The 72,089-nt window shown below is 41.7% G+C and overlaps 1 protein-coding gene across 1 annotated transcript; it reads right to left on the minus strand.

Moving 5' to 3' along the window:
* Positions 1-8,661: 8,661 nt before the first annotated feature.
* Positions 8,662-51,685, minus strand: hsf2 (heat shock transcription factor 2). Its single transcript, XM_038726343.1, has 12 exons — positions 51,473-51,685; positions 50,940-51,048; positions 47,125-47,252; positions 46,437-46,561; positions 44,752-44,827; positions 40,563-40,624; positions 38,436-38,514; positions 38,136-38,269; positions 16,096-16,377; positions 14,790-14,886; positions 13,235-13,301; positions 8,662-11,460 (listed from the first exon to the last, which is right to left on the minus strand). Exons 1-12 carry the CDS (start codon positions 51,563-51,565, stop codon positions 11,144-11,146), a joined length of 1,569 nt encoding a protein of 522 aa, XP_038582271.1. The 5' UTR covers positions 51,566-51,685; the 3' UTR covers positions 8,662-11,143.
* Positions 51,686-72,089: the final 20,404 nt, after the last annotated feature.

The following is a 72,089-nucleotide window of genomic DNA, read 5'->3' on the forward strand; positions in this document are numbered from 1 at the left end:
TTCTCTGTACTGGTTTTATTAGATCTTAGTGCTGCATTTGATACCATTGACCATCAGATCCTATTGCAGAGACTGGAACATTTCATTGGCATTAAAGGAACCGCTCTAAGCTGGTTTAAGTCCTATTTATCATATCGGTTTCAGTTTGTACATGTTAACGATGAGTCCTCCATGCGTGCCAAAAGTTAGTCATGGAGTTCCATAAGGATCTGTCCTCGGACCAATCGTCTTCACTTTATATATGTTTCCTTTAGGCAATATTATCAGGAAGTATTTCATAAGCTTTCATTGTTATGCAGATGATACTCAAACCAGATGAAATTCATCAGTTAGCTAAACTTCAAATGTGCCTTCAGGATGTTAAAATCTGGATGACCTGTAATTTTCTAATGTTAAACTCAGATAAAACTGAAGTTGATTCAGAATGCTGCAGCACGTGTTCTGACAGGAACCAGTTGTTTTAGCTTCTTTGCATTGGCTTCCAGTAAAATCCAGAATAGAATTTAAAATCATTCTTCTTACCTACAAAGCTCTTAATGGTCAGGCACCATCTTATCTTAAAGAGCTCATAGTACCTTACTACCCCACCAGAGCACTGCGCTCCCAGAATGCAGGGTTGTAGTTCCTAGAGTCTCCAAAAAAAGAGCCAGAGCGTTCAGCTATCAAGCTCCTCTCCTGTGGAACCAGGTTCCAGTTTGGGTTCAGGAGGCAGACACCATCTCCACATTTAAGAGTAGGCTTAAGACTTTCCTCTTTGATAAAGCTTATAGTTAGGGCTGGCTCAGGTTAGTCCTGAACCATCCCTTAGTTATGCTGCTGTAGGCCAACCTCATCCCATTATGGCATGTTACTAACACAACTTGTCCCCTTTCTGGTAGTCTTGTGCTTTCTCGTCCCTCTCCTCTCTCCTCCTATCACTTCCTGCAGATGTTTCTGGCTCTGGAGCTGTGGAGTCTGGATCTGTGGCTGCGGGTCACCTGCTGCCCCCGTGTTCCTGCACGGCACCCTCTGCTGCAACAACTATTGTTACTAGTCCTATTGTTATCATTGTTATTATAATCATTAACATTACGATTGTTATCATTAACACTACTATAAATATCTGTACCATTTTTCACTTAGTGTATAGCAACATCACCTTTACCTTTGTGTAGGCTGCCTCCCTCCCCTCTCTCTCTCTCTCTCTCTCTCTCTCTCTCTCTCTCCCTCTCTCTCCTTCACCCCAACCAATAGAGGCAGATGGCCGCCCACTCTGAGCCATGGTTCTGCTCGAGGTTTCTGCCTCTTAAAAGGAAGTTTTTCCTTGCCTCTGTCGCCTAGTGCTGCTCTTGGTGGGAACTGTTGGGCTTTTGTAAATAGCATCATAGAGTATGGTCTAGACCTGCTGTTTTATGAAAAGCGCTGTGAGATAACTGTTGTTGTGATTTGGCGCTATATAAATAAAATTGAACTGAATTGAATTATTTTTGATTCTTTTATGTGATTGTTACAACCTACCCCAGCATGTGTTACAACCTACCCTGCCATTTGTAGTGAACAAGTGGGTATTTTGTATAAATATTTGAGTTTTTTTGTGAGTTATAGTTACTGAAGCAAAAAGTGTTACAACCATACCCGGTCTCCCCTACTGGCACCTATTTTTTTCCTCAAGCACTGGCTACTTGACATTTTACAACTGATATTACATTGTCTGTCTTAAATAGTAATAATATTGTTATTGACTGCCACATGTGACATAAAAAAACTAATCCATCCCTTATAGGTGCATCTCAAAAAAATAGAATATCATGGAAAAGTTTGTTGTGAGCACCAGAACCATACTGAAATATCAAATACTCGAGACACCATTGCAGGTTTTTTCAGTTAATTAGCGGATTAAAATACTCTTCTGGGTTGACATTTATGTATTATAAATGAGTTATTCTAAAATTCTAATACATTTTGCCTACTGGAGTTTTGACTTCCATGAGTCTTACATCACCAAGTGCAATGCAAAGTGGTGGATGCAGTGGTGAAAAGCACGGCGCCACTGGACTCTAGAGCAGTGGAGACGTGTCTCTTGAGTGACAAATCATGCTTCTCTGTCTGGCAATCTGATGGACAAGTCTGGGTTTGGCGGGTGCCAGGAGAACGGTACTTTCCTGACTGCATTGTACTAAGTGTAAAGTTTGGTGGAGGAGGGGTTATTGTGTGGAGTTGTTTTTTAGGGGTTGGGCTTGGCCCCTTATTTCCAGTGAAATTCCTTTCACTGCTAATGCTTCAGCATAGCAAGACATTTTGGACAATTTCAACTTTGTGGAAACGGTTTGGGGATGGCCCCTTCCTGTTCCAGCATGACTGGACCATTTCACAAAGCAAGGTCAATGTTTGGTGTGGAGGAATTTGACTGGCCTGCACAGAGTCCTGACCCCAACCCAATAGAACACCTCTGGGATTATTAGAGCGGAGACTGTGATCATAGGTACTTCTCAACTTGATCTGAAAGATCCACATTCCCATTAAAACACCCACACACAAACAGTAAGAACTGTAATCAACATAAGCATGCTGTGTCGTTAACAGGAACAACACATTTTTAATTAGGGTTATTGGTTGCATTTGACGAGACCATCAAAAAAATGTTCTTTACATGGTCTCAAGACCAAAACCGGTCTTGAGTACTATAACACTAATGCCAACCATAGACTGCATGTAAAAAGATGCAGACACCAATACCTGCTAATTATAGCACATAAATAACATAGGAGGATTTCACTCATCGCAAACACTGAAGCACAGACTTCTTGGAGGGTCTCTTAGGCCCCATCCACACTAATCCGTTTTAGTAATGGAGAATTAAAACAAATCTCCGTCTACACCAGCGTTTCCGCTGCGTTTTGGAGTTGATCTCCGTCTACATTAAAATGACTGAAAACGCACAGCTAGGACCCGTTCAGTGTAAACATGAAGCAGATGCTCTATTCCGTAGTTACAGAAGATTTGGCAAAAGAACAAATAAATACAGACTAAGCATCAGACCAGTTTTTTTTGTTGCATGGATCAATAACGAGCTGGGACTGTTACTGAATGTAATGCGGGAATGTGGCAGCAGAAAACCGACTGGGAGTTTTTACAAAGTAAACGTGAACATGCACAGTACAAGTGTAGGCAGATGAGTGTTATTTGCACGGTATAGAATATTTTAATAAAAATATGATGTCAAAAACCCGGTCAGCAGCATCGTGTTTCTGCTTTGCAAGACTCAATCAGAGTGCCGAGCGTGAGCAGGCGTCATCGTTTCTGAAGTCCTTTGGCCCGTCTTCACTAAAACGCCCTCCGGAGTTTTGAAACGCAAAACGGGGTCGGCAGTGTTTCCAAACTTCTCTGTTTTAGGTCTTTGTTTTCATCGGTGTAGTCTGGACGGGAGGTGCAAACGTGGCAAAAGGTCTCCGTTTTAATTCGAATGGCTGGGGCCTTAGTTCAGTTAACTGCACAGAAAGACATATTATTCGTCCGGTATTTGCATGAAGAAATCTCCAAAAGGCACAAACACGGCAGCCTGCCCCTTACAGTTGTCTGATCAGCATCTTGATATGCCACACCTGTGAGGTGGATGGAATATCTCAGCAAAGGAGAAGTGCTCACTGACACAGATTTTGACAGATATGTGAACAATATTTGAGAGAAATAGGCCTTTTGTGTATATAGAGAAAGTCTTAGATCTTCGAGTTCAGCTCATGATGAATGGCGGCAATAAAAAAAGTGTTGCATTAATAATTTTGTTCAATGTAAAATATTTGTTTGAACCAGGCTTAATATGTTTTTTTCTGCTGTAAAGTTGGACATTTTAATGTGGGGTAAATGGAGATTGACTCCCTTCTGCATCTAGCTTTCAATTGGCCAGTCGATGAATTGCAGTTTTTGTTGCATCCGGGTGGCTTCAGTTCATAGGTCAAAGGGTACAGATGACCCGGGCCCAAGGCCCAGGGCGGGCCCCTGCCTTTGCAGAGCCCGCCCTATGGTTGACCCTTAAATGGATTCAAGTACAACAACTTTACTTACAGACTTATAACACTGTATAAACAATGTATATGTATTTACATGAAAAATAAATGTATTTTTATCATTAAAACATATTACAGCTTGTCATCTGATAACCTACCCCCCGCGGTGATTGTGAAAATAGTACAGTCAAAAAACCTGGCCATTTAGATGTGCAGAGCCTGCTAATATACAATTGGCTTTAAGAGAAGACTGCAGCCTGACTAGCACATCAAAAATGTCTCAAAAGTCAGGGGCTCAAAAAAGAAAAACCAAAAACACAGAGAGAAAATGAAATGAAAAGAGAAGACAGGCCATGGCCAAATTTCTGAACTTCTTAACTCCACCCTGCTGATTTGACACTGGCATACGCAGTGACTACTTATCAAGTTAATTCACAAAACAGGTTTGTGGTTGTGAGTGTATATACATATTGTGTGTGTGTGTATATATGTATATATATGTATTATTTTTTTTCACCTACTTACACCTAATAGATTTTGATCAGTTTTTGTCCTTGTTTTTAATTGTCTATTACCATAATGCTGTAAACTGTTGTGAAGAATGTCACGGGTTACGTATGTAACCCTTGTTCCCCGAGAAGGGGAACGAGACACTATGGGAACGCCTCTGGGCATGGCAGGGCTGAAATGATGAATGAAACTACTACAATCCTATTGGCGTTGCTAGAATGGTAGCGCGTGACAGTGTAACTGGAGGCGTATATAAGCACGCCGGCACACCGGACACATTAGCTCTTTGCTATGAAGCAAGGCACTCCAGGTGTGGCGAGGTGTGGCGGACCGACGCAGTGTCTGGTTCCCCTTCTCGGGGAACAAGGGTTACATACGTAACCCGAGACGTTCCATTCGAGAACTTGAACTGCGTCGGTGACGACACAATGGGAACGAGAATACCCACTATTCCACGCCAAAGCCTCCGCCAGCCCCCCAGCGTCCAGTAACCCGTAGGCACGACTAAGAGGAGAGCGCACGGGTGCCGGGTGCAGAAGGAAGGTCCAGACTGTAAAACCGGATGAAGGTGTGAGGAGTGGCCCAGCCAGCTGCCTCACACAAATCCTGGAGCGAAGCCCCTACGAGGAGGGCCCTAGAGGCCGCCACGCCTCGCGTAGAGTGCGCCCTTACGGCCATAGGTGAAGGTAACCCACGCACCTGATGGGCCAGGGATCCAGTTGCTGATTGTGTGTTTAGAAGCGGGGATCCGAAACACACCAGCAACTGGTCTGGTCTGACCAGGCAGAGCAGATGAAGTCTCCCGTCCTCCGCCATCACATGAGGTGGGGGGAAGAAACGCCTGCAGCACCGTAGACCCTGCCAACCTGGACGGAACCTTAGGGACATAGCCCAGACAGGGGTGCAGGATGGCTCTGACCCTCCCCGGGGCAAACTCCAGGCATTGAGGAGAAACCGAAAGTGCCTGGAGATCCCCCACCCTCCTCAGAGAGGAGAGAAAGGCCATCTTAAGGGTCAGGTGCTTGGCCTCAGCCGACTCCAGGGGTTCGAAGGGGGCCTTCGCCAGCGCTTCGAGAACCACCGCCAGGTCCCAAGTGGGAACCCTGGAACGAGTCACGGGTCTCATCCTCCGGAAGACCTGGCCCTCCGCCTGAGACAGCATGTCCCTCCTCAGGGGGAGGAGCGATATTATGTCTGAGAACCACACCCGGGCCAGCCAAAACGGGGCTACCAGCAGTAGGCTGACACTGTCCTGACGGACCCGCTCCAGGGAAAGGCATATAGGCGCAGCCTCGGCCACGTCTGCATCATGGCATCCAGCCCTAGCGAGGCTGGGGGCGAGAGGGAGAACCACAGGGGACAGTGCGCAAACAAGTCCACGTCTATGGGACTTTCGCATAATAACTCCACCACCTCGGGGTGGAGTCTCCATTCCCCAGGCCTCAGCCCCTGTCTCGACAGCAGGTCTGCTCCCTGATTCTGGGTCCCAGGGACGTATGTCGTTCTGAGGGACAGCAGGAGGATCTGATGTGCCAGTTTGCATAACGGGCACGAGCGCAGACCCTCCTGATGATTCAAATAGGCCACCACCGCCGTGTTGTCGGTCCTGACAAGAACGTGTTGACCGCGGAGAGCGGGCAGAAAACTCCTCAGAGCTCTGAAAACCACCAACATTTGCAGGCAATTTATGTGCCAAGAGAAATGATGCTTCTGCCAGGAGCCTCTCGCAAAGCGGCCGTCCATGACTGCGCCCCACGCCACGAGTGAGTCGTCTGTCGAAATAATTGTCCGCCGACATGACAACACGGGACCCTGGGACAGGAACCAAGGCTTCCTCCATACTGACAGGGAACGAAGGCACCTGCTCGTAACCCGTATCAGACGGAACGGATTTCCCCTCGGGGAGAATCCCTTGGATTTTAACCACCACTGCAGGGCTCTCATGTGCAGCAGGCCAGACGGGATTACGCTGCCACCCCAGCGAGACTGAAGGGTCCTCAGATCCGTTGTCTCGGGGGGCTGTGGGCGAGAGCGCCGCCTCGAATCCCCGGTGCGCTGAGGGGGACCTCGTGAAATGACACTCTGCCTCTGGCTCTGGCGGTAGGAGCTGGACGACGGCTGGGACCGTCTCTCTGCAGCCGCCGCCATCCTGGACCCAAACCAGCGCGGGAGATACTGCTGGAACGCCTCCCCTTGCGTCCTGGCATGCTGAAACCTGCTGACAACGGCGTCCACCGCCTCGCCAAACAGGCCAGAGGTCGCGACCGGTGCGTCGAGCAGGAAGGTCTTCTCCCTTTCCTGGATGCCCGATAGGTTGAGCCACAGGTGCCGCTCCGTGGCCACCAGCGCCGACATGGAGCGGCCAATGGCGCGGGCCGTCTCTTTTATGACTCGGAGAGACAAATCCGTAGCTCTGCGGAGCTCGGCAATGTCCTCCTCAGAGGGGCCTCCTCCCGAGTCCATGTCTTTCAGCAGGTCGGCCTGGTATGCCATCGTGTGCAGGCTCGCACCGCCCGGGCCCACTGCCATGTACGCCTTGCCCACCAGAGCAGATGTCACGCGACATGGCTTGGTAGGCAGCGCCGGCTCTTTAAGGGACGACGTAAGACCGGGCGAGAGATAGCTGGCCAAAGCATCCTGAACCCGGGGCATCGTCCCATAACCAGAACCCCTAACCCCCGCGACGTCGCTGTAAACCCGGAGCGGGGGAGTCGTCAGACATGCTGAGAAGGGCATGCAAATCCCGGAAAAAGGGCAGAGGCCAGCACTGGCAAGCTGGAGCTTGCCCACTGCTCGTGTGAGCACACCCAGCTCCTCAGAGCCGGACAGCTGCAGCCTCTCCAGGCTCACACCTCGAGCAGGAGAAGCCGAAAAGCGGGCTCCCGAACGGGGAAGAGGGGAGTCGGAGCCAGCAGACGAGGAACAGGAAAAAGCCTCGGCAGTCCCGATGCCTTCGGAGATGTCGCGCTGGGAGCCCCATGACTGAAGCCGCCGCGCTGCCTCAGCGACTGCCGGGCCCGAGCCACGGGGAGAACGCATTTGGCCGTCTCCGGAGAAGAAAGCCGCATGGGACCTCAGCACCCTCAGGTGCAGGGCCTCGCAATGGCCGCAAGCAGCCCCCTTGAGAGCTGCCTGGGCACGCGGCATCCCCAGACAGGAAACATGAGTGTCCCCAGCCATGATGTAGCGTGGGCATGCAAAGACACACTACCTGAACTGCTCACAAGCCATCTCCTCTGCTTCTCCTTCCAGGTAACTTCTTGTGGTAGCTTTCTTCTGTGTAGTCTCAAACATGCCAGAGTGCCTGCTGAATAGAAAAATGCTAATGTGTCCGGTGTGCTTTTATACGCCTCCAGTTAAGCCGTCACGCGCTACCGTTCTAGCAACGGCAATAGGATTGGAGTAGTTTCATTCATGATTTCAGCCCTGCCACGCCCAGAGGCGTTCCCATAGTGTCGTCTCCGACGAGTTCCCTCGAAGGGGAACTACGTGTAACACTGAGAGCAACTTAAAACCAGAGTCAAACTCATTGTGTGTTCACATACTGGGCCAAGTGAATTTCCAGTGAAAGTGGAATCCAAAAAAACAAATACTAACTTATAGTGATTTACAGAATTGTTGTTAATAATCACATGCTATGTTCATGGGTCATGCAGAAGTGTTGTGTTTGTTGTGTTTTTTTAACTGTTGATTGGGTGGGTGAGTAATTTCGCTGCACATGGGCAGTACGTAAAAAGGGACATGTTACAAGAGATCTGCAAGAGGGATGGATCATAACAAGTTTTTGACCATGTTTTTCAAAACAGGTTAGAGTAATTTTTGGTGGACTGCACTGGGCTGGTAATGGACCAGGCCTTTTGTAAACTCTGGATTAAAAGGTTCACTCAAACCTTTTCTTCTGGATTTTTTATGTACATTGGGTACTCCTGGATTGTGCATATGTGGTCATGCGCCGGCTTGATATACTAATTACAAAATAGTGGCCTTTGTAAAACAGCAACGATACTAATATTCTTCTGCTCAACTCCTATTCACACAAAGTTTATATACCATCATCACACAATATCACAAAATATTTTTTAGTAAGATAAGTGCATTGTGGGTTTGGCTCTGCACATGGGAATATAGAGTATATACATTCAGTATTCTGACAACAATGAACAACATATGAACACTGAAGCATTTCTTTTATTGTAACTGCAAGGATTGCAACAATGACAGACAGCTTGTGGGAAGTCATGTGACCTTGTACAGCAGACTATAAACAGCATCTGAGGTCTAAAGTGTGGCTCTGTCAGAAGAAGTGGAGAATGGATGGAGGCACTTCTATATCAGTGAAAGACAGTTTCCCTTTATCATAACATTAACACACCGAGGCTACTCAACACCTCAAGCTACATCAGAAAACAGCTAAATCATTTCCAGCTGTCCGTCTTTGAGATCAGGGCTCTGAGTTCAGATTTAAGGAATGCTCTGTGACAAAATCAGGGAGTGTTTCTTCGAAAATTCAATGAATTTTTTAATTATTTTTTATTCTCTTCAACTGGGTCTTGTTACTGTATGTCAATAAAGGTGATTCAAACTGAGAATGTAGGAGAACTTTTCTTCATAAAAAAAACAAAGTTGATTTCATCAAACTGACCCAAAAATGTTGTTACTTGTGTCTTGGATAATAGCAAGTCTCAACATTTACTCCTCATTTAACTTTTCAATATTGCCATTATATTATTCACTGCTGACACTAACCTACTGTACAACCACCATGTGTAACATCACATGAACATGACCTATAATTAGGAACATTAGATTTTTACAGGTACACGATAAAATGTCATTGGCTGAAGCTTATTTTGGTTCATAATTCCCATTATGTATATGTATGACCTAATTTCCTCCCCACCTAACAAACGTGAAGTGTCTCGCAATCATGACACACATTTTCAAGCATTCTAATTACTACTTCATTAGTACTGTATGTTGTTGAATGAATACAAATAACATGAAATGACATTTTAACCTCACTTATTTTTGTTTGACAAAATAATTTCAATTCAAGGTCCTCTTACAAGGACCTGTCCTTGGCTGCAGCCCCCCACGACCCTGTACGCAGGATAAGTGTTTGACGATGGATGGATGGTCCACTTACAAGCTAGTCTTCACCTGTTGTCCTGAAAAGGTTTCTGAGGGTTCAGAGCTTTTTTCATGAATTTTCGACAGTGAAATGTAGCTAAAAGCTCTGTGTAAGTGGTCAGGAATGAACGTCGGTGCTCAGACCATTCAGTTATATTTTTCTACTGCTAAATGAATACAGACCCATTACTGCTGTTGTGGGAGGACAGATTCAGATCAGAGCTGGTTTTGTCTTCTCAACTGTGAAATGGCTTTTGCAGTGATGCTTGTTTTACAGGTTAATAGACAGTTCCAATTCTCTAGAATGTTGTTTTCATTAAATCACTGTCACAAACGTCACGTTCCCATATCTGAAGTCAAAGCAAGCCCCAGCTAAAACAGCACTAACTGAAGGAATGTCACTTTATGACGAGTAGCCAAACAGAAGTATATACAAAGGTTCGGTCATGCAGGTCAGGTGAGGTCGTCTCCTCACTGATGATGTAAGACCAGATGTGATACTGAAGAGCAGATGAGACTTTAGTGCTAACAGCACAGAGGTGAAGCTGTGCTGGTGGAAATCCAGGTCCCGGTGCCCTGTCCTTCTCATGTCGTTTTACATTTGAAACCATTGCGTTGTTGAAAACATTGAAATAAAAATAAAGTACTCCTTTCATCCAAAAAAAAAGAGGTTTCACTTTCAGATACATGGCAGTAAAGTTTCTGCTCAGTTTTCCCTCTATTTAAACCTGCAGTGGTACTTTTGTGTCCCTCTTCTGACAGTGAGAACAATTACACCACACCGTGGACCTGATGTACAGGCTCTGCCTTCCAGTGCGGGAATGTCGCCCACTGTTTTTATGTTTATGCAAATGATAACTTCCGCCTGTATTTCTGCATGTTTTCAGCACACAGCACAGCACCTTTCCATGCTGATGGAATATTCTGAGCCTTAGTAAAGCAAAGACTATGTGTAGAACAGAAACAAAGCAATTTTCATTGGGTCCTGTCACTTTGTTGTTTATCTTTTTATTTCCATTTGGGATGAGAATGTTTGTGTTTTGGTACTACAGTTCCCATCATGCATTGAGTGATTTAAACAGGAACTATAATGTTGTGCCAAGTCGTAAGAAGGCGTAACCATGGACGTACAGACAACTGTCAGATGGATGATGAGGAGCCTGTCCTTTTTATGTCTACAAGGTTTCTGGATGTTTATCTGTAATGATGCAGATATCACTGTATGTGTGTGAGTTATGACTCGTTTCACACTAACTGCATTTATGTTCCAAGGTGTAATAACCAAGTGTCATCTTCAATGCTCCTCTTAAATGTAAAAATGTGTCTGTGGTACAAAGCACAGCTATTCTTCCACCAGCCTGGTGCTTTCTTCACTTCTGTTACTGCAACACACACACACACACACACACACACACACACACACACACAGAGTGTGTTGGGGGAACACAGACAGCCAATACTATCTGGAGGATGGAGGGATGTAGTCTATGGCATCACCGTCACACCAGTCCCATTCCTGCTCACACTCTGTCCAGCAGGATGGAGTCAGCCTCTGGTCCAGCCGGACTCAGTTCACACAGATAGAACAGCGTCTCCTCGCTGGCCTCCGCCTCCGTCAGAGGCTCCAGGCGGATCAGGGAGCTGCAGGCTGGCTTCGTCTCAAGGCTGGTGTCCAGCAACTCTGAGGGTGGCTCAGCCTCCACAGAGACACAGGGGCTGGACGAGGGCTGGAGGTGGGTGTTAGAGGAGCCGGTGCCCAGATCCACCTCTGAAGGAGGAGAGCAGCCATCGAGGAAGGCCAGCAGGGGGCAGGAGGTGTACTGGATCAGCTGCTTATCTGAACACAAGACACAGGAGGAGTCAGCATGGACTGTGTCCAACCAACACAGAAAATAACCACAATATAATAATCACCTAAACATTAGTGCACTCTCTGACTGTTGGATGGAGAACAGCAATAAGAATGTGCTAGACAGCGTTCTCCACCAAGATCAAACGTGGGAACATGTTTGGGAATAATGCTGTTCATCAGCTCACTCGGAGAACCCATGAAGCTGTTGTTGAGGCTCGCTGTGGGACTAGAATGAACACAATGAAGGAACAGTAACTGCTGTTCAGGCAGGAGCTTCAGTCTTGGTGCACTTGTACAAACTTGTAATCACAACAATGAGTGCAAATGTAAATAATATCTACAGGAATTGCAATAGCTAGCAAAAAAAAGCTCCTCACACTTATGTCAGATTCCACTGTGCTGACCGACTGGACAAGGGCACTTTACTTTATTTTTATCCTCCCATTTCAGGGAACTTTGTCTGAAGTAAAAAAAACTACTAGTAACATGAATCATTTCAGGTAATCGGCGAAGGAAAAGTGATAATTACAGTAGTGAGTAGTTGTGTTTCCAAAACACTGTTGTTGCTCATCAGTGGTCAAAGCAACCAGGTATCCAGGTAACTTCAGGAGTAGCTTTGTGACGTCGGGTGTAACTTCACGATTAACCCGTACTACCAAAGGTGGACAGGTGTTAACCGAGGTCTGTTGCTATTAGGGCTGGGTATCGAGTTCAGTACTTTTTTAGGCACCAACCGAATTGCCTCAATACCATCGAGTATCAAAAAATGTCTTGTCTTTCGGTACCAAATTTCGATACCTTAATGTTCTTGTTAACGCCAATCAGCCAATAAGCATGCAGCATGCTTGATGTGCCCAAATCTAAAAGTGATTGTAATTGGCTGTGGTGATGTAAACACTAGTTCATGCCGGTTACGCACTGACACGTGAATAAAATAAATATATAATTAATAAACAATGAAATTACATTATAAAAACTAAAGAAAGAGGAATAAAAACAACACAAACACAATATAGGCCTATGTTAAATTGAAAATATGTCTTGCTTTTTGACAAGCAGTAGAATTTTTCAAAGGAACAATTATTATAATAAATGATAATAATGTGATAATTAAATTACTTTATACAAACAACAATGGTTCTCCGTTTGTTGAGAATAAAATTGGTATCGAAAAAAGTATCGTTCGGTGTCGAGGTATTGTATCGATATCAAAAATCAATACCCAGCCCTAGTTGCTACGGCAATTTATGCTGTATCTCTAAAAACTGCTCAGAGCAGGTTATGTTCATGGTTAACTCGAAGTTACCCTGTGGACTACACACCACATCTGTACTCAGTGATAATGATGAGAAGTAGGATATTAATATACACCACTTCATAAAATCTGTTAGATTTCATCCTGTTTTCCTGATCCTGTTCCACTTTCTGATTTGTTCCACTGCGGTTGCAATGAAGTTCTGAACACAACAGCATTACGTTCAGACAGCGAGCCCTGCAGCCTCAGTGATTTTAGAGAGGAGATCTTAATTAACAGGCCAGTTTCATAAACCTGTTTTCATTTATATTGACTTATGTGTCTTCTTTATCCATGAGTTTACCATAGCTGCTCTGTCCGATGAAAACTCAGAGATTCAGTTTACAACAGTAACAGGAAAAGCAGCAAAGAGGAAGGTTGACATATTATTTCAACTTATCAAAATGGCATTCATGTAGATAAATGGTTCTGTATGGTCCAGGTAATTGGGTGTGCTCAACTCGCCTGTGTTGTCTTCCTCGATCCTGCCTTGGTTTAGCTGTGCTGTGTTCTCTTTGGAGCACACGCTCTCCTGAAAACACATGGAGACAAAATGATGAATACTGGCTCCACACCCAACAAAACAGAAGATTTTTCAAAAATAGATGTGGATTAAAGGACAGATCTTCATCTGATCCCTTACTGACGTGATTCCAGTGAGTCCTCATTCTGTGTGCAAGTGTAATAATATGTAGGCTGTCTATGTTACACAAATCAGTAGGAATGTAAGAGACTGTTTACTACAAAAAAAACTTTACTTGTATGACCTAAAGTATATACACATACAGTATGTCACAAAAGTGACACTTTGCTACAATGTAAAGTAGTAAGTGTATTGAGCTTGTATAGCAGTGTAATGTTGCAGTCCCCTCTAAATAATACATCACACCGCTGGCAACAAGTGAGGACACCCCTAAGTGAAAATGTCCAAATTGGGCCCAATTAGCCTTTTTCCCTCCCCTGTGTCATGTGACTCATTAGTGTTACAAGGTCTCAGGTGTGAGTGTTAAATTTGGTTATCGCTCTCACACTCCCTCATACTGGTCACTGGAAGTTCAACATGGCACCTCATGGCAAAAAACTCTGAGGATCTGAAAAAAAGAATGGTTGATCTACATAAAGATGGCCGAGGCTGTAAGAAGACTGCAGCTGCAGCACGGTGGTCAAGACCATACAGTGGTTCATCAGGACAGGTTCCACTCAGAACAGGCCTCGCCATGGTCGACCAAAGAAGTTGAGTTCACGTGCTCAGCGTCATATCCAGAGGTTGTCTTTGGGAAATAGACGTATGAGTGCTGCCAGCATTGCTGCAGAGGTTGAAGGGGTGGGGGGTCAGCCTTTCAGTGCTCAGACCATACACCGCACACTGCATCAAACTGGTCTACACGTCTGTCGTCCAAGAACGAAGCCGCTTCTAAAGATGATGCACAAGAAAGTCCACAGTTTGCTGAAGACAAGCAGACTAAGGACATGGATTACTGGAACCATACCCTGTGGTCTGATGAGACCAAGATAAACTTATTAGGTGATGGTGTCAAGCGTGTGTGGCGGCAACCAGGTGAGGAGTACAAAGACAAGTGTGTCTTGCCTACAGTCAAGCATGGTGGGAGTGTCCTGGTCTGGGGCTGCGAGCAAATTTACACTGTTATACAAGCTGTACACTCACTACTTTACTTTGTAGCAAAGTGTCATTTCTTCAGTGTCGTCACATGAAAAGATATAATTAAATATTTACAAAAATGTGAGGGGTGTACTCACTTGTGAGATACTGTACATATTATGCTCTTCTAGACAGTTTTTAATCCTCTCTAATGTTTAATCATTACTTTCTACTTTCCAACTGCTGTATTTTCCTCTTATAGATGAAGGTCACGCTCATCATCGGGCTACCTTTGCCTTACGTGGAGTAGACACGCTTATCCACAGTGCTGAGCAAAATCGATTTGTTATGTTTTGAGTTTGAAGGGGTATTGATAAGGTGACTGTTTTTTGGTTTAGTGTCTAAGTGATATAATTTTACCTCATCAAAATCGATGCCAAACTGTTTTCCATAAAGCATGGCCTGAAAGTCCTCCAGACTGCAGTCAATGCTGTCCAGATAGTCCATCAACTCCACCCTGACACAGACACACACACAAACACACACAAGACCATGCTCCATCAGTAATCAACAACTCTTCACTTCCAATGTTTTAAGTATGACCAAATGGACTGACACCAAAGGGCAGTCTGTCAGTGTCACCACAACGCTGCAGTTATATTCTGGGTGGTATTATATTCCTTTTGGTTTTAGGTCTAAGAAAGGAGGCAGTTTCAGTTAAGGTTTTGCTTTCTCCCCAACTTGAATTTCTTTGTACTGTTGTACCAAAATGATTCTCTTTAATGTAAGGAAACACAAAATGGGTCACTGATGGGTGTGATGGAACATTGTTCAGAGAGATTTTATTCATCTGAATGAATAGGAGAGGTTTTAACCTCTTCAGGCAAAGAGCAGTACAGGATGCTGACCATTTACAAACCATTTTGGGGGCGGCTGTGGCTCAGGAGGTAGAGCGGGTTAGCCGTTAATCGGAAGGTCGGCGGTTCAATCCTGGCTCCCCCTGGTTGCAAGTCGAAGTGTCCTTGGGCAAGATACTGAACCCCGAATTGCCCCTGGCGGCTATTCCGCCAGTGTATGAGTGAGTGTGAATGTTAGTTTCCGTTTGAGCACTTAGGCTCAGTGTATGAATGTGTGTGACTGGTGAATGCAGATGTAGTGTAAAAGCGCTTTGAGTGGTCGAAAAGACTAGAAAGGCGCTATACAAGTACGGAGCATTTACATTTACATTTACAAACAAGGCACAGTTTAGCAGCTTCACAGGAAAAAGAGGAAACGTGTCCAGACCCTACTCTGCATGTTTTCTATTAAGGCAATGTTAATTTTTAACTCAGTTGAAGGCAAAGCAATCAAATGGCTAATCAGAACAATGATTCCTCTGAAAAACATTAGATCTGCACAGACATTCTGCTGTTAAACTTTTTTAAGCACTTTAAAGAATTTTAGGGTAGGTGCTTGGGAGCCTGCCTGCTGATTGGGAGATGCGGCTGTGGCTCAGGAGGTAGAGCGGGTTGGCTGCGGGTGGGCAAGATACTGAACCCTTGCCCCTGGCGGCTATTCCGCCAGTGTATGAGTGAGTGTGAATGTTAGTTTCCGTTTGAGCACTTAGGCTCAGTGTATGAATGTGTGTGACTGGTGAATGCAGATGTAGTGTAAAAGCGCTTTGAGGGGTCGAAAAGACTAGAAAGGCGCTATACAAGTACGGAGCATTTACATTTACATTACTTACTTGCCCAGCAGGTTGATGTTCTGTGATATTGCTCCGTTCTCGTTCAGTATGGAGTCCATCATCTTGACGGGGTCCTCCAGGCTCAGGCCTGAGGGTTTATTGATCTGCAGGGCGCTGCTGGTTGGTCCGCTGCTATCTAAAGCGCTCCTCTGGCTTTGGCCTGTTGTTGCGGACACACCAGCCTCTGTTTGTCTGATGTCACCTGTGCACATGGTGCTCACCTCCGTCTCTGCTGGCAGCACCGCACTGCCGCCCACCTCTACTTCCACAATTTCTATGTCACTGAGGGATGACATTTTCAAAAGATTTAATTTAAATAAATGTCTGTTAAGTCACTATCTATCACTAAATTAGTTATATGAAGTTGATGCTAATGCAGAGTGAACATTTCCTGCTGCAGCTTCACATTTAAAGCATTTATCTGGCAAAACATGAATAGACTTTATGAAGTAGGCACAGGGAAATGCACTGTGTTTGTTAGGGAGATTAGCACTGACCGCTACCGTTTGCCAGTTTAAAATACTGCAGGGAGTAATGGAGAGTCAGAAGCTGTAGACTGAACACCATGTTAACCAGCACTGTGCCTGCTGTCGGCACACTCAGGCCGTGTGCAGCAGTGTGATTTTACCCAATGGAAGAAGGCCAAATACTACCCAACATATTTCCTGAAACCACAATCGGTAGTAGAGCCCGACTGATATGGGTTTTTGGGATGCCGATATTAAAGTGAAAAAAAGCCGATATTAGGATTTCGAAAATAATTTGGATAGTAGACCCCTTTCCTGTATAAACATTTAAAATGGGCCGATATTGAATGCTGTTCTGGATGTGGGCTATAATACCTGCCGTGGCACCTGCCTCTGTTTATTATGGTATTTCCAGTGGCAGCTTGAGATGCCAAAGATTTTCCCTGAGATGCCACGGGACCTCCCGCTGTTTGTGTAAGTTAGGTTGCCACTGATTTACTGTGAGGTGCCCCATTATGGCACACATTTGACATCTGAAACATGTATTCAACATATACAGTGGTGCAGTGGTGCAGTGGTGGAAAGTTTGTGAACCCTTTAGATCAGGGGTATTCAATTAGAATTCAAAGAGGTCCAGTTAGAGAAAATTTCCTGAAGTCTGGAACTGGTCTGGAAGATCAAAACGACTAACTTGCGTTATCATCCAGTACCATAACCTATAGTTGTATCAACATATGTTTTTAGTCAACAACTGACTGTCAAGTTTTCACATCAAACTGAAGGGGTAATAAATAATAACTACTCTAAAGAAAAAGTGTAGTTTGAAGTGATGAAGTGCAGTCTTATGACAAATGAGCAGCTGTAATGCCTCCTCTTCTCTTTCACTCCCTCTTACAGAGCTACCACTTCCCTACTTTCTCTTGTTCAGTGAGCTCTAGTTTGTCCTGCCAGCTAGCATTGGAGATCTAAGAGATATTCTGGTTCTGAACTGCTCGTGGGAGGAATGTACATGTAAGAATCTGTACATTCTTGATTAAAAGCCATGTGAAATCTCTTTCCCCTTTCGTCTCCTCAATTCGTGTGAGTTTCCAAAACGTCTCTGGTGAATCTCACGGACTCGACTCGCAAGCATCAGAATGCACAGATTTGATTGGCTGAGCAGCATCACATGAGACGATTGAAGCACATGCGATTGGTCTGTGAGTTTCCTGTTCCGCTAAACCAGTACAGTAAATGCAAGAAAAGCTGCGCGGGTTAAAATAGAAACGCTCTGTCTCGTCTCAATAATAAATCGGCTGCGGTCTGCCTATTAGTGACCTCTGCTTTAGAATTGTCTGTATTTCTGCAGACATATGACCTAAAACAGGGGTATTCAATTAGATTTCAAAGAGGTCTAGTTAGAGAAAATTTCCTGAAGCAAAGGTCCGGAACATCAAAACGACAAACTTGCATCATTCAGTACTATAACCTATAGTTGTATCAACACATGTTTTTAGTCAACAACGGACTGTCAAATCAAATAATATTTCAGTCAGTTTTCACATCAAACTGGAGGGATAATAAATAACTATTCAAATACTAAATTCTAAATTTAAGTAAACTAAAGTGCCTAATTTTTAGACAAAATGTAATAAAAAGTGTAGCTTGAAGTGATGAAGTGTAGTCTTAACCAATTTTATAATAAACACTCAACACATCATAACAAATGAACAGCTGTAATGCCTCCTCTTCTCTTTCATTTCTTCTTACAGAGCTACCACTTTCCTACTTTCTGTTGTTCAGTGAGAAACGTGAGCTCCAGCTAGCATGTTGGAGATCTATGAGATATTCTGGTTTTGAACTGCCCGTGGGAGGAATGTACATGTAAAAATCTGTACATTCTTGATTAAAAGTCATGTGAAATCTCTTTTATCTTTCGTCTCCTCAATTCGGGTGTGTTTCCAAAACGTCTCTGGTGAATCTCGCGGACTCGACTCGCAAGCATCGGTATGCACAGATTGGATTGGCTGAGCAGCGTCACATGAGACGATTGGAGCACATGCGATTGGTCTGTGAGTTTCCTGGTCCTCTAAACCAGTACAGTAAATGCTAGAAAAGCTGCGCGGGTTCAAATAGAAACGCTCCGTCACGAGGTAGTAAGTCTCAATAATAAATGGGCTGTAGGTCGGCGGTCCGGAGAGGACGGCGGCTGGGTCCAGATCCGGACCGCGGTCCGCCTATTAGTGACCTCTGACCTAAAACATACTCAGATTTCAGTAAGTAATAGACAAAAATACTATACTTGTTTTAAAAGTATGTGAACTTTTGCTTTCAGGATCTCAGAAAAATAGTTGTTGATGCTTACCAGGCTGGAAAAGGTTACAAAACCATTTCTGAAGAGTCTGGTCTCCTCCAATCCGCAGTCAGACAGACTATGTACAAATGGAGGAATTGAAGATCACGGGGGAACCTAGGCTTACTAGGCAACAAAATGCCTCTCTAACAATAGCCATGTTTCCATCCAATTGTCATGCGAATTTTAAGCGTACTTTTGAAATGTCACAAAAAAGAATAACAAAAGATTGCGAAATATGTGTGTATCAGCTGGTTTGGAGCAAATAAACCACGCTACAGCAAGCGTCGTTATGTCAGTAGTTAACGTTACACATGGCTGTATAAATAAATAAATAAACAAGATATCTGGGTTCCAAACCAGAGACAAAACCAGTCACATGAACCTGATGACAATTGATCTTAGAAAAGTGGAGAGAGGTCCTCAGAAATGTGTTTCAAGCGGGCAAACTGCTACCAGCCATGTCTCCCCACGTAATGGGAATATCTGGTGTTATGCGAGTTTTGCATGCCTCCAGACAATTGCATGCACCTCCAAATAATGCTTTTAAATGCTATAATATCCTTTGTGGGGTTCATCAATGGGGATAAATGATTCTAAGTATATAGCCTATTCTATGAACCTTTAGAGTCGTTAATATTTTATTACAATATTTTGAGGATGGATGAGACCAAAACTTTCGGTTTAAATGAAAAGTTATGTTCAGCATATTCAACATTCCAGCATAATAACATGTTGATGGTGGTAGTGTCATGATCTGGGCCTGTTGTGTTGCATCTGGGCCAGACATTGTTGATGGAACAATAAATTCTGAATTTTAATAGCAAATTCTTAATGAAAGGTTCAGGACATCTGTCCATGTACTGAATAAGAGAACGTGGGTCATGCAGCAAGACAACTACCCTAAGCACACAAGTTGTTTAAGAAGAATAATGTGAAAATGATAGAAGGGTGAGGAAGTGAGCAGCTCATGTGAGGAAACCCACCAACATCCAAGAGTTGAAGCTGTTCTGTACAGAGGAATGAGCTAAAATTCCTCCAAGTCGATGAGCAGGATTGTTCAACTGTTACTGGAATGTTTAGTTGCAGTTATTGCTGCACACCAGGTACTATGAGCAAAGGATCACATGCTTTTACCAATCGCAGATATGCAACATTTGATAATTCTCAATGAATAAATGACCACAGATAATTTGTTTTATTTGTGGAATTTAGTTCTGTTGATCTACTTTGTGTGAAAATCCGAGTATGTTTAAGAATAGGTTATATTTGTACAGAAATATAGAAAATTCTAAAAGGTTCAGAAATTTCAAGCACCACCATATAGCATATTTCTAATGGCAATGGCCATAATATTATGAATTAACACAAGCTATGGCTGCAGAACATTAACCGTGAGGTCGTACGGTAAGAACAGGTTCCCAAGAGCAGTAGGCATGTAGAAAGTCCAAAGTCCAAAAACACAATTAAATTATAAAAGAACAGGCTGTCAACGCTGTCTTCTCGGGACGTCAGTCAGGTCTGTGAGGCCATATTTTCAATGTTCTGGCTGATATTGTACAACAGTATGCTTAAATCTTTTCATTTCAAGCAAAAACTATTAAAGTTAAAAAGAAAAAAAAAATTCCACAGCATGTGGCCTCCTTAATTTCTTATTGTGTCCCTCAAATTATTGACCACATACTCCACCGATGTTATTGAAAGACTGAAAGCTTCCTCTTTGCAAATGCTGATCACCCAGTGTTCACCTGATCATCAGTCAGGGGCACAGTGCTGGCTTTGTATGTGCGGGCATACTTGCTGAGGGCCATCAGGTCTTATTGCTGGCAGCTTTTCTGCTAACTTCAACTTTTTCAAGGTTTTCCTCATCTACGTGTTTTCTGAAAAATATATACACACATAAATACCCATTTGTTTTTACTCATAGAAGGAGCAGCTGCTCTCATAAAATAAAATAAATAATAAAATAGCAGGCTTAAAACAGCTTATTCGTGAAAGCTTTTCCTCTGTGAAAGCATAAATGTTGTAAACACATTTTTATAACTGTTTAACACTAATCCATGGAGGGAGGAACTGCTCAGGCACATTTGTGCACTAAAATGTTACCAAAATGTTTGTGGGATTACAGAGAACAACATTAGGATGCCAATGACAATGGTGAACAATTGGGTTTGGTGAAAGGAAACAAAAATCAATATCAGCCAGAACATTATATATGTAATATGGCCTCACAGACCTGACGCCCCGAGAAGACATTCTCAGCGTTGACAGCCTGTTTTTTTAAATAATTTAATTATGTGTTGCGTCACTTTGTGTTGAGTGGTGGGGATATCCGGGCTCAGATAAGGGGTGTGACAATGCACAATATTGGGTTCAAGAGAACAGGACGAGAAGTTATTTTAACGCTATTTTAAATGAATCTTCAATGCTGAAATATCTGATGTGACATTTTGTGCATTAAACACTTAAATTCCTGCATTCTGGAGAATTAAACCTTTCTCAAAGCACTTTCATTTGTTAACATTTCTTGTTGCAAACTATTTTTCCCAACATTTTTAACAAGATTTATTTTTGTTTAGATTTTATAGATTACTCCATTTACTGATGTAAGTTGCTTGATTTAATTAATGTTGACTATATTCTTATGTTGCATTCTGTTTCTAAGCTTTAACAGGAACTACATTACATGGTCCACCTTGCCTGTAAGTTAAAGTTAGTACCGGACAAGGTTGGCGGAGTGATATGACGAGGAAGCGATCTTTGACGGTTGCTGTGAATGTTCCGGGGTCGCGGGCTGGTGTTGGAGCATTAAACAAATGGACGCAGTTATCCTGAAGAAGTTGTCCCCGTGTTCTTATTTTACCCACGTCTACCCAGTACTACAGGTATAGTTAAAGTGACAAGAAAAACACAGCATTACATTATGCTTTCAAAAAGTGGAGAGGACAAAATCAGCCACTCAAAAAGTGGTGAGGACATGTCCCCAGTGTCAATGACACCTATGGTTTTTGGACTTTCTACAGACCTGCTGGACTTGAGGACCTTTTAAAATGTTCTTACCTTATGGATTTACAGTCAGTGTTCTGCAGCCATAGATTGTACATTTATGTTAATTCATAATATTATGGCGTTTGAAAAATATGATATATAGTGGTGCTTAAAGTTTCTGAACATTCAATGCGATTGAAAGTATGTATGTGCATTATATGTTGAATAAATGTTTAAGACTTGTATGGATTCTCTTCACTTGCATTACACAATGGGAGTGTTGGAATGTGGAATGGAAGAACAAAGATTCAAACAGTACATATGGTAAATCATTCTTTTGGCCAGATGATCTATATTATGACATTTTGTTTGTTGCCTGAGCTGCTAATGGTGCTTTCAGACCAAACGCAAATTTAATCCTCACGATGCTGTCTTCACATGAGTACATTTGCTGCAAGTGTTTACACACAACGCAAGAAGGCGATTAGAACAGGCGAAAATTTGCTTGAGTTGGAAATTTTCAACTCACGCGAAAGTCTTCGCGTAGCCAGCACTGCCCGACAGGAAATCGCGGCTCTACGCGTCTTTGCATTGACTTTGTATGTAAACTCACCGCCCCGAACACTTGCTTCGCTTTTGGTCTGAAAGCATAGTAAGAAGCTGACAGCAGTGTTAGAACCAGGTTAGAACAGAAGGGTATGCAGGTTTATTGCTGGGCTGAGGGTGAATTAAGATGAGTTAGATGTAACTAGGTTACAAGGCCTTAATAATAAAAAACACATAAATATGATAATAAATATAGTGCCAACAGTAACAACTCTGCACACACAATAATTACATAGGTCATTGGTTCCCAACCTTTTTCCTTGGCGCACCCCCTACTTTTATCTAAGAAAAACTGAGCCCCCCCCAACAGCTGACAAAACACGCATACAGAAAAAGATGATTTAATTACTTACTAATAGGAACAAATGGAGTCAAATGACACCTCCATGGCTCTTGGTTGGCCTTCACCAACAGTCTCCTGGTGTTTTGTTTCTTGGTATTGTTTAATACCAAGAAAAGGGGTTTATAAGGTGTAATATTTACAAAATAGTCTACCTATAGGCCTACAGCTTGCACTAAGTGTTTTCAACATATTTTACTTAGGTGGGCCGGACAGGTATAGTTGCACCTGCCAAAGTATATTTGGCAACCCACTTTAGCATTTTGTAGAGAAACAGTGAGGGAGAGGTCATCTGGTATTATGTCAACGGACACGCAGGAAATGTTACATTACGGCAGTGAACACACCACTGCAGTCACTCACCTAACGTTAAGTTTCAGTTTCGACTGAATCACGGGTGAGTTTATTAAACACAGCGACTTTATGAAACGTACTGCTGATGGAGAAAGTCAGCTGAGACACATACAGGCAGAGAGAGAAAGAAAGAGGCGGAGCAAGCTGGCGTGTTGCCGTGAGAGACCAGAGATGCAGGCTAGGTGTGTGTGAGTGTGGGGAGAAGAGCAGAGGAGCAGATTCAAGTAAATAAAGTAATCTAAGGTGAAAAATGACCTACAATAACCTACTGTTAATACAAATAGCCTACAATATGCACCGCTACCGAGCTCGCAGTTGCACTGTCTTAATGAGAGCTCAACAGTCCAATTAGCGGGTGTGTCGCAGTTCTGTCTCTCGGATCCGCGATACAAAAGTCCACGATCAGGTGTTGCGGATCCGAGAGACAGATTTTGGTCTGTTTCAAAACCATTACAGCCCTACTACAAGGTAGTCTGCCTACTATTTTCAGTGAGGAAAAAAGTGACTTTTGTATAAATTATCTAGTGTGTTATCACGATTTTTTAAAAATGTGCCTCAAAACAGATAAACAGATAAACAGATAAAGACCCAAGGTTGGGAACCACTGACCTAGGTTAACCTACAGTATATTACCAACTGTATTGCACCAAACAATGCGTTCATTAAACGTGACTCTTGCTGTTTACATGAATAAATGCACAATATTATATATTACATAATCAACTACTGTTGCTAACATATTTCTCTTGGTCCAGGTCTGGTATAACAGTTTATAGTGCTTGCATAATGTTACAGAATGACTGTTCTACTAGCTTGGGTTTTATTTATTTATTTTTATATATATTTTATTGAGTATCAAAGAGACAAGTGTCTACAAAACAAGTAGCCAGAGAAAGGTACAGTGCTCATTTTTATCATTTTCTATTCCCCACCTCTATTCTGAGGTCCCACCCCAACCCCACTCCGTCTCTGGGTAATAGTGGGAGCAGAAGAACATGTATACTATTTCAGTGTTTGCATTGAATAAGCCTGTGTCGGGCACAGATTGAGGAGTTGTGAGCTAGCTGGAGGATATTGCGCCACTGGTTGTCCTCCATGTTGAGCCCCAGATCCTGTTCCCATACTATTCTGGTTTGATGAGGAAAAGTTGAAGTGAATATGAGAGATATTCCCTCTCCGTTTGGGGTCTGCCATAAAAAGAGTGTCGATTAATGTTTTAGGGGGAAGGGTCGGGAAATGGGGATAATGATTCTGTAATAGTCGATAAATCAGGGAAGGGCATAAAAATGCCATTATTGTACAAATCTTTAATTGACCCTATACCCCTGTCAGACCAAAGCTGAAAGGCAGAATCTGTTGTGGATGGCAAAAAACTGTGGTTCCAGTATGCTGGGGCAAGAGTAGAGGGCTCCTGCCGGTCAAAATGTTTTCTAAATTGTTGCCATATCTTGAGAGACTGAGTAACCACAGGGCTAGTGCTGACAGCAGTAGTGGGAGCGGGAGACCGAGAGAACAGCCATGATCGTAGTGAAGTTTGAGTGGAGGCAGTCTCCATAAGGAGCCAGGTGGGACAGTCGTTGGAGGGTTCGTCTATCCAATACATAAGTTTTTGAATGTTGGCTGCCCAGTAATACTGTATAAAGTTGGGAAGAGCAAGACCCCCCTCTCGTTTAGGTAGCTGCGGGACCTTTTCCCGCATGCGTACCGGTTTGTTGGCCCAGAGAAAGTTCGATATTGATCTATCCAATTTTGCAAAAAACTTTTTTGGAATTAGTACAGGAATATGTTGAAACTGGTAGAGGAATTTAGGTAAGACGGACATTTTGATAGGGTTCACCCTGCCTGCCAAGGATAGAGGTTACGTGGACCACCTATGAAAATCCTTTTCAACCTTCTTGAGCAGGGGAACAAAACTGCTGTTGAAAGTGTCTTTTAGGGGACGACAATACCTAGGTATTTAAATCCCGTGTCTCCCCGTTTAAAGGGGGCTACATTGCTTGACAGACGCCCCACCAGGTTGTTAATCGCAAACAGTTCACTCTTCTCAAAATTAAGTTTATAGCCCGATAGTAGTTCAAATTGGTGTAAAATGTCTAGCACCTTTGGTAGTGATGAAATAGGGTTAGACACATAAAGAAGCAAGTCGTCGGCATACAATGACAGCTTATGTGTTGTTCCAAAGCGGGAAAAACCTTCAAATTCCTCCTCGGAGCGTAGCCAGACAGCCAATGGCAATAGCAAATAATAACGGAGACAGCAGGCATCCTTGTCTTGTGCCACGGTGAAGTTGAAAGAGGTGGGAGGTTGTGTTGTTTGTTCGCACAGACGCTACGGGGGTTGAATATAACTGCTTAACCCATGAGATGAACCCCAAACCCAGGCCAAATCTTTCCATTACTTCGAAGAGAAAGTCCCATTCCACCCTATCGAATGCTTTCTCGGCATCCAGCGACACTACTGCCTCTGGATCGCATGAGCTACATATGTTAAGTATGTTGAAAAGTCTTAGTGTTGTGGGAAGACTGCCTCCCCAGCATGAAGCCTGTTTGATCTGGTAAGATGATCCCTGGTAGAACATGTTGGAGGCGCAGCGCCAAAACCTTTGACAAACTCTAATCTACATTTAACAGCAATATGGGTCTAAAGCTGCTGCAAATTAGAGGGTCTTTATCTTTTTTCAGGAGAAGAGTGATTGTAGCATTAATCAAAGTTTGGTTGAGACGGCCAAGTGACAGGGCTTCATTATATATGTCACGCAGAAATGGAGAGAGGAGTGGGGCAAACCACTTGTTAAATTCGACCATAAACCCATCCGGACCTGGCAACTTGCCGCTGTGTAAAGCCATGATCGCGATCATAATCTCAGTGATGTAATTGGCCCACCAACGCCCTCAGCCAGCCCGCTATCAATCCTAGGAAACTCAATAGTGTTTAAACATTCCTATCCAAGTCAACTTGTGTGTGATCAGAGGAGTATAAATCTTAATAAAAATGGGAGAATGTTTCATTTATGGAGATTTGGTCAGTGTGGACAGCCCCTGATGAGCATTTAATACTCGTGATGAGCCTCGACATGGCTGCAGCCCTCGCTTGCTGGGCCAGAAGCTTGCCAGCCTTCTCCCCAGATTCAAAGACTCGTCTAGACTTGAGCAATCGTAATTCTGCCTCGTTGGTGGTCAAAAGGTTGAACTCTGCTTGAAGCTGCCAACGTTTTTTGTAGAGAGACGGTTCAGGGCGGTTGGCATAGCTGCTGTCAATGTCCCGAAACTTTTGCAACAGCTCCAATTGTCTGGCTCTAGCTAACTTCCTGAGATCGGATGAGTAGGAAATAACCTGACCCCTCAAATAGGCCTTAAAAGCTTCCCACAGAGTTCCTCTGGACACCTCTGATGTGTCATTCACTTCAAAAAATAGCAGTATGTTTGACTTCATGGCGTTTACAAATAAGTCATCGGCAAGTAGATTAGAATTGAACCGCCATTGTGTGAAATTGGGGTTGTAATCGGGAAGGTTTATATCTAACGAGGTGGGAGCATGGTCTGAGATTACTGATATTATGGTAGTCAGTAAGCCAGGAAATAAATTGTTCATCATCCCAGTTAGATGCATAAATGCTCACCAAAACAACCTGCATATTACACAGTTTGCCTGATCTAATGACAAGCCGGCCAGCGGGGCCCGTTATAATATTTTCAGGTTCAAATGAAATGTCACTACGGATTAGAATAGCAGCACCCCTTGCCCTGACACCGAACTTCGAGTGGTATAGGCGATTAAATCTGCCTCTTTTAATACGCAAAATCTCATTGCTACAAAGATGTGTCTCTTGCAAGAATACTATGTGCCCACGTAGAGCTTGAAGATGTGACAATCTTATTTATCTTGGTAGCACGATTTGCCCCCCTTAACATTCCAAGATATGTACGTACGTAACGTAAATACAGTAAGATTGTTATTCACGTCGGCGGTAACGACTCCCGGTTACGCCAATCGGAGGTCACTAAGATTAATGTTGAGTCGGTGTGTACATATGCAAAAACAATGTCGGACACCGTAATTTTCTCTGGACCCCTGCCAAATCTGACCAGTGATGACATGTATAGCCGCATGTCGTCATTCCGCCGCCGGTTGTCGAGGTGGTGTCCAGCAAACGATGTGGGCTTTGTAGATCATTGGCAGACTTTCTGGCAGACCTGGTCTGATTCGGAGAGACGGCATCCATCCCACTTGGGAAGGAGCAGCTCTCATTTCTAGAAATCTGGCCAAGTTTATTAGTGGACCAAATCCATGACAACCGGGAGTTGAGACCAGGAGGCAGAGTCGCAGTCTAACACACTTCTCTGCCCTTCTAATTCAGCAGTTACCCACCCAAACCCTACGCAGAGTCGCAGTCTAACACACTTCTCTGCTCCTCCATTTCAGGAGTTACTTAGTGAAAATTCTATAGTGACGGTGTCTGCCCCCCGACCATCGAAATTATTTAAATCAAAGGTAAAGAGAAGAGGAGCTGTACATAAAAACCTCAAAAATATTAAAACCACAAGAGCAATACTGCAAACTAATAGGAAAATTAAATGTGGACTCTTAAACATCAGATCTCTCACTTCTAAAGGTGTACTAGTATATGAACTAATATCAGATTATGATATTGATTTGTTTTGTCTTACTGAAACCTGGCTGGGTGATGGAGAATATGTTAGCCTAAATGAATCCACCCCTCCCAGTCATATTAATACTCACATTCCTCGAGGCACAGGCCGAGGAGGTGGAGTTGCAGCTATCTTCGACTCTAGCCTACTAATCAGCTCTAAACCTAAACTAAACTATAACTCATTTGAAAGCCTTGTTCTTTTGCACCCAAGTTGGAAATCACTGCAACCAATTCTTTTCGTTATAGTGTTAGAGTTTTTGTCAACTTTAGTCCTTAAAACGGACAAAGTTATTATTGTAGGGGATTTTAATATTCATGTGGACGTTGAGAATGACAGCTTCAGTACTGCGTTTATCTCTCTGTTAGATTCCATTGGCTTCTCTCAGAGTGTTCATGAACTGACTCACTGTTTTAACCACACCCTCGACCATGTTTTGGTATATGGTATTGAAATTGAAAATTTAGTGCTGTTCCCACAGAATCTCTCTTTGTCTGACCACTGTTTGATAACTTTTGAGTTTGTATTGCTGAACTACACGCCATTGGGCAAAAATTTCTATACAAGACGTCTGTCTGATAGTGCTGTAGCTAAATTTAAGGATGCGATTCCATCAGCTCTAAATTCATTATCAAGTCACAAAGTAACGGAGGACTCCTATGCTAATTTCAGTCCCTCCCAAATCGATCATCTTGTTGATAGTGCTGCAGGCTCACTGCAAATGACACTCGACTCTGTAGCCCCTCTAAAAAAGAAAATACTAAAACAAAGACGGTTAGCTCTATGGTATAATACTGAAACTCGCAAATTAAAGCAAATATCGCGGAGACTTGAGAGGAATTGGCGTTCCACCAAACTGGAAAATTCTCGTTTAATTTGGCAAGATAGTCTTAAAACTCTCTAGGCTCTCCGTAATGCCAGAGCAGCGTACTACTCGTCATTAATAGAGGAAAATAGGAACAACCCCAGGTTTCTTTTCAGCACTGTAGCCAGGCTGAGAGTCACAGCTCTATTGGACCAAGTATTCCCGTAGCTCTCAGTAGTTACGATTTCATGAGCTTCTTTAATGATAAAATTCTAGCTATCAGAAACAAAATTCACCAAGACCTGCCCTCAACTGGCACCAACTTATCTCTAAACTCAGGAACCTTAGAAATAGCTGTAGAACCACATATATGTTTAGACTGTTTTGCTTCCCTCAATCTTTACCAACTTCAATGATTTCTTCATCTAAGCCATCAACCTGCCTCTTAGACCCCATCCTGACTAGGTTGCTTAAAGATGTTTTACCCTTAGTCAGCACTTCTATACTAGATATGATCAATCTATCTTTATCAACAGGCTATGTACCACAGTACTTTTGAACCTCTTTTGAAAAAGCCCAAACTTGATCCGGATGTTTTAGCCAACTATAGACCTATATCTAACCTTCCCTTTCTCTCTAAGGTTCTGGAGAAAGCAGTTGCTAAACAGCTGTGTGACTTTCTACAGAGCAATAGTCTATTTGAGGATTTTCAGTCAGGATTCAGAGCTCATCATAGCACAGAGACAGCACTGGTGAAAATTACTAATGACCTCCTTATTGCATCAGACAAAGGACTTGTCTCTGTACTGGTTTTATTAGATCTTAGTGCTGCAATTGATACCATTGACCATCAGATCCTATTGCAGAGACTGGAACATTTCATTGGAATTAAAGGAACCGCTCTAAGCTGGTTTAAGTCCTATTTATCAGATCAGTTTCAGTTTGTACATGTTAACGATGAGTCCTCCATGCATGCCAAAGTTAGTCATGGAGTTCCACAAGGATCTGTCCTCGGACCAATCGTCTTCACTTTATATATGCTTCCTTTAGTCAATATTATCAGGAAATATTTCATAAGCTTTCATTGTTATGCAGATGATACTCTATCGATCAAACCAGATGAAATTCATCAGTTAGCTAAACTTCAAATGTGCCTTCAGGATGTTAAAATCTGGATGACCTGTAATTTTCTAATGTTAAACTCAGATAAAACTGAAGTTGATTCAGAATGCTGCAGCACGTGTTCTGACAGGAACCAGGAAAAGAGATCATATTTCTCCTGTTTTAGCTTCTTTGCATTGGCTTCCAGTAAAATCCAGAATAGAATTTAAAATCATTCTTCTTACCTACAAAGCTCTTAATGGTGAGGCACCATCTTATCTTAAAGAGCTCATAGTACCTTACTACCCCACCAGAGCACTGCGCTCCCAGAATGCAGGGTTACTTGTAGTTCCTAGAGTCTCCAAAAGTAGACTAGGAGCCAGAGCGTTCAGCTATCAAGCTCCTCTCCTGTGGAACCAGGTTCCAGTTTGGGTTCAGGAGGCAGACACCATCTCCACATTTAAGAGTAGGCTTAAGACTTTCCTCTTTGATAAAGCTTATAGTTAGGGCTGGCTCAGGTGAGTCCTGAGCCATCCCTTAGTTATGCTGCTATAGGCCTAGACTGCCGGGGGATTTCCTATGATGCACTGAGCTCCTCTCTACTTTCTCTCCCTCTGTATGCAACCTCATCCAATTATTGCATGTTACTAACACAACTTTTCCCCTTTCCGGTAGTCTTGTGCTTTCTCGTCCCTCTCCTCTCTCCTCCAATCACTTCCTGCAGGTTTTCTGGCTCTGGAGCTGTGGAGTCTGAATCTGTGGCTGCGGGTCACCTGCTGCCCCCGTGTTCCTGCTCGGCGCCCTCTACTGCAACGACTATTGTTACTAGTCCTATTATTATTATTGTTATTATAATCATTAACATTACGATTGTTATCATTATAACACTATTATAAATATCTATACCATTTTTCATTTAGTCTATAGCAACATAATTTACTGTCTGTACCTCTGTGTGTGTATATTGTGTAGGCTGCCTGCCTCCCTCCTCTCTCTCTCTCTCACCCCACCCCCCCGCCCACCCTGTGCCATGGTTCTACTCGAGGTTTCTGCTTCTTAAAAGGAAGTTTTTCCTTGCCTCTGTCGCCTAGTGCTTGCTCTTGGTGGGAACTGTTGGGCTTCTGTAAATAACATCATAGAGTATGGTCTAGACCTGCTCTTTTATGAAAAGTGCTGTGATTTGGCGCTATATAAATAAAATTGAATTGAATATGAAGCGAATGTTGTTCATAGTCGACAGAGATCAGTCATATATGTTACACTGAGTCAATTTGTAATTGTATTGTCCATTGCGCTGAAAGGCGAAAGAAAGGAAAAACAAACAAACAAAAAAAAAACCCCAATGAAATAACAAAGGAAAAAGAAAGAAAGAAAGCCAACAAAACGGAACTGGTCTTTCACTGATGAGAGACGCCATCTACTCCCGTTGTCACAAGCCTCAGCCTAGCTGAGTATAGCAGAGAGGGCCCAATGTTGTGGCTGTATAGCTGGCTCATGACCTCCTTATACTCAGCATGCTGCTCCATCACCTCGGGACAGTAGTCCTCATATATGTAAACAGGCTTGTCTCTATACTTGAGTTCACCTCGGTGTTTGTGGGCAGCTCGGATAATTAAATCCTTCGTCTGGAACTTGTGGAAACGTACAATCACAGCTCTAGGTCTCTCCCCCGAACCCGGTTTGGGTCTGAGAGCGTGATAAGCCCCATCAAGATCCAGAGGGGAAGAGAGCACGTCCTTACCCAATATTTCTACCAGGAGGTCTTAGAAGAACGTTGGTTGGGCTCCCTCAACTGACTCGGGTGCTCCTGTCAAGCGAAGATTCCACCGTCTGCTTCTCCCTTTCAGATTAGTGAGTTTGGCTTTCATCTGGGCATTGTCATTAGCCAGGTCAACCAGCGTAGACTCCAGGGACTGCAGCTGGTTTAGGCCCGACTCTAGGTCGGAGATGCGTTGCTCATGGTTGGGCACTGTGTTCTGTATCCCGTCTAGCTTGCAATCAATAACAGCTAGCTTGCTTTCGAACCTAACGACTAGCAAGTCGGGTTTGCTTATCAGGTCGGCGCGCAGCTCCGCTAGCATGCTAGCCAAAGTAGCATTGTCAATGTTGGCCGTACCGACCGGGTACGCTTCGGACTGTTCTGGCTTTTTCGTTTTTGCTGGTTCTGTGTACCATGCTGGTGGACACAATGTGGTCTCCAACAGTTTGTTACTTTGTTTTGGGTAGGTTAAACGACGTAAGTTGAGTAACTAAACAAAGTGCTGCGTGGTGGAGACAGAGGAAAACACTGCTACTCCATGCTGTTCGCCAACCGGAAGTCAGCTTGGCTTTTATTTTAATATAGGCCTACTTACTATTACCCAGGTAAATCTGTGGCTTCCCAGGTTGCCTCCGGAAACACCACATAAACGGCAATAGGTGCTGTGGCAACTCACGGTAATGCAGTGGCAACCTACCTAACGTACACAAAAAGCGGGTAGCTGTTTGTCAGTTGTTTGATAAATGGCTATTAAAACCACTGTTGGGTATTGTTTTACAATCCTGTACCAAAACCAGTACCCTTAATGCCCTACCTTCCTTCTTTCTTACAGTGCAGACGCTTTGCTGCTTGCTCTTGCCTCTGCTTGCATTCTTTTGCTTAAACTCTTTTTTTTTTTCCCTGCTAGAAATCAGCAGCTCTTGGATACATTTAAATCACTGGGACTGTCAGATAAAGTAGGCTCTTATCATACTTTAAACACTTTTATGATCTTAGTGCTATGCGAGTGCGGCCTATCAATAGCACTAGCCTGTACTGCAGTGACTGGAGCTATAGCTAACGCTAATTAGCAACAAGATGCCCCCCTTCTCCACGGACAACTTCTACAAACTTCTACAGAAAATCACTGTGCTGGAAACCAAGATCCACAGGTTAGAAGTGAATGTGGAAGTGAATGGAATGTGGGAATAAAGAAAGCCTTTATACTGGGTAATAACAAACCTCCCCAACAACCGAGTGTGCAACAGCAGAACAGATTTTCACCACTATTGCAGGACCCTGGATCTCCGTCTGATGACCTGGATAACATCCCATCCTCACACAGAAGGATAAGGACTGAGAGTAAATCAGAAAGTAAAAGGCTGCAGGGAAAGCTAACGCCTGGGCCTCAAACTCTGATTGTGGGTGACTCTGCTGTAAACGATGTAACACCACCAAAATACTCTAATAAAATCATTGATTAAAAATGTTTTTCCTGCCAAAGACCTTAATATTAATTAATAATATTAATAGACAGACTTGAAAACTCGGTTGGACTTTCTGGCACAGTACTAAACTGGTTTGAATCCTACTTAAAGGACAGGGACTACTTTGTGTCTATAGGTAATCACACAAATCTGAGCTGACAAAAATCCATTCTGGGGCCTCTTTTGTTTAACATTTACATGCTTCCGCTGGCTCAGATTATGAAAAACAACAAAATGTTACCACAATTATGCAGATGACACACAGATTTATATAACCCTTCACCAGGGGACTATGATCCCATATGGGTGCTGAGTAACTGTATTGAGCTTATTATTAAGTTATTGTTTTTGGAGCCAGGGAGGAACGATTGAAAGTCAGTGCTCAACTTCAATCTGTAATGTTAAGAACAACAAATCCAGCCAGAAATCTTGGTGTAGTCATGGACTCAGACCTGAATTTGAGGAGCCACATTAAGACAATTACAAAGTCAGCCTACTATCACCTGAAGAATATATCAAGGATTAAAGGACTTATGTCTTAGCAAGACCTGGAAAAACTTATCCATGCATTCATCTTCAGTCGACTTGACTACTGTAACGGGGCTCCCTAAGAAATCCATCAGACAGCTGCAGCTGATTCAGAACGCTGCTGCTCGAGTCCTCACTAAGACCAAAAAGGTGGATCACATCACTCCGGTTCTGAGGTCTTTACATTGGCTTCCTGTATGTCAAAGAATTGATTTCAAAATCCTGCTGTTAGTTTATAAAGCACTAAATGGTTTAGGGCCAAAATACATTTCTGATCTTCTGCTTCGTTATGAACCATCCAGACCTCTCAGGTCGTCTGGGGCAGGTTTGCTTTCTGTCCCCAGAGTCAAAACTAAACAAGGAGCAGCGTTCAGTTATTATGCTCTGTATATTTGGAACAAACTCCCAGATAACTGCAGGTCTGCTGAAACTGTCAATTCTTTTAAATTAAGACTGAAGACTTTTCTTTTTACCATTGCTTTTAATTAAATATTTACACGGTGAGAAATGAGTAGGTAATTGAGTGAAAACATAATGAGAGTGAGATTGAACAGAGTGAAGGAAGTGGTCTTAAATCTCGCGCCCGAGTGATTTGCAGGACCCTCTGTCCACCTGTAAACGTGCAGGTGGGTCCAGAGTATAACTGGATCAAAGTGGCCTGCTTCCCTTTTATCCCTGCTGTGACATCACAGGGACGAAAGCTAAATGCGACTCAAATAACGCTCCCCAAGCAGCTAGTCCAACATGCCCTCAAAAACACCAATGGAAAAACACTGAGCTGCAGCACACACTTCCTCTCCCTTTTAAACACTAGATACCCTCCAGGCAGTCTGTGGACAAAAAGTTGTTACTGTGATGTAGAGACAGAGCTTAGTTAAAACTTTATGGATGGAAAAATACTATTATATAGAATACAGTCCCTTCACGTTCCATGTTGCCAAACTGGTCGGCAACATGTAGCCTATAGCTGAATCGAAGCGGTTTAAGCCTAGTTCACACTACACGATTTTTAGCCCCATTTGCTGCTCGGCGACCATCAAGCTGTGATCGGGGGTAAATCAGTTGTCCATCTGCAGTCGCCAGTCGTTATGTGTGAGCTACACAAGCACACATCAAAATGGCTCCCCGACACATTTCTGACACATCGCCAACGTCTGCCAGATATCTAGCATGCCAAATATCTGGAAGAGTCGGCCGACTTGATATCTATATCCAGCCAATGAGAGCAGGCAGCTACTTTTCACTGCAAAACTTTTTTTTTTTTACTCACCTCCAGCTCTCTCTGTAGCTCAGACGATCCCTGCTAGCTGTGTGAGCTAATCCATTCTTACACCTAGATTCTTTGTCTTTATGATTGGTATCTTTATAATAACAAACAACAGCTGTTTCGTGTGTAGGTTCGTGTCATTTCCCGTTTCACATTTCACGTGTGTTTTCTTGACGAAACGTGGTTTGGAGACCAGCGCCAGGTGACACAGCCGCTGTCAGCTTGTGTGGTGTGTGTCCCCCTGTTACCGATCAGTCACATAGTGTTAACGGCACAACGACTTCAAGACTCCCGTCAAAAGACGGCAAGTTGTATAGTGTGAACGGCACGGCCATCGCCCGACGCTGAGAGTCATGTAGTCTGCACAAGGCTTTATGGGCTTCTCGCTGACCCGCACTTCTCTGCTTCTGATTGGCTAGTAGTCCTCAACTACGAACTGCACATGTGCAACTCCCAAAAAAGATCATTTAGAGACAAGATGTACATAAGGTGAAAAGAGAAGCTGCAGCAATGTGCAGTATGAAAAAAATATGGTGTTTTTGTTAAAATTAAACCTATTGAGGGGTTCTGGTACAACCGCTAAATAGGATTTTGAACCTGAAAATGAGCATAATACCACCTCTTTAAAGTGATACCTATAAGAATTAAGTACTTCATTTGACACCTTGTATAAAATGCCACCTGTTGAAGCCATAGTAGGGTATTATTTTTATTGTTGTTATGGTCAAGCAAGGTTATCTATTTTATTTCTTTTCTTTCTTAGGTTTCTCACATAACTGTTACATAAAAGTATTGGGAAATTGTATCAGATTGCTCCTCATCCTAATAAGGTCATCCTCACGGGTAGTATTGTATGGGGAAAGACTACAGCTTGCAATTTTTCTATACTTGGAGTGAAATAGTTTAGCGACCAAATAAGTTGTGAGAAACGAATTTAAGACATTTTTTTTTTTTTATGTGTTAAAAGTAAAGAACTAAACATTAAAAAATAAATAAATAAATAAATAAAAATCCTTAAATTGATGTGATGGAATGCAGCAATTGATCCCTGACAAGTGAGGAGAATAGCAAAGAAAAATGTACAGAGAAGTGTTAAAAGATACCAGAAGATGAAACCAACGGAAAGCCAAGCTTGTAGTGATGAACTGTGACGAACATGCTGAAGGTGAGCCGCTGTTAAAAAATAAATCAGGCATGGCGTTTGCGCCTGCAGGCCTTTTTTATACAGCTATATAGCTATATATTTCTCTACGAAAGAAAAACCCTGTAAGAAATAAATCTACACTCAATTATTGTAACATAAAACATAACGTTATTGCTGTGACCCAGGAGGAAGCTGGGAGGGTGCAGTGAAAAACAGGAGGGTTAAACAAGTCATGAATGTTTCAGGAGAGGAGAAGTGATAGGGGTTATTTTTATTATAATTTAAGTCATGTAATTAAATGTGACAAATTACTAACTCACCTTAACACAGCCAACACTCTGTTGTTTATACATTCTCCGGTAGACTCTGGTCAGCTGTTTGTTCTCTTTTGTGTTTTTCTGGTGCTTTTTGTCTGTCCATTTCTTTTTAATAGTCATAAATCTGCTGTTATAAACAAAGATGCTGATTTAAATGCAATTAGCTCATATCGGCTGGGCTCTAATCGTTAGTTTTGCTATGTCCAGGATTCTGGGACCTGTAGTTTTAAAACGCACTTGCTGTTACCACCAGTAATCACAGAGGTCACAAAAACAACTGACTGAAATCATGAGTTTTACAACTGTTGAGAATTCCCCCTGACGTTGGCGTTTTTTAGGATTCTGATAATAAGATGGTATTGGTCTAGTTCTGCTCTGCAGGCGTTGTTTGGGGTCTTACAGAATTCTGTACAGAAAGATGCAATTGGGTGTGAGTAGACCCCATATATTATTCCCATAAAGGGCACTATGTTCTAGAGTCGATGTGAAAATCTTTAGCCAGATGTTTATTGGTATATCAATTTTTATATTTCTTCGGATGGCATAATAAGTATTTCTTGCTTTGACCCTCTAATCTTTCACAGCCATGTTGACGTTTCCTGTTGTGCTCATGTTAAACCCAGATTTGTGTAATTTTTTTGTGTTGTCTATACATGCGTCTAAATAGAATTTGTGCTTGTTTTCTTGATGTCCGTATCGGTTTTGCATCATCATCTTGTCATGCAGGATATTTAGCTGCTGCTAGAGTTTCTTTTGTTGGGGATAGGAGGACTAAATCATCTGCAAATAGAAGGTATTTAATCTGTGTGTCCTGCAGTTTAAGGCCAGGTGTTGCAGAATTTTCTAGTGTTTTTGCAAATTTGTCAAAATATATATTGAAGAGTTAGACTCAAATTACAATCCTGGCGTAAGCCACGCTCTTGGGAAAAATATTCTGGGACAGGCATCCATATGGGACAGGCCTTTAACTCCTTTTGCACAAAACTGAAACTACTATGAAACAGTTTATTTATCTCAAAACAGAATAATACTTGTATAAAAATGATCAAATAATATCAAATACACGTCATTCATTTGATCTAGCTCCGACAGACGAGTTATGCACTTTTATTCTGAAGTAACATCAGGGCAACAACACGGTGCAGGATGAGAGAAGTTAGCAGATTATTACCAATTATGACTTAGAATTAGACTTTGGGGCTCGTTGTTTCCCTTAAATGATCACATCAAAATGTGTTCCCATACCAGGCCTGTAAATGGGATAGGCAGCTATTTGGGAAGTTTTATGGTACATTGATTTTATGATGTCATTTTTTTCAGTTTTCCCTCCAACTCCACTCGCAAGCAGTTTATAGAATAAGCCATCATGCCATATTGTATCAAATATTTTTTTTTAAAGTCAACAAAACAAGAGTAGATTTATTTATTTATTTTGTTTACTTCTTGTTCAACGCGCATGTGCACAACGGATTGGGCAGGCGACACGGATTAGCACCTACAGCTAACCAGCCGAACAATCACGGTTCAAGCATTCTGCCTCGCTGCAACGTGTTTTTTTGGGACTTGGGCCAGCTGCAGGGGAATAGTATCTGAGAGCAGAACACACTTTTGAGTCATTTGAGTTTTCACTTTGTAAAAAGGACTTTTAAAGATCATCACAGGTTTTGGGCATTTTTTGTTTGTGCTGTGATTTAAATAAAGACAAACATTTACCTGTTGTAAAGGCTGTAAGAGGACACAATTTTCTGCCATAACATAGGTGACTTTCATAACTATCAATATGTATGGGAAATGAAGGTTAGTGTTATTGTTATGGCACTAAAGATGCTGTGAAAAAATTTGGTGCACCTAAATGAAAAAATTTATTTGCACAACTGCAACCAACGCGAAAAGTTAGTCTGGAGTAAATGGTCTTACCCTTGCTCGTAGGCTCTGGGTGATCCCTCTGTGATCTCAGCAGTCGCCTCTGCATCATTCTCAGTCAAGTCACAGATGATAACGTCATCTGACGTCTCAGAGCCCGTAACGCTATTCAGACTGTTGACAGACGACTAAACAGGACGTACACAGTCAGAACTATTCCCAAATAACACAACATTATCTTTATAAAAACAAAAAATAACCAAGTAGGCTTAAAAAGTCAAATATGAGAAGTAACCAACAACGTTCACTATGGGTACTGCTGCCCATGTTTACCAGGTACTGTTATTTACTGACCTGTTCCACACACACTTTGTCATCATAGATCTGATGGATGTATTTGGGCTTCTTTCCATTGCTGTTCATAAGAATTGGCCTGTCAAATACACAGGGACAAGTCAACATGTAAAGTTCATACAGACTTTCTTACATTATGAGAGTGATGACAGCTTATTTCAGACAAAAAAATTTTAATAACAGATTAATGATGCAAGTCATTAAAGTACAAATTCCAATACTGAACCCCAAATTCATGTGGACATTGAGAATGACAGCCTTAGTACTGCGTTTATCTCTCTGTTAGATTCTATTGGATTCTCTAAGTGTGTTCATAAACCGACTGTTTTAACTACACCCTCGACCTTGTTCTGGTATATGGTATTGAACATTTAATAGTATTCCCACAGAATCCCTTTTTATCTGACCACTTACAGTTACTTTAAAGTACAACAGTACTTTAAAGGAATTGCTCTAAGCTGGTTTAAGTCCTATTTATCAGATCGATTTCAGTTTGGCATGCATGGAGAACTCATTATTAACACGTACAAAGTAGTCATGGATCTGTACTCGGACCAATCCTCTTCACTTTATATATGCTTCCATTAGGCAATATTATCAGGAACCACCCCATAAACTTTCATTGTTATGCAGATGATACTCAATTATATATATCATATTAAGCCAGATGAAACTCATCAGTTAGCTAAACTTCAAATGTGCCTTGAGGATGTTAAACTCAGATAAATATGAAGTTATTGTTCTGGGGCCCAAGCGCCTCCGTGACGCATTATCTAAAGATATAGTTTCCTTGGATGGCATCGCCATGGCCTCCAGCACCACTGTGAGGAATTTGAGTTTTTTCGCCTTTTTCACCTACATAATATTGCGAAAGTCAGGAACATCCTGTCTAAAAATGATACAGAAAAACTCGTCTCCTGTTTTAGCTTCTCTGCATTGGCTTCCTGCAAAATCCAGAATAGAATTTCAAATCATTCTTCTCAAATACAAAGCTCTTAATGGTCAGGCACCATCTTATCTTAAAGAGCTCATATTACCTTACTACCCCACCTGAGCACTGTGCTCCCAGAATGCAGGGTTCCTAGAGTCTCCAAAAGAAGAATGGGAGCCCGAGCGTTCAGCCATCAAGATCCTTTCCTGTGGAACCAGGTTCCAGTTTGGATTCAGGAGACAGACACCATCTCCACATTTAAGAGTAGGCTTAAGACTTTCCTCTTTGATAAAGGTTATAGTTGGGGCTGGCTCAGGTGAGTCCTGAACCATCCCTTAGTTATGCTGCTATAGGCCTAGACTGCCGGGCGATTTCCTATGATGCACTGAGCTCCTTTCTCTTCCTTCTCTCCCTCTGTATGCAACCTCGTCCCATTAATGCATGTTACTAACTTGACCCCCGTGTTCCTGCTCGACACCCTCTGCTACAATTATTGTTACTAGTCCTATTGTTATGATTATCATCATCAACACTACTAAAAATATCAGTGCCATTTTTCATTCAGTCTATACCAACATTACCTTTACTGTCTGTACCTTTGTGTGTCTATTGTGTAGGCGCTATATAAAAAAAAACTGAATTGAAATTGCTCCTGCCATCGGTGTATAAATGTGCATTTCTGATTCTGTTCTCAGATGGCACCTGAGTCTCTCTTCATCAGGGTGTGAATGGGATGAATGTGATGTAGTGTAAAAGCACTGAGTGGTCGGAAAGACTAGAAAGGTGCTATACAAGTACAGACCATTTACCATGATTTACCCAACAATATGAACTATCATTTTAAAGCAGAAACTGTCAGAGCAATCCTGTGGTGAAGTCCCACGTTGGAGCTTTCATCCAAATGTAGTTAAATATCGTACATGTTAGCATGAAACAGCTCATTATTCTGCCCCCACTGACAGTTTGTGATCGTATGGCCTACAACATGAACAATACAATGTCAGAAATGGCTGTAAATCTGACAGCTCTTCTTATTGGGCAACTAATTTGATAAAGGCTTATTGAGAAGCCGCTAATTAGATTTATTGACCACTTCATCGGTGCTTCCCTGTAAGATGCAGGGACTGCGTTTCATTTAAAGGACCAGTACTCTTGCTCTAATCCCATATGAAAAACATAACACAGTGGGAACTCACCTTTTGCGTTTTAAATTCAGGATGTGGTTGTTCTGTACCAACGTGATGATGAAATGTATCAGCTGAAAAAAAGAACATGTGAGATTCCACAGATAATGTAACTGGATTTGCAGCTCAGATACGAATGATGAACACAGCACCGGCTGGCTATGGTTATATTCAACATTCCCCTTCCAAAAGTAAGCAATCCAATGCCACATTCCACTTCATAATGACTCAAGCAAGCATGTGCAGAGGATATAGTATCTCACAAAAGTGAGTACACCCCTCATATTTTTATAAATATTTGATTATATCTTTTCATGTGACAACACTGGAGAAATGACACTTTGCTACAAAGTAAACTAGTGAGTGTACAGCTTTTACAACAGTGTAAATCTGCTGTCCCATCAAAATAACATCACACAGCCATTAATGGGCATGCAAACTGGTCAGGGGTTAAAAGGGTGAGAAGGATACGGCATGCAGATAAACACACAGAGATGGTGTCAGAGGGATCTGTTTAAGCTTACATGTTTGTATAGATAACTTTCAATTGTGTACTCCAACAAGAGAAAGATACAGGGCGATAATTTATGATTGAAAGGTTTATCTGATATTATTGGCTAATAACAGCGGGCTAAGTTATAAAATTGGTAACATTACTGTCTCAGACAGGGCAGTTAACACTGTAAACTAGCTTACTTATGTCTTAATCAGACTTGCTTTCCAACGGACAGTTCGTTCAGCAGTAACATTCTAACCATAACGTGTTCAGCAGTTAGACTCCACAGTGTGACTTGAATAGCTGTCAGGTTTAGCCATTAGGAGTGACTATAGGTTAGGCTTATGCAGCTTTAAATTTGCAAAGCTCATGCTAGAGTGAACTTGGTAGATACAGTGGGGAGAACAAGTATTTGATACACTACTGATTTTGCAGGTTTTCCTACTTACAAAGCATGTAGGGGTCTGTAATTTTTATCATAGGTACACTTCAACTGTGAGAGACGGAATCTAAAACAAAAATCCACAAAGTCACATTGTATGATTTTTATATAATTAATTTGCATTTTATTGCATGACATAAGTATTTGATACATCAGAAAAGCAGAACTTAATATTTGGTACAGAAACATTTGTTTGCAATTACAGAGATCATATGTTTCCGGTAGTTCTTGACCAGGTTTGCAGCAGGGATTTTGTCCCACTCCTCCATACAGACCTTCTCCAGATCCCTCAGGTTTTGGGGCTGACGCTGGGACTTTCAGCTTCCTCCAAAGATTTTCTATTGGGTTCAGGTCTGGAGACTGGCTAGGCCACTCCAGGACCTTGAGATGCTTCTTACGGAGCCACTCCTTAGTTGCCCTGGCTGTGTGTTTCGGGTCGTTGTCATGCTGGAAGACCCAGCCACGACCCATCTTCAATACTCTTACTGAGCGAAGGAGGTTGTTGGCCAAAATCTCACGATACATGGCCCCATCCATCCTCCTCTCAATACGGCACAATCATCCTGTCCCATTTGCAGAAAAGCATCCCCAAAGAATGATGTTTCCACCTCCATGCTTAACGGTTGGGATGGTGTTCTTGGGGTTTTACTCATCTTTCTTCTTCCTCACAGCGAGTGGAGTTTAGACCATAAAGCTCTATTTTTGTCTCATCAGACCACATGACCTTCTCCCATTCTTCCTCTGTATCATCCAAATGGTCATTGGGTCTGTGAGACCTGGAATTCTTACTGGTTGGTATGTGTCATGCAATAAAATGCAAATTAATTATTTAAAAATCACACAATGTGATTTTCTGGATTTTTGTTTTAGATTCCGTCTCACAGTTTAAGTTTACCTATGATAAACATTACAGGCCTCTACATGCTTTGTAAGTATGAAAACCTGCAAAATCAGCCGTGTATCATACTTGTTCTCCCCACTGTATAACCGACCGACGACAACCACCCCCGACCCCAAAAATATTTCTTTCTAGAGGGGTGTTTGGGGTCGTTATCATGTTGGAAGACTGCCCTGTGGCCCAGTCTCCGGAGGGAGGGGATCACACTCAGCTTCAGTATGTCACAGTACATGTTGGCATTCATGGTTCCCTCTATGAACTGTAGCTCCCCAGTGCCAGCAGCACTCCTAAAACCCCAGACCATGACACTCCCACCACCATTCTTGAGTGTAGCCAAGACACTCCTCACCTGGTTGCCGCCACACACGCTTGACACCATCTGAACCAAATAAGTTTATCTTCGTCTCATCAGACCACAGGACATGGTTCCAGTAATCCATGTCCTTACGCCAGGAATCCACTGACTATCCACCGGCTATGGCACGGTTTTGATGCGTCCATAGCCCGGCGTCAAAGTCCAGTGGAACCGTCTCAGATCATGCAGCCTGCTCCACATTTACTTGTTATTCATTTTTCCTTTTTGTGCTTCTACTACCTTCTTCACAGCTCTGTGTGACAATGTTTCATTCTGTCAACTTCAGGCTGCATTTCCTACAAGGAGCATTTCAGAATCAGAGCATTTTGCCTGCCTGATTTTGCTGACATGTTTAGATTTTTGGGATGTGGTAATCTGTGTTTGCATTTTGCGCTTCTACTGTGATCAAGTAGGCTAAGTAGCTTAATGATTTTGTTTTTGAGTCCATTTAACCGTGCTTATCGTTTTATGATCGGGAGTCTCCACAGGGTGTTTCATTTTGAAAATTGACCGGATTCTCTATGCCATTCTGTGTCTGACTTCCAACCTGATTCGATCTGCTCTGTGCTGGTTGACGCGGCTTGTGGCAAAAATAGACCTGCTACCTATTCTCTGCGGAGCGGAGAGACGCTTCTGGTACGCACTGCGGTCGCGTCTGGTGGACTCAAAAGCATTCACTATAATGGCTAATTGGGCCCAATTTGGACATTTTCACTCAGGGGTATACTCACTTTTGTTGCCAGCGGTTTAGATAATGGCTGTGTTAGGTGTTATTTTGAGGGGACAGCAAATTTACACTGTTATACAAGCTGTACACTCACTCCTTTACATTGTAGCAAAGTGCCAATTCTTTAGTGTTTTTAAATTTTTAAATTTTAAATGAAAGGGGCTTGCGGTTACGGAGATCTGAAATTAATGTTACTTCTATGGATTAGAATTACTGGATTGGATTACTGCAATTCCTTATTATCAGGCTGCTCGAAAAAGTCCATTCAGCTGATCCAGAATGCTGCAGCACGTGTTCTGACAGGAACCAGGAAAAGAGATCACATTTCTCCTGTTTTAGCTTCTTTGCATTGGCTTCCAGTAAAATCCAGAATATAATTTAAAATCATTCCTCTTACCTACAAAGCTCTTAATGGTCAGGCACCATCTTATCTTAAAGAGCTCATAGTACCTTACTACCCCACCAGAGCACTGCGCTCCCAGAATGCAGGGTTACTCGTGGTTCCTAGAGTCTCCAAAAGTAGACTAGGAGCCAGAGCGTTCAGCTATCAAGCTCCTCTCCTGTGGAACCAGGTTCCAGTTTGGGTTCAGGAGGCAGACACCATCTCCACATTTAAGAGTAGGCTTAAGACTTTCCTCTTTGATAAAGCTTATAGTTAGGGCTGGCTCAGGTGAGTCCTGAGTCATCCCTTAGTTATGCTGCTATAGGCCTAGACTGCTGGGGGATTTCCCATGATGCACTGAGCTCCTCTCTCCTCTACTGTCTCTCCCTCTGTATGCAACCTCATCCCATTATTGCATGTTACTAACACAACTTCTCCCCTTTCCGGTAGTCTTGTGCTTTCTCGTCCCTCTCCTCTCTCCTCCTATCACTTCCTGCAGGTGTTTCTGGCTCTGGAGCTGTGGAGTCTGGATCTGTGACTGCTCGACACCCTCTGCTACAACAACTATTGTTACTAGTCCTATTGATATTATAATCATTAACATTACAATTGTTATCATTAACACTACTATAAATATCTGTACCATTTTTCATTTAGTCTATAGCCTCTCACCTTTACTGTCTGTACCTCTGTTAGGTCGCATAAGGTCCTCAAGTTTTGTGTTGATCGGCCTTTCCAAGCCTGAGATATATTATACTTCCTGTTTTTAGCGTTTCGCAAATATTTGTTAGCTTGCCTCGTGGGTTCCCAGCCCACTCGGGCTTGGACCCCTAATAAAACAAGCAAGTTGACATGTATGTGAATACATGGTGAAAAGTGATGAGTCCAGTGAAGTGCTCACCTTTTTGATGAGCTGCTGTTGGTGGGCATGTTTCTGTCTCAGATCAGAGATCTCCCTCCACAGGCCTTCATTCTCCCTTAACAAAACATGTTAAGTTCATTTTAGGGATGAAACGGTGTGAAAATTTCTTATCGCAATTATACCAAAATTATCACGGTTAACAATATTATCACGGTATTGTAAAAATGCGCCAAAAAATATTAAAATGTACTGATACACACATAGAAACCATTTCAACATGTTTTATATTGAAAACTACAAATACAATTGCCATTTTGTTTGCATAAAAAATAAAACAGCAAATACCTTTTGTAAACAAATGAAAATCATCTAAGTGTGCATTATCAATATTTTATATTATAGGCCTATAGGTAATACAATTATCCCGTGGACAATTACATGAAAACAAATAAGTCTTTAGAAGACCGTGATAGTAACTGTAATGAGCCCAAAAACTGACATGAATACAGAGGAGTCTGTAGCGTTTCTAGATATGCTACGTAACGTGTTATGAGCAATGGACGAACAGACTCTGCCGACACGACTCACACAGCAGCAGAACAACGTGCAGCGTTTTTACAAGAGCAGCAACACTGAGAGCTTCAGTTTACACGCTGTTGTTAGCAAGTCAGAGACAAACCAAAGCTAAAAGTTAACTCACCCTGCATTCACTGTAAGGTTATTTTCTTCAATCAAAAGTTTCCCTCTGCAGCGCTGTCTTCCGTCGTGTTTTCATTGACCCAAACAAATCGACGTTGCATTCTGCGCATGCGCACCTGCGTCTGGGAGACGCTGGAAAGTGTTTGCCATGAGATTATAACAGCACGGTTAACCGTACCCGGTTATCATGGTAATTAAAATGTGTACGGTAATAAAAATAACCGTTAAACCGGTAATCGTTTCATCCCTAGGTCATTTACAGAGAGAGAATGGACTGCAGAACTAACCCTGTGACTTCTGTCTGATTTTTGTTTAACGAAAATATTCAGTGCCAATGTAGGAATTAGTTTCTGAACATTTTTAACACAGTGTAATTTTTAACTGTTGTGTAATGTATTTTATTGTATTATTTTAGGATGCCTAACAAGATCAGGCAAAGGGACTGCCGATGAATGCTAGCCTGTGGCTAACCCGGGTACACAAACTTGTAAGTTTTCGGTTAACAGCGTGGCGGCGAAGTTCCACGCTTCACCATGACACAGACTGTACATGCTCAGATCTGTCCGAAATTTTACACGTTTAATAAGGGTCCCACCCTGAAAACATCTACAAGCCACCAGCACCCGGTAGACGTTTCAGTCCTCCGTGTTTTAAGCATTTGAAAATTCAGAGCCGCACCGGCAGAGCTATGGAATATACGGCTTGACCGTGTTACACCCGGATGCGCTACACATGCGAGGGCCCATCTAATGCTAATATTTTTATTAATTAGTAATATCATTATTAGTACTAGGTATGGGGATTGTTACTTTTTATTGATACCCTTATTGAGACTGCAGGTAACGTTACCTGGTCGAAGGAGGAGTGACTAGTTTGTCTCAGCCAGCAGCTGAGTTTTTAACAATGTGTCAAATTTGTTTGGATCCTTACTGGTGGAATTCTCTACATGCAACTTTGGTTGTTGGCCATATTTTGGTCATTGTTATATATATTTGGGTATGAAATGTACAGAACTTTAGTCTCACCTCTTGAGTGTTGCCAGCCTGGCATCAATGTTCTCCTGCTTGCTGTGAACACTCTGGACACTTGCCAAGATCTTAGTCAGGTCTTCCTGTCGAATCTTATTGTCCTCTGGCCGAGCATTAGAAACCTGAAAGAAAGAAATTACAATCAAATCTTGTGTTTACAGCAAAATTGTGATACAAGTACTATTTGAGAGTGTTGCACAAGACATTAGCCAGCAAATGAGAAAAGGAACCAGACAGAGTGAATGTCTTGATATAGGGAATATTTAGGAACAAACTTTAATTTAACAAGACTAAACAAATCTGCACCTTGCTCCGCCCTTGGTGTAAAGAGATGAAACGAACATGAATTCCTTAACCTGACTTTGCTTTCAGCATCTTAAGTGTTCCTCGAAGAACAGCTGAGCAGTTTGTTAGGATACTTGGCAAGTGGATGTTACTTTACTCTGCTTTCAGCAATGTCTGATCTCAGTGAAAATGACCATGATATATACATATTTACATGATGGATTTTTGAATGTTTATGAGTCATTCATTCACTGTGGAGTATTTGGTAATGGCTGCGACATGTGCTTGTCAAGCACTGCTGGGATCCCTTGAGTCATGACGTCTTTTATATTTATATATATTTTAAAATGTGAATTCTGTTGACTGAACAGATAAACTGATAATGGAGAGATGACTTAACCTTCCTCTTGATATTCTCCAGCAGGTCATCCTGTCCATGTTTGAAGTAGGGGTGCTGAAACTCTACTGGACCGTCCCTCTCCTGTTTCACAATACCGGTGTCAATGTGCATCACTTTACGGAATCCATCTGAACAGACAGACACACACAGGTAAACACATTAAAAAACAGTAACACAGACTCCATCCTAAATGTATGTGTGATATGGCTGGCCAGTATATCAGTATAGTGAGATATACCTATATAATTTCAAGAGAGATAAAATTAGACAATATCATATATACCGATATAGTTTGATGTTGAGTTAATTATGTCTCCTGCCAGCTTTTGCTTGTCTCTCATCCTCACCACACAGCCCCTCTACTCACAAACTCTAACAACATGGAGGGAGACACAAAACCACAAAACTATTTTTTTTTTTTTTTATGGATAGGGTTACTGAAGACCTGGCTTGTAAAAAGAAAACAGTTCAGTCAGTGTTTCCCATGCATACACTTTATTTCAGCGAGCCACCCAGGTTAGGTGACACATTGTAGCATTTTTCAGAGAAACGCAGGATTAAAACATTACAAGTCGCGCCACGGTGGATATTTTACAAGCGTGGACCAGGTAAAACGACAGTGAACACCCCAGTGCAGATGTCATTCGTTAGCTACCATGCTGGTTTTGTTTCGAAAGGCTACGTCATCAATACCAGGGCTGTACATATCGATTATTTTTCAAGTCGATTAATCTAACGACTAATTTTGTTTATTCTAAAGAAAGAAAAGTTGCCTATTACTCGATTAACATACCAATTTATCCAAAATAAATATCAAAAACATGTCTAATCAATAAATATATATTTTATTCAATCATCCTGATGAAGCACATTAGAATAATGACAATAGTAGCAAATCTGAAGGAAATTATTTTCTCCACCACCCACTTGCCTGCTGATACCTTTGCTGCCTTCTTCACAGGAAAAGTGGAGGCTATAACTAGCCAATTCTTTGAAACACTCAAACTCAACCAATGTAGCAGTCCTACTACATCTTTCCTGCCTTTCCAGGTCAGTGGTTGTTCACTCTCCTCGTTTACTCCTCTCACAGAGAGCGAAGTATCAGAACTCTTGACCCATAGCTGTCCAACTACATTCCCACTGGACCCGATTCCTACGAATCTCCTCCAAGCCATATCTCCTACTGTGGTCCCGACAATCACTCATGTCATAAATACTTCTCTGGCTTCAGGAACCTTCCCGACCACTTTCAAAAGGGCCCGGGTTACACCCTTGCTCAAAAAGCCCTCACTTGACCCAACTCAAGTTGAGAACTATCGACCAGTGTCTCTTCTACCTTTTTTATCCAAAACTATTGAACGGGCAGTATTCAAACAGGTCTCAGAATTCCTCTCAGGGAATGACCTCCTAGATCCATATCAGTCTGGTTTTAAGAATGCCCACTCTACTGAAACGGCTCTTCTGTCTGTAACAGAAGCCCTAAGGTCAGCTAAAGCTGCAGCCCAATCCTCAGTTGTTATCCTGCTTGACCTATCACCTGCCTTTGACACAGTCAACCACAGGATCCTGCTATCCGCTCTCTCAGCAACGGGCATCTCGAGTAAAGCACTCCTGTGGTTAGAATCCTACCTCTCGGGGTGTTCCTACAATGTTTTGTGGCAAGGACAATTATCCTCCTCCCACTGCCTCTCCACAGGGGTACCCCAAGGCTCAGTGCTTGGGCCCCTTCTCTTCTCAATGTACACCACCTCACTGGGGCCGATCATTCGCTCGCACGGCTTCTCTTACCACTGCTACGCAGACGACACGCAACTCTACCTATCCTTCCCGTCAGGCGATCCCACTGTCTCAGCGCGGATCACGCACTGTCTATCAGACATATCTGCATGGATGAAGGCTTGCCACCTTCAACTAAACCTCTCCAAGACTGAACTCTTGGTCATTCCAGCCAAGCAATCTATCCACCATAACATCAAACTACAAATTGACTCCGTAACCATCACTCCAACCAAGGTGGTGAGAAACTTGGGTGTCATGATTGACGACCAGCTGCCCTTTTCAGACCATGTTGCTGCTGTCTCTCGGTCATGCCGCTTTTCTCTATACAACATAAGGAAAATCAGGCCCTACCTCACTCAGTACACCACCTAGCTTCCATCAATACCACAAGCCTTTTTTGCTTTCAGGGACTGGATGACTTCTGTTAATTCTTGTTCTGTTACAGGGTAATCTAGAGGGTTTTGGTTGTTTTTTTAATCACCCCCTCCAGAGTTTTCCATTTCGTGAATATCTTGTACTGATCATCATTTTTTGTAATATTACTCTATAAATCACTAAAGTGATTAATCCAAGTATTTCCATCTTGGATCACCAATTCATCCTGCTGGGTTTTGTTTAGGTTGTTCCATTAAAAAAAAAAAAATATATATATATATACACATACATACACACACACACACACACACACACACACACACACACACACAATCCGGATGTTCAAAATACACAGTTAAAACAGACAAAAGAAACTGAATATTTAAACTATGTAGACGACTTAACCATAGTACAAGCACAAAAATCAAGGACAATGGAACAAATAAGCAAAATCTGAACAAGTCAGCAAAGTCAGGCAAAACGCTCTTCTTCTGAAATGCTCCATGTGGATATGTAATGTTAGCCTGCAGAGAGCTACAGAGAGCTGTTATCTGTAGTTGAAGTACACAAAATGGCAAATTAACAACGTGTTAACAACGTGTAGCCTAAACACTCCACTGCTGAAACACTTCAATGTGAGTTGACGTCGGACAAAACCGTGGCGCCTGTCTCGGTTCGGCTGGCGCCATTATCCCACGTTTTCCTCTTGTTTCATTTGTTGTTGTACACGCTCAGGGCCCGCTCTGATTGGTGAGTAGGACTTTAACATGAGACTTGTGATTGGCGAGCAGATGTGTCACACAACAACAACAACGGAATGAATCTGTAACTGGATGACTGTTTAAAACGGGTCAGATGCGCCGTTTAATCAACATACATTTTAATCACCGTCTTCACGATTAGCTAATCGTGTTCTTTCAAATCACAATTTGAAAATGATTAACCGTTCAGCCCTATAATTAACTAACAAAATAATCCATTAAACTGAGTGAGTCCTACTTTTAAGACAGTCACATGACTCCCATATCTAACAGCAAACCAGAGATTCAGCATGAACTTGTCTCCTGCTGCTGAATACATAGTAACTGACCAGCAGCTGATGAAATGTTAATACTGTACCTAAGTATGGTTGCATTAGCATTTGTCCCTGCATATATCCAGCTCTGTTTTTTACTGACTAAAATGTGGTTCTAAAGCAGCAGTGATTAATAAATTAGTTGAGAGACAGAAAAATTATCAGCAACTATTTTGATAAATCAATGTCCTTTTGAAGTAAAACATTTGCTCATACCAGCTTCTAAAACGTCAGCATAGGATGCTCTTCTGTATCCTATGTTGCTAAACTGAAAATCTTTTAGTTTTGGACTGTGGAGATCTATAACAGGCATTATTCTCTATTTCCTGACATTTATATCAAATCAAATAATACATTATGATCTGATTTATTGCTAGTGAAAATAATTGTCACTCGCAGCCCTGCCTGGTTCTGTCCCGGCTTTCTGGCTCGGATGGTCAAGTCCTGCAGACTAACCCAACGAAGCCAAAATCAAACAGCTTTAACCAGACACTCAGTCCCTCTAAAACCACTGCAAAGCACTGTCAAGTGACTAATGTCCTGTGATCGAGTCAAACAAAAGTTGAGGTGATGAATGCAAGCTTACACATATTGAGCTGCCTGATGAAACTGGCCATGTTGTTGTGCTTGAAGAACTTGGGGAGTATCTCCTTGGCAAAGCGCTGCTCGTCCAATACTAGGAAGCTGTTGCCCTCCTGCAAACAATCAACACCACCATGATGGTCAGAAGAGCTCCTCAGAGGGCTAATGTTACTGGATTTACTTTGGTGTGTAACGTAGCTCCATGTCCCGAAACTATACACACAAACACAGCTTTATAGTAACTCAGATGCTGGCATTATGCAGAGACCAGATTTGTCTTAGCTAACTAGTAACTTTGGTACACAATGTAGGAAAATGACTGACTGGGTTGATGTTTAGCTTCTTCTGCTATTGCTTGCCAATCGTTCTCTATGCTGAAACCACTACGTAGCGTGAAATACACGGTTGGTACTCGTGTGGTGTGACGAAACACTACACTTGCGACGTTCATTTGAGGTTAATCTCACTAGCTAGCTGTCTGTTTTGCGCTGGTTTTAATAACTGGCATGCTAACGGTAGTATACAGTTCAGCTTTACCTGACTCCAGCAAATAAATTCGTTGGTGTCTGCATCCTCGACCAGCGTCCAAAGCTTGGTGAGGAAAGCCGGGACGTTCGAGTTGTGTTTCATCGCGTAACTTCAACGACAAGTACACTACAGCTGTAATGCGCAATGTTTGATCTGTTTTTTAGCCTGTGAGAAAAGCTGGTCAAATAAAATTTCAATGGCGTACAACTTCCGGTTCTTTTTCTTCTTCTGCTTCTTCTTCTTAATTAATGGCGGATTTGCAAACAACCTTTAACGCCACCTACTGTACTGGAGTGTGTACATCATATCACTCAACTACAAACCCCAATAGGTGCTCTCATATTCTGTTCACAAACCCAGTGTCTTTAAGAAATTTAAATAATGCCTTCCTGGTGATTCTTATACCCCTTTCTTCTCCTTTTGTTCCCAATACCCCCATCAGATTTCATTCCCGCCCTGCTTCCTGAACCCTATCTTGAAATATCTGTCTTTCCAAATCAAACAATATGCAGTGCAAAATGATATGTTCAACATTTTCTTTAACCCCACAGTTTTCACACTTTTCACTCTTCCTTTTCCCCAATAAAAACATGGTGCCATTCAGTCCTGTGTGATCTACTCTCAGTCTTGTCATTATCATTTTTCCCGCCTGGTCCTTTCACTATAATTTTCAAACTTTTGTATTTTATAGTAACTCCTTCATTTCCTGTCTTCCTCCCACCATTCAGTTGCTTTCTTCTTACTGGCTGTTTTTCCTTTTCCTAGCAGTATTTGAACTGTTATTTCCTTTTTTAATGCCTCTTTTGCTAGTTTGTCTGCAATCTCATTTTCATTTACTCCCTCATGTGTTGGCACCCAACAAAACTGAACATCTATCCCTCCCTGATGTAATCTTAACAAGCTGTGAAACATTTCTATCAATAGGTCTTGTCTGACAGATGTCATTGACTGAATGCTTTTAATAACTGCATAATAACTGCAGTCTGTGCATAATATCACCCTATCAGGTCTGACCTCTTCAACCCACTGTAATGCTATGATGACTGCCACTATTTCTGCTGTATATACAGATAGCCTATCTGATAATCATTTTGAGATATTTATTTTGAATTCTGGCATATGTATTCCAATTCACACACATTCCTGTTTTGTCATTATAGCTGCTTTAAGATGAAAGAAAAACATTTGTAGCACAAATACCACATGTTTGAAGATGCATTACACATTATAAATAAATCGTCTCAGCTTCTTTGGTTTGATTTCCAGTCACTTCCCCACACTTTCCCTGTGTTTCATGTAATACTGAGTGCTGGGAGGTCTTGCTTAGCCTGTGGTCGCTACCTTTTCTGTCAAAAGGTCATGTAATTAACAGAAAACAATTACTGCCTCTCTCTGGCTCACAAAGCACTCAATACCAGCATCTGTTCACTTCCTAATTATCTACTAGGTAAGGAGCTACATTTTACGCGCCTCGTAATTCATTTTCAATGAGAGGCGAGCGTGTAGGAAGGGAGGCCCGGGCATTGGGACAGGTGTAGCGACAAGCGGGCGTGTTCCCGTGAAACTGTCGCGGTCGTCCTCGTCTCACGCACACGCCCGCCCCTGCCAAAGTTGAACTGACCCTTCGCTAAGCCCCGCCCTCCTTAGTTACTGTTGCTAACCCTTACAAAAATTTCCTGTGGTACTAGAAAATGTTCCTATGGTATTCATGTGGTACGACCTTACAGTACCACAGGTAAAGCCAATTCTGTGGTTGTGTATCACAGAACCTGTGGTACTATACCATACATTTACCACACAGTACATGTCCTATGGTACTATACCATACATTTACCACACTGTACATGTCCTATGGTACTATACCATACATTCACCACACAGTACATGTCCTATGGTACTATACCATACATTCACCACACAGTACATGTCCTATGGTACTATACCATACATTTACCACACTGTACATGTCCTATGGTACTATACCATACATTCACCACACAGTACATGTCCTATGGTACTATACCATACATTTACCACACAGTACATGTCCTATGGTACTATACCATACATTTACCACACTGTACATGTCCTATGGTACTATACCATACATTTACCACACTGTACATGTCCTATGGTACTATACCATACATTTACCACACAGTACATGTCCTATGGTACTATACCATACATTCACCACACAGTACATGTCCTATGGTACTATACCATACATTTACCACACTGTACATGTCCTATGGTACTATACCATACATTCACCACACAGTACATGTCCTATGGTAGTACCATGCATTCACCACACAGTACATGTCCTATGGTACTATACCATACATTCACCACACAGTACATGTCCTATGGTAGTACCATGCATTCACCACACAGTACATGTCCTATGGTACTATACCATACATTCACCACACAGTACATGTCCTATGGTAGTACCATGCATTCACCACACAGTACATGTCCTATGGTACTATACCATACATTTACCACACAGTACATGTCCTATGTGGTATAGTACCAAAGAAAAAGTTCTTCTGAGTAAATATTTATTTATTTTAGAGAACACATAACAGTGTCAAAACATTATACAAAACATAATACATAAGAATGTCTATATCCTGAAATTGAATTGTTTGTCAAGTTTTCCTTCTCATATAATAATAAACATCCAACTAAAATATTTTACTATATAGATACTTGGCGAAATGCCCAAATGTCAAATAATATAATATATCTCCTCATGCCGCGAATTGAAGACAACCAGTGGAAACTCAAATAAATAAATAATAGTATAAATTTTCAAATTATTATTATTTTGATTGCTTGATATTTTAGCAATTGATTTTATTTATTTATTTATTTTATTAATTAATTAATATTTCTTTTAATTCTATCTATTTATTAATATACACACACACATTTATTTATTTTATTTTAATTTTTAATATATTTTTTATTAATATTTAATTTTTTTATTAACACACAAACACAACTTTTACTGTTTTATTTACTTATTTAATGAAATGCATGAAATTAATTGTTCTTATAGCTTTGGCAATATTGTTATACAGTCATGCCAATAAAGCTGATTTGATTTGATACAGTTATAAATAAATGACAGATTGTTCATTCTTGTAATCACAGAAAGTGCTTTAAATCTTGAATTTGCCTCGGGATAAATAAAGTCTCTATCTATCTATCTATCTATCTAACTAATTAGTTAATTAACTAACATACTTTACAAAGTAGAGATAACCCAGCTTTTTTCGTAAGCGCTATGAAACATTTTTTAAAACTGTGCTCTGGAATGACCGCGTCAGTACCTTTATGTGGAGGCCCGTTAACGTACAGGGAATTCAACACTGCGTCGTTGAAAACGACTCTAAGGGGAAGCTCCTCGAGCGCCTGCCTCTGAAGTATGAATGAAACCACAACGTCAACTAACGTTAGCTGAAAAGTAACGTTAATGTATCCAAGTGACTGAAACCTTTGCCAGACAGTCGTCAACAGTTGTTATTTAAAGTCTGGGGCTGCTTCTTGATACCTGCGCTTTGGTCTGGTAAGTAAAAAAGTTTATCAAATGTCGGCTGTCTGTTGTCAGGCACAGTAACATTAACAGAAAGGCTAACGTTAACTCAAGTTAAGCTGGCTAACACTGAGTTAACGGTAACTTTGCACCAAGGGCTGTAGTTATGTAAGCCGTATATGTATAATGTGGTGACAGTCAAGCTCTGCAGTCAAGTATGATAAGCGGTTTGTAGTAAGATGTAATGTTACTCAGAAAGTCCTAGCGTTACTGTTCAGCCCTTCTATTGCAGAGACTAACGTTAGTTGCCTCAAGGAGTTTGGTTTTTTACTGTAGAAATTTTCCATTGTTCAATTCAAATCACAACAACAGTTATCTCACAGCGCTTTTCATAAAAGAGCAGGCCTAGACCGTACTCTATGATGTTATTTACAGAAGCCCAACAATTCCCACAAAGAGCAAGCACTAGGCGACAGAGGCAAGGAAAAACTTCCTTTTAAGAGGCAGAAACCTCGAGCAGAACCATGGCTCAGGGTGGGCGGCCATCTGCCTCAACTGGTTGGGGGTGAAGGAGGGAGAGCGAGAGAGAGAGAGCGAGAGAGAGAGAGAGACGACAAGAGAGAGAGAGAGAGAGGGCAAGAGAGGAACAGAGAGAAAAAGAGAGGGATGGAAGGAGAGAGAGGGGAGGGAGGCAGCCTACACAATATACACACATAGAGGTACAGACAGTAAAGGTGATGTTGCTATAGACTAAATGAAAAATGGTATAGATATGTATAGTAGTGTTAATGATAACAATCGTAATGTTAATGATTATAATAACAATAATAATAAGACTAGTAACAATAGTTGTTGTAGCAGAGGGTGTCGAGCAGGAACACGGGGGCAGCAGGTGACCCCTGCAGCTTCCAAAATGATCATACTGTTACGTTCAGGGGTGGTTATGGCAGAGTTGAGCAAGTTGGAGGACCCAAACGCAGGACACGTAGGCTAGCAGGTAAAGTTCAATTTTTCAATTCAATTCAATTTTATTTATATAGCGCCAAATCACAACAACAGTTATCTCACAGCGCTTTTCATAAAACAGCAGGTCTAGACCATACTCTGTGATGATATTTACAGAAGCCCAACAGTTCCCACCAAGAGCAAGCACTAGGCGACAGAGGCAAGGAAAAACTTCCTTTTAAGAGGCAGAAACCTCGAGCAGAACCATGACTCAGGGTGGGCGGCCATCTGCCTCGACCGGTTGGGGTGAAGGAGAGAGAGAGAGGGAGAGAGAGAGAGAGAAAAAGAGAGGGATGTAAGGAGAGAGAGAGGGGAGGGAGGCAGCCTACACAATATACACACAGAGGTACAGACAGTAAAGGTAATGTTGCTATAGACTAAATGAAAAATGGTACAGATATTTATAATAGTGTTAATGGTAACCATCGTAATGTTAATGATTATAATAACAATAATAACAATAAGACTAGCAACAATAGTCGTTGCAGCAGAGGGTGTCGAGCAGGAACACGGGGGCAGCAGGTGACCCGCAGCCACAGATCCAGACTCCACAGCTCCAGAGCCAGAAAACCTGCAGGAAGTGATAGGAGAGAGGAGAGAGACGAGAAAGCACAAGACTACCAGAAAGGGGAGAAGTTGTGTTAGTAACATGAAATAATGGGATGAGGTTGCATACAGAGGGAGAGACAGTAGAGGAGAGAGGAGCTCAGTGCATCATGGGAAATCCCCCAGCAGTCTAGGCCTATAGCAGCATAACTAAGGGATGGTTCAGGACTACCTGAGCCAGCCCTAACTATAAGCTTTATCAAAGAGGAAAGTCTTAAGCCTACTCTTAAATGTGGAGATGGTGTCTGCCTCCTGAACCCAAACTGGAACCTGGTTCCACAGGAGAGGAGCTTGATAGCTGAACGCTCTGGCTCCTAGTCTACTTTTGGAGACTCTAGGAACCACAAGTAACCCTGCATTCTGGGAGCGCAGTGCTCTGGTGGGGTAGTAAGGTACTATGAGCTCTTTACGATAAGATGGTGCCTGACCATTAAGAGCTTTGTAGGTAAGAAGAATGATTTTAAATTCTATTCTGGATTTTACTGGAAGCCAATGCAAAGAAGCTAAAACAGGAGAAATGTGATCTCTTTTCCTGGTTCCTGTCAGAACACGTGCTGCAGCATTTGGATCAGCTGAAGAGTCTTAATGGACTTTTTCGAGCAGCCTGATAATAAGGAATTGCAGTAATCCAGCCTAGAAGTAACAAATGCATGGACTAGTTTTTCTGCATCATTTTTAGACAGGATGTTCCTGATTTTCGCAATATTACGCAGGTGAAAAAAGGCGGTCCTTGAAATTTGCTTAATGTGAGACTTAAACGACATGTCCTGATCAAAGATAACTCCAAGATTCCTCACAGTGGTGCTGGAGGCCAAGGCGATGCCATCCAGGGAAACTATATCTTTAGATAATGCGTCACGGAGGTGCTTACAGGTCATCCAGGTTTTAACATCCTGAAGGCACATTTGAAGTTTAGCTAACTGATGAGTTTCATCTGGCTTGATCGATAGATATAACTGAGTATCATCTGCATAACAATGAAAGCTTACGGAATGTTTCCTGATAATATTGCCTAAAGGAAGCATATATAAAGTGAAGAGGATTGGTCCAAGGACAGATCCTTGAGGAACTCCATGAGTAACTTTGGCGTGCATGGAGGACTCATCGTTAACATGTACAAACTGAAATCGATCTGATAAATAGGACTTAAACCAGCTTAGAGCGGTTCCTTTAATGCCAATGAAATATTCCCGTCTCTGCAATAGGATCTGATGGTCAATGGTATCAAATGCAGCACTAAGATCTAATAAAACCAGTACAGAGACAAGTCCTTTGTCTGATGCAATAAGGAGGTCATTAGTAATTTTCACCAGTGCTGTCTCTGTGCTATGATGAGCTCTAAATCCTGACTGAAAATCCTCAAATAAACTATTGCTGTTCTGATGGTTTATTCCAAGCAACAAAAAGCGAGCACACCTTCAAACTGAGTGGCTGATGACAAATTCCAGAAACACAAAAGCTAAAAGTCCAAACAGAAATCCAACAGTGCAGGGAAACAGGGAAACACGACGAGTAGGCAGACAACGAGAGATCATAACACACATAGAAAGTAATGAAAGACAAAGACAAGACAGAAACACCAGGTATATACACAGGGACTAATGAGCAGGGCGGGAGCAACACAGGTGACAGAGATCAGGGTTAATAAGGGACAGGCAGGCAGGCAGAGAGAGAGGCAGAGAAAAGAGAGAGAGCGACACACAGGCAGAGAGAGAGAAGGGGAAAACAAGGACAGACATGCAGAGGGATCACTGGGGTAACAGACAAGACAAGGTTACTGAATACTAGACAAGCAGACATGGGGCAGAGAGAATAACCAATATGACAGAAACACACATGTACAATGAACAAGAACTCAAAAGGAGAACACAGAGCTAAAGTACAAAGGAGACTAGACCCAAAATAATGTAGACAAGGAACCTGAAGTAAATACTAAAACAAGAACCAAGGTGCAGGAAGAAGAACTAAGATGAGAGACAATACTACCCTAAAACATGGAGATAAGACTAAGGACTAAGACAGACCATAATGAGAAAATACAGAAGAACACTGATACGGAAAACACTAAACATGAACTAAAGCACAGGACCAAGTACTAAAATGAGCGATAAGACAGATACAAAGAAAACCTTAAAGCGAATGAGCCATAATAAACTAGACTACAAAACTCCAAACCCTGACAATATCAAATAAACCCAGGAAAAATAACAGCACAAAACCAAATCCTAACACATACTTATTATACTTATAATTATTTAGCAAAATACTGCACATTATGATTTTTATGTTAAACTAATAAAAAGATGGTGTTCTTGTACTATAGAGTGTGCTGCTGAAGGACTTTCATCATAATCACCTGACTGGCAAAAGCAGCTATTGTACAGGTGAGTCAGATAAATTATAAAATATTGTATTTGAAAAATACAGCATTTGATGATGATGTTGTTGACTGGACTTGTGGGAATTAATTATATTGTTTGTTAAATCTGCTCCCGCAGGATCATAGTGATTATTGAGTGATACTACATTATCTAAGAATCTGCATATCTCAGCATCAGCATTGGTGTATTTTACTTTTAATTATTTAAGAGTATTTGGACATAATGCTTTTTATACTATACTATAATCAGACATACTGGGGATAAAATACTACATTGCTTCTATAGGAGCCAAAAGCATTTCACAGTGTATGACATTTTAAAATGAAAAGAAACAATTTACTACTGTCACAGATTTTGATACCTGAATTATTGGCAATGATCAAGAGCCAAGAAGACTGTGGAACTTTTTTTTTTACTATAGACTGTGTGAAAGGCTGTTATTACCTTATTATAACGCCTTTATGCTCCTTGAGCTATTTATTACCTGACTGAAATCATCATCATAACACTGTGTCAATGCAGTGGTCCATGTCCCAGGTAAAAACTGTATTGTATTTCCCATATAGCCAGCCATCCTGCTTAAAACAAGTAGCCTATTTGATTCTAAATTTTTTCTGTGAAGCCCCAAGTTGAAAACTCTGTATTAATCTACATACATTTGTGTGTATATGCTTGTATGCTTGCAGATGTAGAACTATTCTACTGCTACCCTGTACAGGCAGAAGGTCTCACGGAAAGGCAAGACAGCAGAGGCACTGCGGACATCCTAAGGATTTATGACCTCCAGGTGAGTTTAAGATTAACTTTGCAATAGCCACAGTGTTCAGTCAACACAGATTGGGACAAATCTACTATTAATAGTGAAATGTTATTGTTATTGATGTGATGACTAGGAGAATAAAGCCAACTACTTTCCCAATTCAACCCAATTGATGGTTCAGTTCAGACCTCAATTTTTGAGCCGCGATTCCATGATCCCTCAATCATGACTGGACCAAAATAGTCATGTGGCACGCAGCTGGAAGACCATGAAATTGGTCCAACGTGTAATGTTTACAATATTTTGGCCTACAGCTTGCATTAACTTTAAATACAGTGTTTTCGACATACTTTACTTGGGCGGGCCAGCCAGGTATATTTGCTCCTGCCAAAGTATATTTGGCTCACCACTTTAGCATTTTGCAGAGAAAATATTCTTTTGTGTTTCAGTTTCAGAACTGTTACAGCCCTATTGCTGTGCATGAGTTTTTCACTTTTTTATCCATCCAAGAGACCAACACCATCTGTGACTGATCCCTGTGCAGTCTACTGACAGTTGCAGAGAAACAGACAGAGTTATTTAATTTAAATACGAAAACGGATGTTTTGAGTTGCTGCCAGGGCCCAGAGGCCTTGTTCGCAGTGTTCTGATTCAAACCAAAACTAATGTGCTGCAAAGACCAATTGATAAGCTCTGTTTACTACTCGAGGCCGAAAACTGAGCTTAAAGAAGTCTGACACTTACCCCTGTTTGATGCACACTCATTCACACATGCCCCTTTGCACACAGCGCCTTTACACATCCTGAGGTCTGCACCACATCCACACTCATTGGACTATGATCTTCTTCCTAACTGAGTATGGACACCTGCAACATGGACTTTGGGGGGATTCATGGGGGTAGATTCATATGGCTCATGGTTATGAGATATATGATAAATGTGTTAATATATTGATGAATGTAATGTGCTTTCATGCAAAGTGACTCTTGGGTTAGGATATCTTATGTTTAGATTTTACATTTGTGTTCTGGCTCCGTTAGTATTGTAATTGTCTTGCTCAGGCTTCACCAATTAGGGGCTGGTATGTTGGAGCCATACTGAGTTATTTAATTTAAATACGAAAACGGATGTTTTGAGTTAACTTATGATGTTGTGATTGGTGAATTAGGAGGAAATGTTCACATTGCTTATTGACCTGCTCCTCCTTGATTCTGCATCTGTAGGGCGCTAATAGGTTGCCCTTAAGTAGACTATTGGCAGAGCCTGCGGATGAGTTAGATGGCGGAGAGCCAACAGTTTTCTGACCGCAGTGCTTCACGTAGTTGTATAAATTATGTATTGGTCTTTTTATATAAGTTCTTTATTTGTTTTTCGTTGTTGGAAAGTCAACCGGAGTATAGAGAAATAAATACATCAGTTAAAAACGAACAGACTATCACCGTGCATGCTTTTGAAGTGTGTATGGTAAAGTACCACAGATGTACCACAGAGTGTAAGGTAAAGTACCGCAGAGCCTGAGGTACAATCCTGTGGTAAACGTCCCAAAATACCACACAAACCTCTCGAGTACCACAGGAAGTTACTACAGGAACGTGTGGTACAGTACCACAGGAACATGAGGTACAAATACCACAGAAATTGTATGGTATTTTACCACAGGAAATTTTTGTAAGGGAAGTCCAACAAACTATCAGCGCTGCCACTGTTTATTACTGCAGCACACAGTTTTGCAGTTGCATTATACATTTAAAGGTTGTATTCAGGCTGTCAAATTGACTCAAACTGAGTCAAACAGACGTGAAAAATGAAAGATGTGTGTCTGCCTTTGATCTTCTCTGCTTATTAACCAGCTATCCTATACAGGAAATCCATTATAAACTCAGAAACGGCTTGAAATCTTTATGAAACTAAAACAGGGACTGAAAAAACTGTAGAAGATATCAGAAAAAAAGTTGAACATTTTAAAGCTGAAATGATGAATGTAGCTGAAAGTATGCAGAAGTAGTAGCCTTTAAAGTTGAAGAAGCTTAAGGAGGATTTGAAGATTTCTCCATTGACTTACATTGTGAAAAAAATCGCACAAAAAGCTTAATAGTTTAAAAAGTATAAAAGTTATAAAAAAAGTATACAAGCATAAATGTCCTTAAAGAGCTGAACATTTTGATAGTTGAATGGTTTTTGTAGCACAAAGTAGAGAGGAGTTGAAACCCAGTGAAAAACGTACGGAAGAAATATAATAATAAAGATTTGACAATTACTAGACAGTGTGAATGCTGGCTGTTGAAGGCTGACGCTAAACTGGATTGTTAACCTTATACTTTGAATGATACTTTGAACTCATTTTGAATGATTCAAAGTTTTTAAAAATAAATTTCTTGGTTACAGCCCCTTCACGCAAGCTCTCATTTCAGCCTCTGTCTGAAACTAGCTGTAGATGCTCCTGTCTCTTTAAGATCCCCCACCCCTCCAAAAGCACACTGTGTTCTGATTGGCCAAGATCCTGAAGCAAGATGATTATGCTGCTGAGTGGTACAAACAGACTGAGCGTTGGAGTTGCCAGGCTGAGAATGGTTTGGCTGCGAACAGTAGCTCAGGGGGCGTGGCGTGAGCGAGGGGCGCGGTTTGAGAGGTGCTACAGTTCACAGCTGGACAATATTGAGGTTGTAGGCAAATTACCATATATGGCACTTCACTCCTGGTTTCAATGGTAAACCACCACAAGAATGACAATAACCAACAAAAAACACTAAGCAGATTTTCTTTTATTTTCTAGGCAGACACATTTAACAAATACATAAATCACGAAGACTTATTAGCAAATTTTAGCAAAACTTTCTTCACTGCCATGCATCATGAGAGTCTAGCTCTGCCCCCGCTAGGTTAGAAGAGGAGTCCCATAGGAACCCATTCATTTTAAAATGCATAAAAATATTAATGTAAAATCAACCATTACAGATATCAGCAACACAAGTAATAGTACCCATCTCATGAAGAAGATGTACAATTTGAAGTTGAAACCAAGTTTGTAGGACAAACGGTACAGGAGAAAATAGATGCCAAAAAACAGTGGAATAAATTAGCATCATTAAGTTCCAAAAAAATGTACAACATTACGACCCGAGGAATTTGTGGTCAGCATATTTAGTTTGTTATCATTAAGTTCAAACACCATAGGCTACAGGTGTTTAAAGTTGAAACCAATTAACACTGGTGCCAGCTGCAGGATTCAAACCCACGATTGGAATAGGAGGTGATGCTCCAGAGACTGATGACTAACTGCGCCAAGGATTGCGTCGAGCTATCGTTACTATAAATAGTAACAGGTACCAAAATATACCTCAGCAACCGTCAGTTCGAATCTCTTGTCGTTCAAGCCATGTTCAAATCAAAATGTGCAAACTACACATCAATAGATGTTTCTACTGTACAATAACGTATAGTTTGCAAAAGACAAATGATTGTATTCCAGATAAGACATTAAAATTGGGTCAAGTAATCTGTAGTCAAATGCTGCAAATACTGTAATGGAATGTTATCGTTCCACCGTGGATATGTTAAAGACTGTCATATTACAATTTATTTGCTTTATTATTAATTCTGTCCCAGTGATATTAATATTCTCTGTTGTGCTTAAGCAATAGTAGTAATTAAACGGTGTTTGCTGTATGTTACATTACAATATTTTATTATTACCAGCATTGACTAGTAATAAACGATATAAGTTTGCTAGTGTGATTACGCAATTTCCTGTTGTTTAGCAATTAGATGAAACGTGTTACATAACGTGATTGGGAAGTGTGAAGCAATATGACATAACTTTCCACAATGGTATGCTGTATATCAGTGGTTTTTAAAATCTGAGACTGTGCCTCTCCTCAGACAAAGCTTAAGAGAAATCAAGCCCCCATTAGTTAACTTAAGTTTAGCTGACAGATAGCTAATATTGCTGTTTGACATAACTTAACAAACTTGACATAAAACAACAAACTAGCAAAGACATATCAAAGGTCTGTCCTAAGGCATTTATTAATTTCTGACTCTGGGAAAGTGGAAAACATTCCACACAAAAATGTAAACCTACGTCAATATTGGTGGAATCTGATGATGTTGAAGGCTGTTCATCTGCCAAGCTGGGTGTGTCTTGATGGGAAACTAAATTAGAATAAATTAATACAGAGACAGAAAGAGAGAACATACCCATAAACAACCCATGCACCATAAACATGTAAAATTGATGTTTTGTTTCCACAGAATACCATATTTCTGCAGTTAATGATAATATATTTTCATGATGGATAAAACAGAAGGAAGTGCTAACTCTTTGTTTCAGCCTAGAGGCTTTTTTCTTACCCCACATAACACATTTACACTAACACAAGTTTGTGTGGGAGTTTTGTTCATGTAGTAAATGAAACTACAAACACTACTTTATCTCTGGGAACGTAAAAGCCCTGTAATGTCACAGACAAGGCATATGCACCGTCACAAACAAAAATATCCTCTGTCAAATGAGAAAGGAAAAAGGAAAGTCTTGTTTTGTTTAAATAAGTAATAAAGATGCATTTCATTTTACCAATGCACCAGCACATACTTCACTGGTAGATGTTTGTTTCTCATTTTATACACCTATGAAAATCATCTGATTACAGCTGATGTTAGCGATGCATTTCTAACTTACACAACTGCCTTTTGTGTTGCTGTGCGCATTCTTTATGTAGAGTACGTAACAGTCCCCACAACCTGTTGACATGTTTTGACCTCTGACCTTGATGAGTGCAGAGCAGTGCCCCATCCCTGGAAGTATGAAGTCTCTGTGTGGAGGTTTGGAGCTGGGGTCCAAGGCTGGGATAAGATCCAGTAGTTATCCCACTGCGTTCAGGAACTGGATGGCAAACAGCAACAGCAGAAATGAGAAGGACAACAGATAGACAACTAGTCAGCAAATGATGATCCCACTAAAGTGAGAAAGCCACAAATCCAAACATGTGTTTTACAAAACACTGAGAAAGGAAAATATTCAAAATCACAGAGTCCTTTCTGCTAACATATTGACCCCACTGACAGTAAAATAATTGGCACTATAGTGGTGTTGTATTCTGTAATGTCCATTAAAATTTCAGTGCCAAATTGTAATATGATCACAAGTTTCGTTTGTATGGGAGCTTCCTCATTTTATATAACAACTTGGCAAAACGTTTGTGTTATAAGTTTAGATATATGAATTCATGACACTATAATGTGATGCTGGGAAGCTAAATTACAACAAACAAGAGCAAAGAGAGAGAGAACATTGATGTGTTAATATACATCATAATTATTGGCACCTTTAACAATTCAATAAAAACATACCGCTCAGCATAATGGAAACCATACTACATGTAGAGGGTTCAGCAGGTGGTGCTATCTGTAATGCAGTTGCAGGCAGTGCTGTGGGTGCAGACAGAGTGGTGCTGTTGCTAGCTGCAGCTGGAGGTCTATTTGACAGAGTAGGGGCATTTTAGTGCTTTTAGATCTCACTGCTGCTTTCAACACAGTTGATCACACAATTCTTTTATCTCGCATGGAAGACTGTGTGAGTGTCAGGTGGACTGCCCTAAAATGGTTCCAGTCATATCTTTCAGGGAGATGCTTCTTTGTTAAAATGGGGGACTCTACCTCATCAACTGTGCCTCTTAACTGTGGGGTCCCCCAGGGATCAATTCTTAGTCCTATTCTTTTTGCACTGTACCTGCTTCCACTTGGAAATAGTTTTTAAAAAGCATGGCATCTCCTATCATCTTTATGCTGATGATTGTCAAATTTATATGCCAATCAGAAAGCATGAAGGCAGCCCCCTGACACCCCTACTTGACTGTTTAAATGACGTCAAAGCGTGGTTAGCCCAAAATTTCTTAAAAATAAATGAGAGTAAAACAGAGATCATGCAGTTTGGCTCCACTAACTCCATGATAGACTTGTGCCCCCTCAATGACTTTGTGCATTCTGTTGTAACTAACCTTGGGGTCAAAATAGACAGTGATTTTAAACTTGACAAACAAATGCGGTTGTGAAATCTAGTTTTTATCATCTTAGCCAAAGTTAAACCGTTTTTGTCTTTTAACAGTTTTGAACAAGCTACACATGCTTTTATTTCTTCTCGTTTAGACTACTGTAATGCACTTTATATCGGTATAAATCACAACGCACTTTCACGCTTACAGTTAGTCCAAAATGAACCAAAAATATAACTCCAATTCTTGCCTCATTGCACCTGTTCGTTTTAGGATTGATTTTAAGATTTTATTGTTTGTTTTTAAAGCTGTGAATGGACTGGCCCCAACATATATCTCGGACCTCATCCAAATTTATATGCCAGCGCGGTCACTGAGGTCAGAGGGCCAACTCCAGCTTGCGGTCCCCAAGACAAGACTTAAAACTCGGGGGACCGGGCCTTTTCTGTGGTTGGACCTAAACTCTGGAACGCTCTGCCCCTCCATGTCCGAACAGCCCCTACAGTTGAATGTTTTAAGTCTCGTCTGAAGACACATTTTTATTCTTTGGCTTTTAACTCTGCGTGAGTTGTGTGGTCCTCTGATGTCTTTTATTGTTTTACTGTATTTTAGTATTTAAACCTGATGCTCTTATTTTGTTTTTACAAAATTTTATATAAATTTTTGAGTTTGAGTCTTCTGTGCAGCACTTTGGTAACGTTGTGTTTGTAAAATGTGCTATAGAAATAAAGTGGATTGGATTGGGCTGACGGAGTGCACTGTTGTTGCCTTCCTGGCCATATTGTGTCCAGGGAGGGAACAGTTGGATCCTCCACGTCAAACAGCTCCAAATGAGACTCCCCCTCTGCAACAGTGATGTCCTCTGTTTTAAGTGTTGTGAGGGCCGCCTTGTAGTCCTCCATGACAGCATAGTTTTGGCTGCACAGGTATTCAATACCTTTAAGCTCTCTTGAAAAAACATACATAAATAAGTGACAAATGTGTTCCTGCTTGAAATCAGTTAATAATTTAGTACATGCATGCGCGTGTACTTGTGGCACTTGTCAGGGTTCCTGAAAAACATTACATACTTGCATTGTGATTCCTTGCATGCAAATACATTTATACATATTTTTAATACAAATTACCTGCCTTTACCTGGGATGAATCTGTTCATGTGCAAATGAAAACTCTCCAGTGAAGTCGAACCTCTGGCACATCGGTAAGTTGGAAGTACATGCCCACCCTTCTTCAGTGTCCCAGTCTGTGTGTACCTGGAGGGCTCCTGGAGGAAGGGAATGTATTTAAGCTGGGCCTTCCAGATTTCTGCCATCCTTGCAGAATTGATCAGAGGCACGCCGAGTGTGTTGCAGACCTTCTCTCCATCATATGCCTCGATCAACTCCTTGAGCATGACTTGAGCATCTCTGCCTTGGTGATGTGGCGGGTCACATCTGCTTCTGTGGGACGCATATGGCTTGCTTCCAGCTCCGCTCGCTTGGCTTCCCTGAGTCGCTGCAGGTCACTCATCCCACACAAAGATGCAGCGGGTGAGTTGGGCCATGAAACTGGTGTGTAGAGCATGTGAATCAGTTGTGCATCCTGTGGCAAACCTCCTCATAAAGTGCCAAACTTCTAACAGGATCTTCATGCCCAGCCATGCCCCAAAGATCTTGTATAAGTGAGAGTTCCCACAGCAGTCACGGTCCACATACAGGATCTCTGGGGGTGGCACCCCAGCATCACTGTAGTGCCTCACAAGACCATCTGCCATCTTCATCAGGCCCCAGCCCTCACTAGCTGTCAGCACAGACATGATGATATGCCCATGCTCATTGCCAATGTTAGTGGCCCAAGCAGCAGTAGACCTTTTTTGTGGAGTCCATTTTTAGTACCTGGCCAAAGAGTGAGGTGATGGAGGCCTTTACTTCATCCAGCCTGTGGAGGACATCCTGGGCATATACCTGCATCAGCCAGCGATGTTTTGGCACTGCAGGCATAGCAGGCAAGTCCCCCAGTGAGACTGGTGAAATAAGTCCAGGAGACAGCCCGTGCAACTCCTCTGTAGTCTGTGAGGAACTGAATTTGTTTCTCCAGCCACCTCTCTGCATGCTGCTCCTCCAGCTGCTTCTGAACCTGGCTGTTGCTATTCCCTAGGCCCCTCTGCCGCATCTGCCGTACCACCTGCATGTTGCAGCCCAGCTTGGAGGTGAGGAGACAGGGAAACTGGAAACTGGACCTGGTGGCCAATGTCCAGCTGGCAGACAATGTAGTGGCTCCAGCTGATCACCTTCCTCTTGCAGCGCTTACAGCTGAGGTACTCTGCTGCCATGAAGTAGGTACTGCTGACACCTACCACCTGTCTGATTCTCTGATGCAGTCCTGCAGAGGTGAGCTCCTCTTTGGCACAGTCTGCATGTGGACAGAACATTCTCACACGCCAGAGCTTCCTTGGCATCCAGAGCATCAAGGGATGAGCAATAGACAAATTAAATATCTGTATTTAACATAGGTTTGGATTAAGAATCTGCTAAATAACCAAAATTTTAATACACCTTAAGTATTGCTAGGGCCTCCACTTGCTCTACTGCTGCTACAAGCTCCATGTTGTCCATGTCGCTAAGCTCCTGTGAATCCACACCTAGAGGCACTGCTGGAACAGCTAAACAAGATATCAATGTTAGAGAAATAATCTCTATTTGATTGATACTTAAAATACTTAACATTATCATACACCTTAAATATTGAAACATTATAAACTTACAAGACTGAAACTTGGATGGAGATATAAGACTTGACAGACTTGTCAAGGGTCCTTTGAGTCAGGCTCTTCCCAAACAGGAGGGATTGCAGTGAGGAGGCTGGCACTGGAGGATGACTCCTGGGTGATGGTAGGCTGGGCACTGGATCGCTGGACCTTGATTGAAATGGCTTCCCGGGCCTCTGGAAACAGCTCCATATACTCATTAAAAGCCTCCTTGTTGGCTCGATGGTTCCTGGAGTATTTCACTTCGCCTGTCTCCCAGATCATTGAGGCAACAAGGTATCCTCCATACCCTAGACAATTCTCCATGACCCACTTGAAGGTCTGGCCCCTGAATAGGCCAAACTGTAACTGATGGAGACCCAGCACACAACTTTTGTCGGCTGGGTCATTGCCCTGTAGTACAGCAGCACTCCTGGCAGACTCCAGTACCTGCTAACCCTGAGTGCTTCCAGAGAATCAGACATGCTGCCATCAGCTTTCTTTCTGACTTGAGGCTCCATTTCTGTCAGTGAAGAAAAGACAATGTTTAATAAAAACAGTATTTAATAAAAATAAATTAGCCTGCTGTTACAGAATATTTATCCATTAAAAACAAACTGCAAAATCAAAAGGATCTATACATTTCTCTGAAAGGCTTGATAGGTACTTAATAACAAATCAGGAACCAATGTGTTAAAGTATATAGATTAAGCTAATCTTAGCACATCATGCTCTATTACAAGTAAAAGTTACGAATTCAACTTACTTAATACTAATTTTACTCATTATGCAGAATGGTCACTTTCAGAATAATGTACATTATTGGATCATAGCTGGTAAAGGTGGAGTTAATTCTATATACTTTGAACTTCTGGGTTGGTTAATCTATAAAAATACATCATAACTTATTTTTTAATTATATTTTGCGTTAATAATTTAAATCTGTAAAGTAGTAACTACAGCTGTAGAATATGTTCAATACAATACATACAATATATCCCTCTGAACTAAATTGTAAAAGTACAGTACTTCAGTAAAGGTATTGAGATACTTAACACGACTGTATCAGTCTAAAGACTTAGCTATTTATTCATTGTGTAACAGCACGACGAGCTATAGTAAAATTAAATAAAATAAGGTTTAATTTAATAATCTCTTTTACTGTATTATCACTGTAATTTAACTTGCTGGACACCTGTTTGTAACTTAACGTTCATTTAAAGACTGAGCTCGCTAATGTCATTAACAGACAGGTCTATCACATATGTACAATTTAAATTGATGTTAATATTAGTAACGTTAAGTTTTAAAATTGCTATCAGAAAAAAACCCTGTATAATGTCACAGTGAAGGACCGGTAACTTTAGGGTTACTGGCTAACATCAGTTGTTTACTTTACTGAGCCACAGGTTATTAATTACATACAGTTATGCAGCATTATTTTGTATTGGCAAAAGCTATAAAAGACAGACTTACTGTCTAAATGTTGAATCAGTGCCACTAGTTTTCCATTTCCAACCCGGAAACCGTGCTATCCCAGTAGTTAGTTAACGTTATTTATCAGTTAGCTGTGTTATGAATGGAGAATTGTTCATAGCTAGCTAACAATTGTTAACGTTACTAACATTCCTTGAAACATACGATATGTCAGCTAAGTGCCAATGTACATAGTTAGCCCAATGTGTAAACATACAAATAAAAGTTCAAGACAATAGAATGGCAATGAACTTACCAAAAATCCAGCAAAAGATGTCAGTCCAAACTACGTTCATATCTCCAGGGGCGGCAATCATGGTAGTGCTACCGATTGTGATTGGTTGAACCGTGGAAGGCGCAATGCAAGGTGATTGGATTTCATAATTCTTGGTAGTGGGGCGACATGTGATGGGTCAATTGTTGGTAGCATTCTTGGTATTGATAGGCAATGCGATTGGCTCGCACATGATGGATTAGTTGTACTGACAGGTGACAGGGAGCACCACCAGCCAGCCTGGTTGTAATGATACAATTTGATGTGTTGTTGATACAAAAAGTGTATTTCCTTAATAAAAAAAATCTTTACAGCTATCATTTTGGACTTTAGTTTGTGCTTGAGTAGCTGAGCATAAAAATATACCTCGTGTCCAAACTCCAAACAGGGAGGAAGATACAGCAAGTTAAAGAATTAGTGACAGGGGGAGACCTCAGGCTGAGAGACGTCTGAGACTTTCCAATCAATTAAGGATCAGCAATAAAAAACTAAACGTCCACTCAGCAGGATTGTGACATTTTGAGTGAGAAAAGGCATGTGGCTACATTTTGGTGCCTTTTTTGTGCTTATAGAGATAAATATACGCGACTGGCAGAAGTTTACAAAAACATTTCTGGTCTGCAAAATCCTCCTGTCTTAACTCTGATCACATGACACACTCTAAAGTCTACTAAAAGCATGTGTAAACCCTTCACTTTGGAAGGACATAGCTCTAAACTAAACATTTTAGCAAACACCAAATACAACTTTGAAAGATCAACATCTTTTCTACAACTTACAGCTGAAATGGTGTCTCTAGCTGCACATATACCGGAGCACTAAGCTCTTAAAGTTGAGTAGGTTGGAAGAGAGTGGAGTCCCTGCTCCCATTCATTTTAAAATGCATAAAATTATTAATATAAACACAGATATCGGCAACACAGGTAATAGCACCCATCTCATGAAGAACATGTACAATTTGAAGTTGAAACCAAGTTTGTAGGACAAACGGTACAGGACTAGTTAACTGCCAAAAAACGGCGGAATAAATAATAATAAAGAGCGAAGAGAACAAAAATGTGAGAGCTCTCACACTAACTTCTGGAGAAGTTGCGGCATGAATGCTGGCTGTTGAAGGCTGATGCTAAACTTCATGCAAGCTCTCATTTCAGCCTCTTTAAGCTCCCCCCTCCCCCCTCCAAAAGCCCACTGTGTTCTGATTGGCCAAGATCCTGAAGCAGGATGATTATGCCGCTCAGCGGTAGAGACAAACTAAGCATAGGAGTTGCCAGTTGTTATTGAGGCTGCAGGCAAATGACCATATATGGAAAACTAGTTCTGTATGACATCATTAAGAGCCAGGAGTAGAGCTTTGGCTATGATTAACATGAACATCTGACACTGAAACATTATACATAAGACAGAAAATATAAGAAGCCTAATAAGTCTCCTTTAATATATATGTGTGTGTGTGTATGTCTGTGTGTGTGCGTGCGCCTGCTGGGACACAGTTATGCATACATGTGTTCTCCCATTCAGCAAAGTTTAAAGCTACATGCTTCGAGGGCTCTGTGTGTGCGCGCCCGTGTGTGTGTCTATTGTGTCTGTCAGTGTATTAATGTGTATGTGTATGTGTTCAGTGACGAGGACACAAACAGGTGTTCAGAAAATAGCTAATAGTAGTAGTACTACTACTACTAGTGAGTGCAGTAGTGGTGGTGGTAGTAGTATTAGCAGCTGTTGTAGTAACTACTAGATTATTAACAGTACTAACAGTAGTAGTGGTAGTAGTACCAGGTAGTAGTAGTACTAGTGAGTGCATTTGGAGTGGTGGTAAAAGTAGTATTATTAGTGGTAGGAGTAGTATCAGCTGTTGTAGTAA

This window comes from Micropterus salmoides, unplaced genomic scaffold, assembly GCF_014851395.1.
Source record: "Micropterus salmoides isolate LMB-PRFRI ecotype aquatic unplaced genomic scaffold, ASM1485139v1 Ms_hic_scaffold_18, whole genome shotgun sequence".
NCBI classification, from domain to species: domain Eukaryota; kingdom Metazoa; phylum Chordata; class Actinopteri; order Centrarchiformes; family Centrarchidae; genus Micropterus; species Micropterus salmoides.

Bases quoted from the DNA above. Each gene is read 5' to 3' on its own strand.
- hsf2 (XM_038726343.1), bottom strand. From the start codon at position 51,565: ATGAAACACAACTCGAACGTCCCGGCTTTCCTCACCAAGCTTTGGACG. The intron at 44,828-46,436 runs GTGAGACTAAAG...TGTTTTGTTAAG, and splicing joins AGGCTGGCAACACTCAAGAG to GGAGAATGAAGGCCTGTGGA. The intron at 13,302-14,789 runs GTAAAATTATAT...ATGTGTTTTCAG, and splicing joins TTGGCATCGATTTTGATGAG to GAGAGCGTGTGCTCCAAAGA.